The sequence below is a fragment of the Symphalangus syndactylus genome, chromosome X (genome assembly GCF_028878055.3).
Source record: "Symphalangus syndactylus isolate Jambi chromosome X, NHGRI_mSymSyn1-v2.1_pri, whole genome shotgun sequence".
In the NCBI taxonomy this organism is placed as follows: Eukaryota; Metazoa; Chordata; class Mammalia; order Primates; family Hylobatidae; genus Symphalangus; species Symphalangus syndactylus.
This window is the reverse complement of record NC_072447.2, coordinates 65,859,589-65,930,554: the sequence shown is the minus strand read 5'-3', so window position 1 is coordinate 65,930,554 and position 70,966 is coordinate 65,859,589. Positions and strand designations below refer to the sequence as shown.

Genomic DNA, 70,966 nt, shown 5'->3' with positions numbered 1-70,966 from the left:
CTCGGTTTTGGCACCTGTAGCCTTTCAGTGTCCCTTGCAATGGATAATGGTGGCCTTTAGTGGTAGTTTATCCACCCCCAGCAGCTTATGTATAAGTTTGCCATTTTTTATGGGAGTTCCTTTTGTAGTTAGGAAACCCTGTTCCTGCCAGATTAAGGCATGAGACTGTAGGATATAGTATGCATATTTGGAACTGGTGTCAATGTTGACCCTCTTTCCCTTTGCTAGGGTGAGGGCCCTGGTTAGGGCAACTAGCTTTGCCTGTTGAGAGGTAGCATGGGGTGGGAGAGCATTGGCTTCTAGGAGTTTATTTTCAGCAATGATGGAATAGCCAGCTGCTGGACATGGCTCCCTAAAAGAGCTTCCATTAATTAACCATGTATGTGTTCCCTGCAAAGGGGCATCTGAAGTGTGTTGGATGGGGGAGGAGAGGGAGTCTAAGAGGTCCAGGCAGGAGTGAGAGAGCTGAAAGTCGGAAGTGTTTACAGGGAGGAGGGTGGCTGGGTTGAGAGTTTTATGTCTCTGGAAGGTGATTAGAGGGTTACCTATGAATAAGGCATGTACCTGATGTAAGCAGGATGGTGTGAGGGATAGAAGAAATTGATGGTTTATGAGGTCTTGTAGGTAATGGGAAGATGCAATAGTAATGTATTGGTAAAGAAGAAGTTTCCGTGCCTCTAAGGCCAGCAATGTGGCCATATCCAAGATTTTTAGTCAGAGTGACCAGCATTGGATGACAGAGTCCAGTTGTTTTGAGAGATGTGCAACGGCTTGTGCGGCGTCGCCGTATGTTTGGCAGAGTAGTCCAAGGGCAAGGCCTTGGTCGGAATGTACATACAAAGTAAAGGGCTTGATGAGGTTGGGCGGTCCTGGTGCCAGGGCAATTAAAAGGGCATTTTTAAGTTTTTTGTTTGTTTGTTTGTGTTTTTGTCTTGTTTTAGTAGGAATTGATGAGGTAAGCTGGGTTTGGGGGTTTTAGGATGGGCCCATGTGAGGCCATGTAGAGTGGCTTGGCCAGCAAGTCAAAGTTGGGAATTCACGGCCAAAAGTATCCCACAAGGCCCAAGAAGGAGAAGAGGTCCTTTTTTTGTGGGGGGAAGGGGCATGTCCCAAATTAGCTCCTTTCACTGGGTTTGGATGGTTTGAGAATTAATTAGGGGTTAGGACAAACCCATGTTTGTGCTACTTGAGATTTTGTGGGTTAGGCCCAATCTCCTCGATTATGGAGGAAGTTGAACACCTGAGTGGTGTGTTGAATGGACAGGTTAAGGAAAGGGCTACAGAGAAGGAGGTCATTGACGTATTGGAGGAGGGCACTAGGAAAAAGAGGAAGTTCAGCTAGGTCCTTGATGAGGGCCTGTCTGAATAGGTGGGGCCTATCCTGGAACCCCTGTGGGAGTATAATCCATGTTAGTCGGGTGGGCATGTGAGTATTAGGATTTGGCCAAGTTAAAACAAAGAGACTTTGGTAAGCTAGGTTTAAGGGAATAGTGAAATAGGCATCTTTTAGCTCCAACACAGAGAGTGTGTGGTAGATGTAGGAGTACAGGAGAGTAGAGAATATGGGTTGCAGACCACCAGATGGATTGGTACCACTGCCTGGTTAACAACTTGGAGATCCTGGAAAAAGGAGTAAATCTTGTCTGTCTTTTGGAAAGCCAGAATAGGGCTGTTGTGGGGAGAGTTGACAGGCTTGAGAATTTCAGCTTGCCAAAGTTTACAAATAAGATTGAGGCCCCTTCAACCAGCTGGATTAAGGGGATATTGAGACTGATAAAGGAAAATGGAGGGGTTCTGAAGGGTTATTTTAACTGGGATGTGATGTGTGGCTATTGTGGGTTTAGAAACATTCCAAACTTTAGAATTGACAGAAGGTAACAGGGTAAATAATGAGGATGAGTGGAGGGAGAGGGAAGCATTTCAGTGTCAGAGTAAAATAAAAGGGGTAGAATTGTAAGAATCACATTGCATGGAGGCCTGGAATTTACTTAATATGTCCCATCGCAAGATAGGTGTAGGGGCTGAGGGATAACCAAGAAAGAGTGGGTGAAGCGGGGTGGTGAATAGGTTGTATAATAAAGGATGAGTCTGTGCCTAGAGGGGATTCTATTGACTCTCACAATAGAGATCGAAGAACTGGAAAAGGGTCTAGAATATTCGGGTAAAACCGAGTAACTAGTTGTCCCATTGAGCATCCAATAGGAAAGACATGGGCTTACTAGAGACTGACAGAATTACCCTGGGTTCCGAGGTGGTGATGGCAGTAGGGGCGGTGGACTCTAGGCCCCGTCTGTCTTCAGGTATAGGTGGTGAAGCAGGATGAAGAGTTTCACTGAGCACAGTCTGACTTCCAGTGTTGCTTGATACCACAGATGGGGCAAGGTTTCCAGAATGTCCTGGGATTAGGGTAGGCTTTTTCCCAGTGTCCGTCTTGGACGCACTTATAACAGGCTCCTGGAGTTGACTGTTGCCAAGTTGAGGAATTCTGTATGCCTTGGGAACCCTGTTGACTGGCAGCTACCAACATTTGGTATTTAGCTTGGTCCTTCTTTAGGTTTGGGGTTTTCAGTTCGTCCTGTCTATTCTTAAACACCTTAAAGGCCACTTTGATTAAGTTTCTTTGGGAGGTTTGAGGGCCGTCCTTCATTTTTTTAAGTTTTTTTCAAATGTCTGGGGCTGACTGGGAGATAAAGTGTAAATGGAGGTCGATTTTGCCCTTATTGTTATTAGGCTTAAGGTGGCATATTTAGTTGTGACCTTTGGAAGGCAGGAGAGGAAAAGAGCAGGGGCGACTTTATTTATGCCGGCTAGAAGGCATGATATGATATGGCCTGGTTTCTCTCTGTCTGTGGAAGTTGCCTGACAATTCCAATTGGGGTCAGTTCTGGGGACAGCTAGGGTCCCTATTGGGTTGTGAGAAGCATCTTTTTATTGGAGGGTGTTCTAATGGGCATGGGTGCCAATAAAGATGTGTTCCCTGTCCTCCAAGGTGAGAGTAGAGGAGAGGATGACATATATGTCATGCCAGGTAACGTCATAAGATTTAAGGAAGTACAGGAATTCCTTGCAGAAGGAGGTAGGATCCATTGAAAAGGAGTCAAATCTCTTTTCAATGTGGGAGAAGTCAGCTAGGGAACTTGAATTCAGATTATGCCTTCAAGCCTCGCAACCTCCTGCAAGGGAAAGACTTTGGAAGGCCTTTGGGCATGTGCCTGGTTTTCGGCAAAAGAGGGTTGGGCGTGAGACCTGGTTTGAGGTGGAGAAGGAAGGGGGATGGAGGGCAACAGTAAGCGGGTGGAGGAGCTGGATCCCAAGGAGAAGGTGGAGGGAATGGTAGTGGGCAGGAGGCAGAGGAAGGGGTTTGTTGGCCAGGTTGAAATTCAGAGGAGGAAGGCTTGTCCAGAGGAGGAGGCATTTTGGGGAGTTTCTCCTTGAGGAGGAAGATTTGAAAAGGTGAACAAGATTGGCAGAGAGGGAGAGTGATCTGTGAATGAAGATAAGCAAAGCACTTCAGATTATTTACCATTGTGTTGGAGAAAGCTTTTTTACATTATGGTGAATTTGGAAGTTGAACGTTTTGTTTTTTTGGAAGAGGGGAGTGAATACTCTGGATGGGAGTGAATACCCCTGAGGAAAATGAGTACCCTGGAAGAGAGTGAATACCCCAGGGGGGAGCAGGTACTCCAGAGAGAAGTGAATACAACAGAGGAAAGTGAGTACTCGATTCCGCCTGGAAGAAGGGACCTGGAGAGTCGGGGCAGCCCCCTAGTATTCATGCTCCCCAGAGGCTGGAGCGGCCAGAGTGGCGAACGTTCTGAGGCTGTCCCCTGAAAAGGGAGGCTGCGGTCACCTGGTGACTGGGGAGACCTCTCACCCAGCACTTGATTGTTTTTTGGAGAACAGGCAGAAATAGAGAGGAATCCAGAAAGGAGAAAGAGGGAGACTCATCCACTAACTGACGCCCAGTGTTGGATGTGATGTCCAGAAATGGGGGTGATCCTTGTTGCAGCAGCCCAGAAAGGGGAAGGAAGGGAAATGAAAAAGGTCAAGAGTCTGATCAATATCTGGAGGTTATCCCAGGTCTGGAGAAGACTAGAGTATAAGGAGAAGGGAACTAGGAACAGGGAGATCACTCAGGATCTGGAAGCAGGCCCCAGTCTAGTTTGTGCTGCTTTCTGCTTTCCCGGTTGCAGGAGAAAACTTACCGATTAGAACCCAATCACCACTCCAGGTTTTGACACCAAAATGTTAGGTTTTGAAGAGAAAGTGAGGATGAAAGAAAGACACATAGAGAGGGGGCAGCTCAAACAGCAACACAGGAATACTGCAGACACTTGTGGAAGTGGGGATCAGCTAAATGCCAGATCCCACCACCGCTTACAGCCTGGGGTACTTACAGGTATGGGTGGGAGGGATCCGGGCAGTATGGCTTGCTGCCCTGCAGGATATTGATAAGATGTTATGACCAGGTGGTTTGGCCCTTTTTCTGGTGGAATATCATTGTGGTGCTCCTTAGAACTTTGCCAAGCAAGATATGATAGGGATGTTTCTTTAGTTGGGCCTTTGTCTCCCTTGTGGACAGGTGGTCAGGCAGGATGTTTCTCATGGCCTGAACCCCCATGGGATGTTTCACTTTGACCAAGGTCTGCAAAACAGCAAAGAACTTACAAAATGGTGCAGTTTGGACTAACAGATGACCCTACCCATGCTCCTCTTCTTCTTCCCCATAGATCCCTACCCTGTGATTCAACCTTGTTCTTCTCTGGATCAAACCCCTTCCTCAACCTGCATTCCTTCTCATAAAGCCCCCCTTGCTATCCAGTCTCTATCCTATTCACCCAAAATAATGTCTTTCTGGCCTCTCACTGTTTTCTTAACAGATGCAGGAGACACCAAACAGGGACTTAGCCCCCGAACCGAGTTTGAAAAAGATGAAAACATCAGAATATTCACCAGTATTAGTGTTGTGCTACAGGAAGACTAAGAAAATACATTCAAATCAACAGGAGAATGACCAGTCCCGAGAGAACTCCATCAGTCCAGTCCAAGAGGAGGTGGATGAAGGCCTAGACTCCGCTGAAGGATCTTCACAGGAGGATGAAGACCTAGGGTTATCTGAAGGATCCTCACAAAAGGATAAAGACCTAGACTCAGCTGAAGGATCTTCACAAGAAGACGAAGACCCAGACACATCTGAAGGATCTTCAGAGGAGGGTGAGGAGGACTAGCCAAACATGGAGAAACCAAATTGGACAAATCCTCACCACCAACGGCGATGATTACAATAAAATCAAGTTTGAGAAGCTGATGGCTGTGTATATCTCTGCCTGTTTTCTGATGGTGGGGGGGGGGAAGGGAAGGGAAGAGGTAGGCATTTGAGAAGGGAGGGATATGAGGTCCTGTAAGGTTGGTGGACAGACCCACAGGTTGACAGTAAGCCAGACATTGTAAATAAGGCCTGGGGGAGGACTGATTCCTAAAGAAAATTTTCTTCTTAAAATTTTATCTCACGGGAAGTGGACATGTGTATATGTTCACGCAACTGTACCAGGCAGCACATAGTTCTGCTGAATGTACACATCAAAGGTATTCCCATCCCCTTTCCATTTGATATTTTCCTAGGTTAGAAATATATGCTTTATAAAGAGTAAATGTTCTGTAAAACACAAAGCACAACACAAAAGAAGCTAGTAGATGTAGGAGTAAGTAAACAGCAGGAAAGCATTGCTTGTAATGAAATGATTGAAAAGCCAATTCTAAAACAAAATTTTCAATGCATCTTAACTACTTATGTTACTGTTTTGATAACCTCAACAGTCTTTAATCAAGATAAGTATGCTTTAGAAATGTGTTGATATCCGCAAAGTGTGAATATTCAAAATCGCCACGACTTGGGAAAAGGAAAGTAAAACACTCTAAGTATGAGGAGCTTTTTTCCATGGAATGTGAACTGCAAGGTGGTGAGAAGGGTTAGGTGTGATGTGGTGAGATCATTTTTAGGAGAGTGTGTCTATTATGGGCTTTATAACACTTCCATTTTGCATGATAATTTCCTGAAATTCATCATTTAATTAAGGCTATAGATTTTGATTACAATGTTTCTTAAAATGTCAAACAGTATAATATTTATAGTGAAAAAGAAAACTGCTTGGTGGATACACATCAGTTAGCAGGAAAAGACACCACAGGGATTCACCATGGAGTCACCTGTGGATGGGGTTTTAGTTTCTGTCCTTGAATTGACCTTCACATAGTGCCTACCTGTTGAGAGTTCAGGGGATGTTGGAGAGACAATTGGGTAAAACAAGAAGGTCTTCTCAGGATACATGAGGGAGTTAAATAAAAATGCAGGAGCAATTACAATTTTAGTTATTTGTAACTGTTGTTTGCTAAGTCATAACATTGTCATTGATAACATGAAAAAAATAAAATATACTAAATATCAGTAGACAAAAACCAGTTTTCTTTTCTCCAACCAAATACCTAAATACCTAGCACTGATTTCCAGAACAAAATCCCTCACATACCATCTTTGGAATAAAAGAATATTCTTTCAAGTTGTCGGACCACGAGGTAAAAACAAAAAATCCCAATGCTTTTTTTCTTACTCTTTGATATGTACCATTGAAGGTATTTCTCATTGCAAACCAATATTTCCATCCAGCATGTGACATTAAAGAATTTTTCACATTTAGGATAGTAATACGGGATCACATTCTTTAGTCTTAGGCATTGCAGAGGAAAAACAAAAACAAAACAAACAAAAACAAACAAACAAAAAAAACAAAACTAAGTTGAGAGAGGCGGAGCAAGAAAAGCAGAATAGAAGGCTGCACAGATCAGCCCCCTCGCAAGGACACAAATTTAACAACTATCCACACAGTAGAAAACACCTCCATAAGAACCTAAAATCAGGGGAACTCCCATAGTACCTGGTTGTATCACTGAAAGAGGCACTGAAGAGTTGGAATTAACAGTCTTAAATCGCTGACCCCCCCCGCTTCCCTACCCTAGGCAGTGGCAGTGTGGTGTAAAGAGCATCTCTGGAAGCTGGAAGAGCAAGAGCAGAGCGGTTGTGGGTCACTGAACTCAGTGCTGTCTCTTACAGGAGAAAGGAAAACCAGACCAAACTTAGCTGACTCCCATCTGGGAAGGGAGCATTTAAACCACCTCTAGCCAGAGGGAAATTACCCATCCCAGTAATCAGAACTTGAGTTTCTGCAAACCTTGCCACCAAGGGCTAAAAAACTGTTCCAGGTTTCTCCGACAACCTTAAAGGCAGTCTAGGCCATAAGATCTGTAACTCGTAGGTGAGTTCTAGCACAGAATTGGGCCCAGAGGCAGTGGATTGTGGCGGGTATGTGGAGGGGTGCACAAGACCTACTGAGATACCAGCTGGGGCAGCCAAGTGAGTGCTGGTGTCACCCCTGCCATAGCCCCACACTGCCCAGCTAGCAGCTCCATAAAAGACCCCTTCTTTCCATTTGAGGAGATGGAATAGTGAGGAGCGTTTTTTTTTCTTGCATCTTGAATACCAGCTCAACTACAGCAGGACAGGGCACTGGTCAGGGTTGTGAAGCCCCTGTTCCAGGCGCTAGCTCCTGGATAACATTTCTAGACACTGCCAGAAAGAAACCTGCTGCCTTGAAAGAAATGAAAAGAGAACACCTATACACTGTTTACGGGAATGTAACTTAGTTCAGCCATTGTAAAAAGCAGTTTGGTGATTTCTGCAAGAACTTAGAATTACCATTCATCTCAGCAATCACATTATTGGACATATATCCAAAGGATATATGTCATTCTACCATTAAGACATATGCATGCGTGTGTTCTTGACAGCACTATTCACAATAGCAAAGATATTGAATCAACCTAAAGGCCCATCAACAGTAGACTGGATGAAGACAATGTGGTACAGAAACAACGCGGAATACTATGCAGCCATTAAAAAATGAGATCATGTCTTTTGCAGCAACATGGATGGAGCTGGAGGCCATTATTCTAAGCTAACTCACATGGGAACAGAAAATGGAATACCACCTTTTTCCATTTATAAGCAAGAGCTAAACATCGCTACACGTGGACACAAAGAAGGGAACAACAGACACCAGTGTCTACTTGGGGGTAAAGGATGGGAGGAGGGTGAGGATTGAAAAGCTACCTATCAGCTATTATGCCGATTACCTGGGTGATGAAATAATCTGTACACCAAACCCGTGTGACACACAATCTCCCTATATAACAAGCCTGCACATGTACCCCGAACCTTAAACAAAAGTTAACAAAAATTTAAAAATAAAATAATAAAAAATTAAGAAGTCTCATAGAAGTAGAGAGTAGAACGGTGGTGACTAGGGGCTTGGTGGTGGTGGCTGGAAAGACATTGGTCAAAGGATACCAAATTTCTCTTAGACTGAAGGAATAAGCTCCAGAGATACATTGTACAACATGGTGACTACAGGTGATCATAATATGTTGTATTATTGATAAATGCTAAGAGAGTAGATGTTAAGTGTTCTCAATACAAAATGATAACTTTGTGGGATGATGCACATGTTAATTAGCTATATTTATTCATTCTACAGTGTATATACTTCAAACATTATACACATGATAAATATATTCAATTTTATCTGTCAGTTTAAAATAATAAAAATAAAGAAGAAAGAAATGTCCAAGTGTTCTGTCTGGGAAGATGGGCCTGAGAGAGTCTTACATAGTTAATCATGTACTATGTTTTGTGTGCAGTACAGCAGAGGGAGTGGGGCTACCTGAGAGCAGCACATAGTCAGTAAATGGCCTGTAACAGCTCTACTTCCTTTCCTGAAGAATCAGAATGGTGAAAGAAAACAGTTTAATGTTTCTCATGCCCCTAAGAAGGACACTAAAGTGTTTTAAAGAGAGTTGGATCTGAAGGTGCCCTGTGGTTGGGATTGAGGGATGACATGAAAATGTTCTGCATGAATCAGCCATTTCGGGCCAGATGGGATGATACGCATCTCAGGAGATGTTCGATGGATACAACATTGGGAAATTGATTAAGTGTGAGACTCATGCATATTAAGTGCAATTACATAAAATGGCATTGCATTTCTCATTCAGCCAAGCATTGTAACCAGGTATATTCATGTGCCAGCTATTTCAATAAAAAGTGGTATCTCTCACAACCATTTGCATTCCAATACAATTTTCTGAATGTAAGAGAAACAGATACAGTTATAACCAAGGTGTTAATAAATGAGAATGGTTTGCATCTTATCTTCTCTATTCTGCAGAAAGGCCCTTGAAGAGCATATTGCATCACTTTCTTCATGGCCAAGAAAATCAAGAATCACTGATCTGGCCAGGTGCAGTGGCTCATGCCTGTAATCCCAGCACTTTGGGAGGCCAAGGCTGGCGGATCACCTGAGGTCAGGAGTTTGAGACGAGCCTGGCCAACATGGTGAAACCCTGTCTCTGCCAACATACAAAAAAATTAGCTGGGCATGGTGGCGGGCGCCTGTAATCCCAGCTACTGGGGAGGCTGAGGCAGGAGAATTGCTTGAATCCAGGCGGTGGAGGTTGCAGTGAGCCAAGATCGTGCCACTGCACTCCAGCCTGGGTGACAGAGCCAGACTCTGTCTCAAAAAAACAAAAACAAAAACAAAATATCACCGATCCATTTGAAAGTCAGCAAATATTTTGTCATTGACTATAGACCCTAGAGAGTGATCCCCATACACCACACTACAACTTAAGACTGATTCTATTTCTTAATCATCCTTTGGAGGTCATCACGTTTTTGAACTCTTGTAATAACAGGGGACTTGAACTCATTTCAGACAGCAAACCTTGTCCTACGTTATCTTATGCTCTGGGAGGAATCTAAAAGACAAGGAAGTAAGGAAGAAAGAGAGGAAGGAAGGCAGGGAGGAAGGAAGGAAGGGAGGGAGGAAGGAAGGGAGGGAGGGAGGGAAGGAGGGAGAGAGGGCGGAAAGGAGAAGAGTAGAGAAGAGAAGAGAGGAGACGATCTCTAAACCTAAACTGGTAGAAAGCTTCACAAGTCTGAATACTTAAAAAGTTAAATTAAGTAGCTAAAGATGTTTTTGAAAATCATCTGAGCAAACAAAAAATAATTCTGAAAAATAATTGGTAATGTGATAATGACAACGGGTTATTTCTTCTATCCTTGATCTCCTACAATATATTTTAAGCCAGATCATGTTTTTCCTTTGATGAAAACTCCACAGACTTTTCATCTTGATTAAAATAAAATCCAAATTCCTAATAAGACTGTACTTGATTTGGGCATCTATTACCTCTCTGATATTAATACTTATTCTTCTCATGAATCACTCTGCTTCTATCACACTCCCCAATCTGTGACTCTTGTAACTCACCATGCATGTGATTCCTCTAACCTGCCATCCATATCAGGGTCTTTGCATACTTCTGCCTAGAAGGTTCTTCTCTAAAATATCCACTATGTATCCTAATTTTCTTTTCTTTTCTTTTTCTTTCCTTCTTTCTTTTCTTTTTTTTTTTTTTTTTTGAGACGGAGCCTTGCTTTGTCGGCTAGCCTGGAGTGCAGTGGTGCATTCTCGGCTCTCTGCAACCTCTGCCTCCTGGTTTCAAGCAATTCTCCTCCCTCAGCCTCCTGAGTAGCTGAGATTACAGGTGCCTGCTATCACGCCTGGCTAATTTTTGGATTTTTAGTATAGATGGGGTTTCATTGTGTTGGCCAGGCTGGTCTTGAACTCCTGACCTCGTGATCTGCCTGCCTTTGCCTCCCAAAGGGCTGAGATTACAATCGTGAGCCACCATGCCCGACCTATGTATCCTAATTTTCTTAAGGTCACTAGTCGGAAGTCACTTTATTGGAAAGGCTATCCTCCATTTAATGGTGAAGACATTAAATGGTACTTGTACTTCTTCCAAACAAAATGATACTTTTATCAGTTATTTTACTACAGTACCTGGAACATGTAAACTTTCAAGAAATATTTGATGAATGAATGCATGTTAATCTGAACTTAGTATTGCAGTCTTCATTATTAGAAAGCATTTACATGTTTTAACTGTCAGGGAGCTACACTGGTAAGTGATTAATTCCCTATCAATAAAATGGATAGAGTACTATTCAGGCTACATGTTCTCACAGTTGTGGCAAGGGTTATTAAATTGCCAGCTGTAGTACTAAACTTATATTAATGTTGTACTCATTAGTATTACTCTTGTTATGTTCAGAGGAAATATGGAATAAAAGTAAGATCATGGGCCTGGTTCAAATCTGAATTCTGCTACTTCCTAGTTGGGTGATCTAGGTCAAGTTTCTTAACTCCTCTGAGTCTTAGATTCTTTGTATGAAAAATGGAAAAAATGCTAGCACCTACTTCTCAGGATTGTTGTGAAAACAAATTAATTAATATATTTAAACTTTTAGCACAGAGCCTAGTACATAGTGTGTTCGGTAATTACAAACTATTACTAGTGGGTATAATAGGATGTGAAAAATTCATGACATCAAACAAATAGAACTGAGATTTTTATACACACACACACATATGTATACACACACACACATATACACACACACACATATACACACACACATGTATACACACACACACGTATACACACACACACACACACACACACACACACACATACATATATATTTTTTTGCAACAGAGTCTAGCTCTGTCACCCAGGCTAGAGCGCAGTGGCGTGATCTCGGCTCACTGCAACCTCTGTCTCCTGGGTTCAAGCAATTCTTCTGTCTCAGCCTCCTGAGCAGCTGGGACTACAGGCGGGTGCCACCATGCCTGGGTAATTTTTTGTATTTTTAGTAGAGATGAGGTTTCACCATGTTAGCCAGGATGGTCTTGATCTCCTGACCGTGTGATCCACCTGCCTCACCCTCCCAAAGTGCTAGGATTACAGTGTGAACCACCACGTCTGGCCAGATTTTTGAAATAGAGAAAGCATTGGACATCATTTTATCATAGAATATTAAAGCTGGAAGAGACCATAGGATCATAGGAACCCATCGTCTCTTGCAAGAATCCAGGTCTCCAAACTCAGAAACATGCTAATTGTTCCTTCCTGAAAATGCACATTAGGCATGGCATAGCTTTTGCAATCAGTGATGATGTCAAGGCATCAGGGGCTAGAGGCTTAGGACACCATTGACAAAGCAGGAGTACTGACATCTTGAACAAGATCTGTCATTTTAAAATTCACCTTAATCAAAAACTGCCAAAACCCAAAGGGCATCAGCCTAATGGCTAAGGTCAGCATGACCATAAACCACAAATAACATCTCCAGCCAGAAACACTCCAAACTCCTCGCTGACCAGAGACAAGCTAGCCCCAAGATAACCCCACCCTGGCCAGGAAGATGCCAGCCCCAAGATAACCTCCCCTCCACCCAGAGACATTCCAACCCCACTGTAAACTTCTCCCCCACACAGAAACATTCCAAGCTTGTGATAAGCCCCCTCACCCTAAAACCAACATATACTCTTAGTCTGTAAAAAAAAAAAAAAAAAAAAAAGGGCTCCTCACCAAAATCGCCCAGAATCCCCTCTCAGGTTTTTTCTAAAATAAACGTGTCTTTAACTGTAAAGCTGTGTTTCATGTTTCTCTCCTCTTTCTTTAACTCTTACATTTGGTGCTGAAACCCGGGACAGGTGCTGGGGGCAGAGGCTCTCTTGCAACCCAAGAAGCAGTGGGCAACGACAGCTCATCCTGAGTTAATTCCTGAATCCTATGGGTCTCTGGCCACCCACCCCATCTATTTCTCTCACTTCACTTTTCCCTCATCCTCCCTTTTCTCTCTCTCTCTCTTTCTCTCTCTCTCTCTTCCTTGTGCGGCTGCAGTCCAAGAGCCCCTTTGGCGATTCCAACCGGAACATCCAACATTGGACACTAATCCAGCTGACTGGTAAGATCTGCCCTCCCCTGGCTTTCTCTCAGTACCCAGGAAAAGTCAGGTCTGCCATTCCAGTCCTCAGAGGACCAGTGGGACTAAGCTAGAGGAAATCTTGGGGATGTCCAGTTTCTTCTCAGCTTGACTGTCCTCTTTAGAAAGAGGACTCTGGGTCTCTGTCTTTTGTCTGGGGATGCCTAGAACAAAAACAGACACCCTTGGCTTCTTCTCGCCAGTCCACTTGCGAGCCAAACAATCCCACATTTCTACACCCTCTCCACTGTACTCTCTCCTTCACAACCTCGTCAAACTTGGCTTAAGTGTTTAGTCTTTTATGGTAACCTGGCCTGGCCCCAATACACATTAGATAATGACAGCCGATGGCCCAAAAATGGCACCTTTAACTTGAAAATTTTCAAGAACCTTAACAACTTTATAACCAGGAATGGCAATGGCAAGAGGTTCTCTATAGTCAGGCTTTCTTCTACTTCTACCATAAATCCCCACCCTCCCTGTGTCACGCTTGCACCTCTCATAAAATCTTCCTTCCTTATAAAAACTCTCCCTCCTCAGGTCTCTCCCTCCTCTGAAACTTTTATCCCATTGTTTTTACTCCATTTAACCCATTCTCCCTCTCCAGGAAGTGGCTGGGGCTGACGGCCTTGCTCGTGTTCATGTCCCTTTCTCTATGTCTCATTTGTCACAAATCAAAGGTATAAGTATATTCAAAAGGGCTTTATGGTTTTTGTTTTGTTTTGTTTTGTTTTGTTTTTTGACATGGTGTCTCACTCTGTAACCCAGGCTGGAGTGCAATGGCGTGGTCTCGGCTCACTGCAACCTCCACCTCCTGGGTTCAAGCGATTCTCCTGTCTCAGCCTGCCAAGTAGCTGGGACTACAGGCACGTGCCTCCACACCCGGCTAATTTTTGTATTTTTAGTAGAGACAGGGTTTCACTATGTTGGCCCAGCTGGTCTCGGAACTCCTGACCTCAAGATCCGCCCACCTCGGCCTCCCAAAGTGCTGGGATTACAGGCGTGAGCCACAATGCCCAGCCGTGTTTATGTTTTTCTCTTCATAAATTTTGTTTTCCTGGAAAAGGCTTTTTCCTGGTCAACTAAATTACTTTTCTCCACTCTATCTTGCCACTCTTGGTGCATGTATGAAAGACCCTAAAATGACTCCTGGTGGCCTGGGACTCCTTGGGAAAACAAAAAAGGTGCCACAAATCCCGTTTTGGGAAAAATCTGTTTTCCTTATGAAACCCCTAGACTTAAATAAGTACCTCTCAAAAATCTGTCTTTGTCTTCCAACTGTACTTGTTTATTAGGCCCTAGAAACCGTTTTCTTAGCTCTGTTCTTAAAAGGCCTCACCCGAAGGCCAATAATCCAACTGGAAAATTAGCAGAAAAGAAATCTTATAACTACTAAATCTTCTTCTGATTGTCTGTGTGGCTATATATGTTTTATGTGTGCAATGTCTATTAAAAGAACTCTAATTGGCCAAAAAAATAAGCACTTAAATCAAATGTTTTTAAGGGAAAAGTAAAAGCTGTGGGACCTTTCAGTTCTCGTAACTTTAATCTTTAAAACTTACTGGTACAGCAAAGTTAAAAGTGTCTTAAGAGTTGCCAGCGTACATTTTTATTTGCATTTGTTAATCAAGCAATTTCATACTTCTCGCTGCAAAATACTATAAGGTGTCAACATCTGGCATAGAGGCTACAAAACTACAACTCAGCCCAAACAAAATAATCTTTGCTTGTGTAATTTTTTAAATAAATAAAGCATTAATATTGGTTTAATGAAGATAGCTGTATCTTAAACTATTTAGTAAAATATCCTAACTTCTAACCTTGTGGCCTTAGGCAGTCTAGTCCACAGACATGAAGGAAATTTGTTTTGGGAAATAACTGTTATCATCTTTAATATTAAAGAAAAGATAATTTGTATAAGAAAGAATCTTATATGGTAAATTTGTGTCCTAAAGTAAATTAACTGTTGTTTAAAAAAAGGGATGTTTACAACAAGTCAGAAAGTTAAGGCATGTCAGCAATTGTCTGTGAAAGTCGTGAAAAATTTTATAAAACGGAATTTGTGCAAGAAATGTTGTATAATTTAAAAGTAATTAGGCCTCCTGAATGCTTTATAAAATTTCACTCTAACTCTTAGCTGTACAACTTGCCTGCTTTGCAGCTAAATAAAACCTAGGACACATGGAGTTAAATGCTGGAATAAGCCAGACCTTATCTGCACTTCTGTCTAGGTCCTAGGCCCTACACTTAGTACGTAATTAAATTCCCAAACTTACCAAGGTTTTCATCAAAAGTAAAGGTTGCTAAAAGTTAGCAGTGTAACATATATTTAAAACTATTGAAGAAATAGTTTATGAGCAAGGTGTGCAAGGAAAGTAAAATATACTTTTGGTAAAAAGATTATAAGAAGGCTTAAGAATGTGGATTTTTGCCTACATTAAAAGGTTAAAAAATTGTTTTAAAGGTTTAAGCAAGTTTTGGAAGGTTAATTGTAAAGAAAATTTCGTGTGTATACATATTGGCTAAAGTTAAAGGGGTATCATTCAGTTTTTCTGTAAATTGAGCATTAAAATAAAAGCACAATGGGTTTCTGTTAACGCACTAACCTGCTCTTTAACAAAAATTATAAATGGTTAAAAAGGGTCTCTAAAAATCTTACCTTATGGTCAAACATTAAAATTGGGTAAATGCGTCTACAAGGTTTTATTAAAAATGGAGTTTAACATTAATAGCACACTAATACAATGGTAGAATTTGGCTTATTTGATATAAAATCATACAGGAAGCATTGTCAAATAGAAAATGGTATTTGGCTTTCTTTGGGCTATATTTGTATAAATATGCTATTGGTATGTGTTCCAAAGTTATGGCAGATTCCTATAATTCTAATATATCTTAGTGTACATTATCAGTAATAATTATAATTGTTTTGTTAAAATTATTGTGTGCCACAGAGGTAACAAATATCTTTGTCAATTGTGTCTTTAACTATGGCTACCCTAAAACTTTTTGTCATCCATAAACAATTGTTGTCTTGTTTTATTCCTCTTTAAAGGTGGTTTTATAATCAGCTATAAAGCTCTGAATGCAGGTTTCTGATAAAAAGCAGGACAGGAATTAACTGCATAAACCAAACTAATAGGAAACTAATCTGTTTAACGTTTTGCTTAAAATATTGCTAACCCTTTGTTTTGCCTTTCAAAGTCAAAGAAACCTTTTTTAAGAGATTAACAGCTTTTAACTGTTAACTGTTAACTGCTAACTCCCATATGGGAGTTAACTGTTCACTTTTGACTGTTTAACTTTTAACTGTTAACTCCCATAAACAAAATCAAATACAACCCTGATTTGAAACAAGACTAAGATACACGGTAAAGAATGTTTATTCACTAAAGTTTTGACAGACTGAAGGCCATTATTTCAGATTGGAAATAGGAAACTTAAAAGAACTACATGGACATTGGGTAAAAGAACATGGGTTGAAATTTGCCTGGCAGTAGCCCAAAGGTAAATGGTCTTCAAGGTGCATATGAAGGAACTGTAAGAGGGAAATGGGATAATTCACATCCCCACCAATAAATAAATGTAGCCACACTAGCTTGGGGGATTTGAGGTGAGACATCGAAAATATTAAGTCATGGTGAGGGCTGGAGGACAAAAGAATGAATCACTTAATAGGAATGGCTGTGGGGAAGGGCTTGAAGGAATCATCCTCTGACTTCCACGTGAACCATGAACATTAAACATGGAGAAATGAGGAGCAGCGGCAGATCGGTTTGGGATGCATCTTCAGGGGATGCTGAAACAACAACAGCATTTGGTTTGCTCTACACCCCTGTCACCCCTCGCCCGCAAGCCCAGGGAGTTGTCAGCAGTGGTGCTTTGTGATGTCTAAGCCACCCTAGGGCTGCCACTGGCTGGGACACTGCCTGTATGATCAAACAAAGTTCAAGGGTGTGGCTTTGCTTGTCACCAGGAGGGTATACATAGGGAGGGCAAGAGCTCTGGGCCACTGGGAAGATTCAAAAGCTACAAAAGCCTCATTATGGATAGTAAACCTCCCAGCACCAATGGGGAAAAGAGGAAGAGCCCCTGTGAATGCAACGATGAAAATGATGAGGTATGATTGTTAGGTTTTGAAGCGAAGGTGAGGGTGAAAGAAAGACACACAGAGCAGGGGGGGCTCAAACAGCAATACAGGAATATCGCAGACAATTGTGGAAGTGGGGGACCCGCTTAATGCCAGAGCCCACTGCCGCTGACAGGCTGGGGTGCTTATAGGTATGGGTGGGAGGGCCCTGGGCAGTATGGCTTGCTGCCCTGCAGGATATTGAAGAGATGTTCTTATGATCAGGTGGTTTGGCCCTTTTTCTGGTGGAATATCATTGTGGTGCTCCTTAGAACTTTGCCAAGCAAGATATGATAGGGATGTTTCTTTAGTTGGGCCTTTGTCTGCCTTGTGGACAGGTGGTTAGGCAGGATGTTTCTCACGGCCTGAACTCCCATGGGATGTTTCACTTTGACCAAGGTCTGCAAAATAGCAAAGAACTTACAAAATGGTGCAGTTTGGACTAAGAGATGACCCTACCCATGCTCCTCTTCTTCTTCCCCATAGATCCCTACTCTGTGATTCAACCTTGTTCTTCTCTGGATCAAACCCCTTCCTCAACCTGCATTCCTCCTTCTCGTGAAGCCCCCCTTGCTATCCAGTCTCTATCCTATTCACCCAGAATAATGTCTTTCTGGTCTCTCTCTGTTTTCTTAACAGATGCAGGAGACACCAAACAGGGACTCGGCCCCCGAACCGACTTTGAAAAAGATGAAAACATCTGAATACTCAACACTATTAGTGGTTCGCTACAGGAAGGTTAAGAAAATATATTCAAATCAACTGGAGAAGGATCACTCCCCAGAGCACTCCATCAATCCAGTCCAAGAGGAAGAGGACGAAGTCCTAGAAATATCGGCTGAAACATCTGCCAAGGAGGAAGAAGACCCACCAGTGGACGAAGAAGACCCGTAAGCATCTGAAGGATCTTTTTCACAGGCTGGGGAGAACTGGTGAAAAATGCAGAAACCAAATTGGACAAATCCTCACCACCAATGGCGATGATTACAATAAAATCAAGTTTGAGAAGCTGATGGCTGTGTATATCTCTGCCTGTTTTCTGATGGTGGGGGGGAAGGGAAGGGAAGAGGTAGGCATTTGAGAAGGGAGGGATATGAGGTCCTATAGGGTTGGTGGACAGACCCACAGGTTGACAGTAAGCCAGACATTGTAAATAAGGCCTGGGGGAGGACTGATTCCTAAAGAAAATTTTCTTCTTAAAATTTTATCTCACGGGAAGTGGACATGTGTATATGTTCACGCAACTGTATCCAGCAGCACATAGTTCTGCTGAATGTACACATCAAAGGTATTCCCATCCCCTTTCCATTTGATATTTTCGTAGGTTAGAAATATGTGCTTTATAAAGAGTAAATGTTCTGTAAAACACAAAGCACAATACAGACATACACAGACACCTCTGCTCACTCTCTCTAGAGGGATATAATTTCAAACATTGGTTATAGGGCCCGGCACAGTGGCTTGCGCCTGTAATCCCAGCATTTTGGGAGGCTGAGGCGGGTGGATCACCTCAGGTTTGTGAGGTTTTCAAAGAAAGATCTTGATCGAAAGAGGGAACGTGAAAGCTGACTGTGCGAATGAACCAGCTTCTCCAGTGCCAATGAGCCCCATTTCAAAGCAGTGGAGATAATTAGATAATTGTACTGTTACTATAAAAGAATAACAAAAGGGGGAAATTGTAAGCGTAACTAAACATAAAATGGAGATTTTCCTGTTGCCAAAAGAGCAAGAAGAGACCTTCCCCATTTCACTTTCCTTAGAGCATTTCCATGAGAAAATTTGTATTTATAAACTCTTCCTTTGATATGTAAGCCTCTGTCCACCCTGGAACCCAGGAATGGCTTGAACTTGAACTCCAGGCCTCAAGTGATCCTCCAGCCTCAGCCTCCGAAAGTGTTGGGATTACAGGCGTGAGCCACCAAGCACCGCCACCAGGAATGTCTTTCTTCAGGGCCATGGAGCCATCTCTTTGAAAGGCGAACGTCGAGGAAGATGATGTCCCTGTCTCCCTGTCTCCCTGTCACCAGGGGAGTTTAACCTAGGTGCTTTGCTCCAAGCTGTAAGCACCTGCTTGTCATAGAGATATGAGTTTTATTTTTCCTTCAGATAAAGGCAATTAACTAACACAGATGGGTACTCCAGTTACTCGATGAACTTAGGACTTGCCTGGGAGCATTTAGCGTTCACCCTTGGCTGCTGCTGTACAACAAGGCCAATTACCTACGTATCTGGACTTTCTGATTTCTGCTACCACTTTTTATTTTTTGTTTTGCTTTTTTTGTTTGTTTGTTTCTGAGGTGGAATCACCCTCTGTTGCCCAGGCTGGAGTGCAATGGTGCAATCTCAGCTCATCGCAACCTCTGCCGCCCAGGGTCCAGCGATTCTCCTTCCTCAGCCTCCCGAGTGGCTGGGATTACAGGCGTGTACCATGATGCCCAACTAATTTCTGTATTTTTAGTAGAGATGGGGTTTCCCCATGCTGGCCAGGATGGTCTCGAACTCCTGACCTCGTGATCCGCCTGCCTTGGCCTCCCACAGTGCTGGGATTACAGGCGTGAGCCACCACGCCTGGCCTCTGCTAACACTTTTGGATTGTATGAAACACTACACTTCCAAGTGTGGGATCTGGCTTCCTAGACAGCTGTCAAAGGGGCAGATGGTGCAATCTAGAAGTGTAGGGGAGTTCGCACCTGTGGGGTAGATTTTGACCAATAAGAAAAGGAACCAGGAGTGAGAGTCAGGTACGTAATTCCCTCTCCTCTCCTCTCCCCATGCACCATTCTAGGCATTCTCAGTATAGTCTGTCTAGAGGTGTCCTGTATGGCTCAAAGCCTGTTTCCTTGGGAACCTGAGCTAAAGCAATGGGCATTCAAACACTCGAAGACAGTGTTAAGTGTTATGGAGGACCCAGATCTGGGCAGAGGAAAATTATCCCAATAAGAAAATTGACAATTTGAGGATGTGGAATAGAGGGAAGGACTAGAAGAACCAGTAGTAGTGTAGCTTGGGGTACTATTTTTGGAGAAAAAGGCAGTTCTGGTGACTGTCCCAGTGAATTGCTCAGCTCTGTTTTATATATATATATACACATATATATATGTATATATATATATATATATCCTTTCTTTCCATCATTCTCCCCTATGAAATCATCCATAAAGTATCCTCTTATAACTATCTATTTCCTGTGAAGTGAATTTTCTTTTTTTCTTTATCTTTTTTATTTAGAGATAGAATCTCTGTCGCCCGGGCTGGAGTGCAGTGGCGCGATCTCGACTCACCGCAATCTCTGCCTCCTGAGTTCAAATGATCCTCCCACCTCAGCTACCCTAGTAGCTGGGACTACAGGTGAGCACCACCAATGACCGGCTAATTTTTTTTATTTATTGTATTTTTAGTAGAGAAGGGGATTCACCATCTTGGCCAGGCTGGTCTCGAACCCCTGACCTCAGGTGATCCACCCGCCTCAGTCTCCCAAAGTGCTGGGATTACTGGCATGAGCCACCGCGCCCAGCCTGTTACTTTCCTTTTGGAGAATAAAACATATTGAGTCTTGTGCCAAAATGCAGGGGAAGCTGCTCCCAGACAGGTAACAAAATATTATATATATATAGATAGGTTTTCTACATACCAATATTAACCATTTAGAAAACCAAATTGAGAAAAAATACACTTATATAGTGACAAATATACATAAAATATCTAAAACCAGATGATTGGAGCAAGATGGCAGACAGATCCCGTGCCCCACTCAACATTCCATTGAACTGGGAAGAAAATGTTTTCGAGGGTCAATTCTTAAGAGTAGAGGAAAATAAGAAAATGTGTCAGTGGTCCACCAGAAATATTGAGGCATTCCTGGGAGATAGAGTAGATGGGATCAGACTGATAGAGAAACCCAAGGAGACAAGACCACAGCTCAAATCACTGTAGGCAAGAGATGCTGTTTGTTTTTTGAGACAGACTTACTCTGTCGCCCAGGCTGGAGTGCAGTGGCGTGATCTCGGCTCACTGTACACTCTATCTCCCAGGTTCAAGGGATTCTCCTGCTTCACTCCCCACTGTAACTGGAATTCACAGAGGCCTGCCACCATGGCCAGCTGAGTTCTGTATTTTTAGTAGAGACGGGGGTTTCACCCTGTTGGCCAGGCTAGTCTCCAACTCCTGACGTCAAGTGATCTGCCTGCCTCGGCCTTCCAAAGTGCTGACATTACAGCATGGGACACCGCACCCATCCAGGAGACGATCTTTGTAACAAAGCCTCTGAAAAACTCCAAACCCTGAATCAAAAAAACACGGAGCTGGAAAGGGCCTCAGGATAATCATCAGGTAGATTAATTTAAAAGTTCATTAGAAATGTCTGAATCAGCCAGATTCCCCTCCAACACCACACGCAGATTGGCTGGCAGTAGCCACTTTTGCCTCTAAGATGAAACTCTGATAATTGTTCATTAAAGAAAGTGAAGGCCTGGCGGGGTGGCTCACACTTGTCATCCCAGCACTTCGGGAGGCTGAGGCAGGAGGATTGCCTGAGGCCAGGGGATCCACCCCAGTCTGGGCAACATAGTGGATGCCATCTCTACAAAAAAATACAAAAACGAGCTGGGTGTGGTGGCGTGTGCCTGTAGTCCCAACTAGATCAGAAGCTGAAGTGGGAGAATCCCTTGAGCCTGGGAGATCGAGGCTGCAGTGAGCTGTACTTGCATCGCTGCACTCCAGCCTGGGTGACAGAGTGCGATCGTGTCAAAAAAAAAACAAATAAAAAGACACACAGAAAAACAAAACACACACACACACAAAAGTAACGTATCAGAACTTGGTGTAACTCCAGCCCTTCACAATGAGAGAAACATTTCTGGAGAGGGAACCGTGTTCACTCTTTATCTATCCATGATAGACAGATAGTCCAGAGCTTTATATACCCATGGAACCTAAGGAAAAATGTTGCCTGTCATAACTCACAATCTTCCAGCCACCCTTCCTTGTATCTGTCTTGTGGGCTCGGGGAACCAACTTATGGATCCCATCGTCCCAGGGAGAAAGAAAAATAAAATCCTTCATTATCTCTTTTGGGGCATGCTCTCCTCTATTTGCGTGGAGGATAAGGCACCCGATATCTAGTAGCCAAATGTTACATTTGTGTAATACAGAACTATATTAAGATAAAATAGAATTTGTTTCCTCTGAGACACAGGTAGAGGTACGTCCACACTGACCTGGGTGGCAGCCACCTCTTCCTGCAGTGCCAGGCAGGGCATGCTCACAGATCTGGGGAACCTCTACTGCTCCTGGAGCCCCACAACCTCCTTCCTGGCACCCTCTCCCTCTGGTGGCTGTGACAGCCCACACTTGGCCTTGGGTCTCCCCTGCTTCTTTGCCTGCCCCTATTCTGCCCACCCTGCATATCTCTGTCTCCCACTGTCCCTGCTGTGACCACGACTGCCTGTCCCTCCCTGCACTCTCTCTCTCCTAGGGCTCCTTGTCTTAGGTAAATGAACCCACAGCCTTTACATTGTGATTGGAAACAGAGCCCGGGACTTGTTCAATTCTCCCTCCCTCCACCACACACACCTTTCCTCCTTAATGTTTCTGAAGTCAGTGAGCTCCAAACTCAGCTCCTCCTGCACCTGCCAGCTGTAGGACCTGTGACAAGACGCCTACCATCTCTCTGGGACTCCGTCTCTCATCTATCATACAGGCATAATGACGACAGTGTCCTCCTTCTAAAGCTGTGGAGAAGCAGGCGGCCAAGGTGATGGGCCACAAACGGGCAAAACAGCTCCAATCCTGCCTCTACCTGGGGCTGGTGTTTCAAGTCCATTGTGTGTGAATGGAGCTTTGATGTCTCCATTCACACACAATGGTTTGTTCTAAAATAGACTCCCCTCTGTCCTTCCCTTGGCCACACCTCTTTCACTTCTGCATCGTGCAGTGGTTCCTGTGAAAAGAACTGTCCCATTCCCGAATCATCGTCCCCACCCCAGCCCCCAGGCCCCTGGTTGGTGAGACCCTTGATGGGCAGTCTCATGCTTCTGTCCAGGAGACTTTCCCACCAATTGCTCCCCTGCATGGAGGCTAAGTGGACTCTTCTATTCCCTGTCCATCACAGGGTCTACGGTGCAGGCATCTGCCTGATTCCTCCACGTTCCCCAGATGACGATTTCATCTGTGTCTCCTCCCACATCCACCCAAATGGACCGTCCCAGCCCTAGAACCCGAAAATCATTCAGAGAGCAAAGGCCAAGATGACCAACCACCTGCTGCAGAATCCTGCTCCAGGACTGAAGTGTATAGTGTCTATCAAAATAAAAACTGGAGGCCAGGTGCTTTGGCTCATGCCTGTAATCCCAGCACTTTAGGAGACCAAGGTGGGAGGATCACTTTGGCCCAGGAGTTTAAGAGCAGCCTGGGTAACATAGAGAGACTTTCTTGACAAAACCTTAAAAAAATTAGTGGGTCATGATGGTGCATGCCTGTAGTCACAGCTTCTCTGGAGGCTGAGGTGGGAGGATCACTTGAGCCCACGAGTTCAAGGCTGCATTGAGCTATGATCATGCCACTGCACTCTAGCCTGGGCAGCACAAGACCCCTTCTCTAGAAAAAACAAACAAACAAACAAAGAAACCCAACAACTGGAAACATCCTCCTCTAGAATGGTGGTCAGGAACACCTGCCTGCCTTGTTCCCTGATGTCTCTCCAGCACCTAGAACAACGCCCAGCACGAGAACACACTCATTAGTGTTTTGTTGAATAAATGACTACTTTGACACAGCAATTCCACTTCTAAGAATCTTTCCTAAAGAAATATTCACACACGTGCAGAGACCTGTGTGCACATTAATGAGAGGAGCAAACAAGTGGGGAACGTTTGCGAATGTTTATTAACTGTCAGTGACTGATACGGGGAATCAGAGGAGGGGAGTACATGCTGCACAGGGAACAGATTGAGGGGGGCTTGACCAGGACGCATGGCAATGGGGAAAAGCATATGGGAGATGCTTATACTGGTACTTGGTGTGTGTGTTGTGTGTGTGTGTGTGTGTGTTTGTGTGTATGGTGTGTAAATGCAGAGGAGAAAATCGGAAATTATCACTCAGATCTCCCCTCAATAGTCACAGCTGGGGAGAGAGGAGGGTAGTGCTGTTCCATGGAGAGAATACCTGACTATACTTGTTTTCTGAGGTAGGTGCATGGATACACAAACCGAAATACACATTAAGCATGTCTTGCTCATCAATGAAAACGCTAATATCTAACAGAATGGCACACTGTAAGAAAATACAACGCAAACACTAACACCGAACTCTTGGCACACTAAGAAAAATGACGCTCAACTTTTCACTGTTGTGAACACTTGCTTTCACTTGCTATACACCTGATGACGAGGGGTCCGCAGCCATGCCCATGTTCGTAAAAGGTCACCACGTTCTGCTTCTCATCAAGGGCATGTGTCATATCCCTGAGGCTGAGGCAAGAAGAGAGAAGGAAAGTAAGTGGCAGTGAGTTCCCACTGCCTGATAACTCAATCTCAACTCCTCCTGACCTGCAGACCCTGCACACTCTGATTCTGCCCTATCTCAGGACCTGCACACGCCTTCCACGGTTCCTCGAAGTGAACCATCTGCTCATGCCACAGTGACTTCTTCACCTAGTTTATCCGTTCCCAGGTTAGAGGAAGGCGTGGCCCACATACAGGGCTGACCTGGAGTTTGGGAACCCACAGCATCCTGGGTAGGGAGGATCCCTGGATATACAAGGTAGGGAGTAAAAAGAGCTTGCGAAGGCCAGGCGCGGTGGCTCACGCCTGTAATCTCAGCACTTTGGGTGGCCGAGGCAGGCGGATCACAAGGTCAGGAGACCGAGACCATCCTGGCTAACACGGTGAAACCCCGTCTCTACCAAAAATACAAAAAAAATTACCCGGGCGTGGTGGCGGGCGCTTGTAGTCCCAGCTACTGGAGAGGCTGAGACAGGAGAATGGCGTGAACCCGTGAGGCGGAGCTTGCAGTGAGCGGAGATCGTGCCCCCGCACTGCAGCCTGGGCCACAAAGGGAGGGTCCGTCAAAAAAACAAAACAAAAAAACATGGGAAATCTCATCATTCAGCCTCAATGCTGTACCCTAGCAAATTATGAGAAGGGAATGATTTGGGGAATAAGTGACAAGATGGGATACCAGCACCATAACAGAATAGCACATCTGCAGGGATGTGGGGGGTGAGCCGAAGGTTCACTTACAGAGTTACTCGTCATCTTCTTCAGGGTCGCTGATCTCTTCATAAATCACCACCTGCTTTCTCTCACGCAGTCTGTGGGTCCAGGCATGTTCCCCCCTTTTGGGTCCTATGATGGGGAAGAGTTGGAAAATGAGGGTTGGGTAGGTTGGAGAGTGTTAGGCTCTGTTTTCTCAAAAACAGGAGATGCCTCCCCCCTCCCAAGTGCCCATGGGCCTTCTTTATCCAGTGTTTCACATTCTCTGGCTTAGAGAGGCTGAGACCTTAGACCCACACCAATACAGGCCAAATGCCAATTAAAGTTTTAGCTTCTGGCTCCTTTCATTGTGAGGTTTAGATTCCCAACATCTTCACTTATGGGAACATCCGCCCTTACCTCCTTTCATTCAGCACGTGTTTATTAACGGCACCGAGGCGTACTTTTTTTTATTGCACCACATTTTCATAGTGCTTCACAGATACTGCAATTTTTTTTTGGAAATTCTCATCAATTTTACACTTTTCCATTATTATTATATCTGTTATGGTGATCTGTGATCAGTGAGCTTTGATATTATTACTGCAATAGTTTTCGTTTTTTAGTCTTTTAAAATAATTTTAATTTTTTAATATGTTATGTTATGTTATGTTATGTTATGTTATGTTAGTGCAGTGGAGCAATCTCAGCTCACTGCAACCTCTGCCTCTCTGGTTCAAGCGATTCTCCTGCCTCAGCCTCCAGAGTAGCTGGGACTACAGGAGCATGTCACTATGCCTGGCTAATCTTTTGTATTTTTAGTAGAGATGGGGTTTCACCGTGTTAGCCAGGATGGTCTCGATCTCCCGACTTCGTGATCGGCCTGCCTCAGCCTCCCAAAGTGCTGGGATTACAGGCGTGAGCCACAGCGCCCGTCCGTGTTTTTTATTTTTGTGCGCACACAGTAGGTGTATATACTTATGGGGTACGTGAGATGTTTTGATACACGCATGCCAGGCGTAATAATCACATCATGGAAAATAGGGTATCCATCCCCTCGACCATCTATCCTTGCGTTACAAACAATCCAGTTACACTCTCCTAGTTTTTTAAAAATGTACAATTAAGTTATTATTGACTATAATCACCCATTCTGTGTAATTGTTTGGGGGGTGGGTACCAGGAACTGCACCCATAGAAGATGACAAACTTAATCGCTTAATGTTTTGTGTCTTCTGACTGCTCCACCGATGAGCTGTTCCCCATCTCTCCTCCTTTTCTTGGGCCTCCCTATTTCTTGAGACACACCTATACTGAAATTAGGACGATTAACAACCCTATAATGGCCGCTAACTGTTCAAATGAAAGGAAGGATCGCATGTCTCTCACTTTAAATCAGAAGCTAGAAATGGCTAAGCTTAGTGAGGAAGCATGCTGAAAGCCAAGACGGGCTGAAAGCTCGGCCTCTTCCACCAAACAGCCAAGCTGTGAATGCAAAGGAGAAGTTCTTGAAGGAAATTATAATACTAATACTCCAGTGAACACACGAAGAAGAAAGCAAAACTGCCTTACTGCTCAAATAGAGGAAGTTTGAGTGGTCAGGATATTTGACGAAACCAGCCGCAACATTCCCTTAAGCCAAAGTCTAATTCAGAGCAAGACCAGAACTCTCTTCCAGTCCATGAAAGCTGAGAGAGGTGAAGAAGCTGCAGGAGAAACGTGTGAAGCTAGCAGAGGGTGGTTCATGAGGTTCAAGGAAAGAAGATGTCTCCATAACTTAAAAGCGCAAGGTGAAGCAGCAAACCCTGATGGAGAAGCTGCAGCACGTTATCCAGAAGATCTAGCTAAGATCGCTGTCGAAGGTGGCTACACCAAACAACAGATTTTCAAGGTAGATAAACTAGCCTTCTATTGGAAGCAGATGCCATCTAGGACTTTCATAGCTAGAGGAGATTGACTCCAACTTTGAAGGAAGTTCTCCTGTGGGTAAAATGCCGTCCAATAGCATCACATACTACAGAGAAACCCTTCATGAAAGGGAGAGCTAATCCATGTGGCAAATTTCATTGTTGTGTTCTTTTAAGAAACTGCCGCAGCCACTCCACCCTTCAGCAGCCACCACCTTGAGCAGCCAGCAGCCATCAACACCAAGGTAAGAGTCTCCACCAGCAAAAAGAGTGAGTCACTGAAGGCTCAGAAGATTGTTAGCATTTTAACAATGAATGATTTTAAAATTAAGGTATGTACATTTTTAGACATAACGCTTTGCACACTTAGTAGACTGTAGTATAGTGTAAACATAATGTTTGCATGCACTGCAAAACCAAAAAAACAATGCGTGTGACTCACATTATTGCAGTGGTCTGGAACTGAACCTGCAATATCTCTGAAGTACACCTGTACTGGGTATCAGGCATTGAGCTGAGTAAGATATGATCCCTCTACTGGGTATCAGGCATTGAGCTGAGTAAGATATGATCCCAGGTTATCACAGATAGAATCGCCTGAGCACCGTTCATGTCATCAGGCCTTCTAGATTAAATTTAATGCCTCCAAACAATCTATGAACTCTTTATTTCCATCTTATGGACCGGGAATCTGGAGCTGAGAAAATTTGGAAGACTTGCCCCAAGTCACGTGGTTTTTGTGTGGATGAGAACTCCAGTCTGTGTCTCTGGAGGTCACGTCTAACATCTCATCTGGAGCTGGGCGAGCTCCTGAGCCCAGCCTGGACCCGGGCTTGTCTGGGATCCATGCCACCCACCCAGTCCACACACCTCAACATAGCCAGGGAAGCCAGAGGGGTTGTTCCCGCATTCTTTCCTCTTACCAGATGTCTCGTGAATCTTCTCAGAGGTACTTGGATTTCCCGGGGGGCACAGCTGTTTCCCATGGTTCTGTGGGGCAGATGCTTCTGACACTCCCTTCCAACCACTTCCTTCCTCTGCTGGCTTCTCGGGGGTGATCTTTATAATGTGAAGGTCACAGATAAACAGTATGAGTGACATTTCTATAGTGCTTTAGAGCTTACAAAGGGTCTTCACATGCATTACCTTAATCAATGTTCTCAACAATGCTGGGAGAGTTACACAGGCCTAAATAGGAGAAACCTGGGAGATTAGACAGGAAAGGAATGGCCTATGTGAATATGGTTTCCAGGGCTAGAATGATTATCTTCACACTCTTTTAAGACTGACATTCTTGCAAACAGCAAAAATCTCCATGTAACTGAGAGTTTGGTATACAAAAGATTGGAAGGAGGATAGCATTCTAAGAATTCATAAGGTCTGCAAAAGGGAGAGCTTCTATAAAATACGAGGGAGCTCATACAAGCTCTTAGCTGCTGGGAGCGTAAATGTAAAGACATAGAGAGGGGACAAAACACTGCTGGGAAAGATGGTGTGGGGAGATGAATACAGGGAAGGGAGAGGGAAAGAAACGGTTTGCTGAAATTAATCCAGGCAGCAAAGAAAGCAGTACCAGACCTGGCATACCACCCTACCGAGGCACCAACATTGAATGTGGAATTCAGTGAGGTGGTAGCCATACCAGTTCTGGGTGCATTGGGATGTGTCACTGACCAACAATCTTAAGCTACTTTTTTTTTTTTTTTTTTTTGAGACAGAGTCTTGCTCTGTCACCAGGCTGCAGTGCAGTGGCAAGATCTCGGCTCACTGCAACATCAGACTCCTGCGTTTAAGTGACTCTCATGCAACAGCCTCCAGAGTATCTGGGACTGCAGGCAGGCGCTACCACGCCCTGTTAGTTTTTTATTTTCAATAGAGACGAGGTATCACCATGTTGGGCAGGATGGTCTTGATCTCTTGACCGAGTGATCCATCCAACTCAGCCCCCTCAAAGTGCTGGGATTACAGTCGCGAGCCACCGCGCCCGGCTCTTAATCTACTTTTTATTCAGCTTCCTCGCTTATGAAATAGTGAACAATGCATGTAAAATAGTCTACGGGGAAAGTCCTCTCTGAGCTTGTAAACACTGTTTAAATGTAGTAATAATAACAACTAATACCTTTCATGATCCTTCCTTGAATTCGGTCTCCACACTGGCTACTCAACTCCCAGATCCCTTTACCCTCTAAACCAGAGTTGAATCTGCACTCGTGGGGTCACTCATTCAGGGGCCTCCGAGGGATCCCCTGGGCTGGAATGGGGGCTTCCGGGATGCCTCAGGTGCAGACAAGGTCCTCAAGGAGCTCACAGTGGGGAGGGGCCGACAGTCAAAGAAATTCCTAAGCCATGGAAGTGGTCCCAGTAACAGAGCAGAGGCCAGCTGGTCTTTCCTACTGCGAGAGTGGGTGTCTCAATGGAAGCACCAGCAGGCCCTATGGGGTAAAGCCCTAGTGAACAACATCTGAACTTCATAAAAAAAATGCAAACGTAAATGAGCTTTAAACGGCTTGGAGCTCTGGATTAGATTACCACTGCCACTGCGCCCCAGGAAAATCCTTTAACATCTCTGTACCCCGATAGCCTCATTTTATTATTATGTTGCTGATAACTATGATCTAAAACATGAACTATGATTCTTTACTTCCATTTCATGGACCAGGGGTCTGGAGCTCAGAGAACTTAGAAGATTTGTGCCAAGTCACATGGCTTTTATATGGATGACAACCGAAATGTGTGACTCGTTATTATTTGGAGATAATAATAGAAACAACGTCATAGAGGTCTTCTTAAGGATCAAATACATTAATCTCTGTGAACTGCTTAAAATAGTATCTGGCATCACTATGAAAACAAAAGAGGTATTAAGGATCACAACTGTTAGTATTATCAAGCTGTTGGTGCTACATCAGGTGTTGTGATAGACATGGGGAGAAGGAGGCAGTGAGGGCATTTTTGATATCCTCCCACTCTTACCAGTGTTCGCATCTGTGGAGGGACAAAGGTTCTCTGGTCCTTTAGATTTGGGAGATACTCACCTTCGGGAAGATTCTCTGGAGCCTGCCGAAAGTCATCTGAAGACGTTCAACTGAAAGAGAATACATCAGAATTTTTCTTTGTTGGTAAAGGTTTCCAGACTCTAGAGAGACTTCTATTGCATGAAGGTATTCTGCAGCAGAGGGTTATGAGTCCACTTATTGTTGAGGAGTTATTTGTGATATGCCTCTGAATTATGTTTAGTAATGGTTGATTCATTTATCTGTGGCATCAATTCAGAATTTTCCATCTCATAGTTTATCAAATTGGGGCTAAACTCCATCACAGTCTCATCTTATTCCTTTACATATCTTTTACTTTTTTCCAAATAATTAAATTGATTGGTTAGGAATCTAACTGTATCCACTCAAGATGTGCAACAACTGAGAATCATTGTACACTTCAAATGGGTGAATCTCATGGTATGTGAATTAAGCTGTTAAATGTGTGATGAACCATGGATGATTTATTCCAGTGGCTCTGAAATATTTTCGGTATAAAGACACTCCTTTAATGTCAAAATCTTGGCAGACACTCAAGCACTGGATTTTCAGACCTCTTATAGTGATTGTGGGAGACTGTAGAATCTGGCCTGTTTAGCTGGGGAGTAATAGGTCTATTGGAGACAGTTTGGACAGTCTGACCTTGTCTTGTAATTGTGTTGTCAGAGCAGAAGAGCAAGTAAACACCTATGTCCCCTTTATATTCCTGAAATGTACAAAGATCTCTACCGAAGAACCTGTCTTTTTTTCACCCTGTGTTATCTCTGCTCTCTGACAAGTGGGAAAGCTCTCTGTGTGTTGGATGAGGGATCACTCTTTCAAACTCACTCCCGAGCTCATCACAGACAATCAGGGTTCTTTGGGAATAAGAAGACTATTTGCTTTTGATAAAATACAGGGAAACATCGATGCTTATTACATAATGTGTTCATCACCCTCACTACTAAGATACCTATCCAATACCTACATGCTGTTAATGAAACAAACTCTGGAAGTTTTTGGCGACTCTACAGTTGTAACATTTTCTTTCTTTTTTTTTCTCTTGTAACATTTTTTTAACAGTCCGTTGATTCATTAACAGTGCTTAGGAAGAACAACATGTCGTTTAAAAAAGAAATATTTCAAAACACAGAAAAGTATGGGGAATAATATTGAGTCCAGTCGGATCTCAACATTACCCCACAGCTCTCTTAGGTTTGATTTATTTTTTCAGAATATTAGAAAAACTACAAACAGGCCGGGCGTGGTAGCTCACACTTGCCATCCCAGCACTTTGGGAGGCTGAGGCGGGTGGATCACCTGAGGTCGGGAAGTTTGAGACCAGCCTGGCCAACATGGTGAATCCCTGTGTCTACCAAAAATTAAAAATGAGCTGGGTGTGGGGGCGCATGCCTGTAACCCCAGCTACTCAGGAGGCTGAGGCAGGACAATCACTTGAACCCAGGAGGTGAAAGTCGGAGTGAGCCGAGATTGCCTTATTGTGCTCCACCCCGGCCGAGAAGAGTGAAACTCCATCTCAAAAACAAAAACAAACAAAACACGCTATCGACAAGTCACAGCTGAAGCTGTCTGTGCAGCACTCAGCAATCCCTGTCCTCCCTCCCTCCTCCACTTACAGCCAGTCACCTTAATGTGATGGCTTTTTATTCACATTCATGTTTGTATACATTTACCATTTATTTATTATCTATGAAAATATATATTCTTGTTTTGCATGTTGTAAAATTTTATATGAATGGCCTCTGTAGTTAACTTTCTGCATGCAATTTTTTTTCACTCAGCCCTGGTGTGTGTGAGGGAACAAATGCCTGAGGATCTTTCCCAGGTAGCTGAGCTGAAAAGCACTTGGGCTTGAGGAGACCCTATCCAGCCCCTTCCCATCTACTCACCCTCATTCCCACGGTTACCGTCATTATCAGAAGCATTCCCCTGGAGGTCTGTGGACCCTGTATTACGCATGAAAGGTGGGAAGGTGGGCTTCAAACCTAGAAAGAAGCAAAATGTTTATTCCTTAAGAGACAAGCTTTGACCTGCCACGGTGGCTCATATCTGTAGTACCAGCGCTTTGGGAGGCTGAGGCTGGAGTATTGCTTGAGGCCAGGAGTTCAAGGCTGCAGTGAGCTATGATTGCACTACTGCACTCTAGCCTAGGTGACAGACTGAGATTCTGACTCAAAAAAAAAAAAGAAAAAAAAAGGAAAGAAAGAAAGATACAAGCCGAGAGAAGGAAGGTAGGGACGGTGTGGGAGTGCCGGGATGCCACAGAGACACTTGGACTCATCAGAATAGAGGCCTAAGGGAGAGAAACGTGCAGGATCCAGGTATAAGCTCCACTGTGGCCAGTCCCTGCCCTCAGCCCTGACAGAATACAGAAGAGCAGAGCACCCAGAAGCTGCCTTGCGATTTTTCCCTGCACAAAAGGAAAATGTGGGGTACTTTCTGCAGCCTAAGAAGTAGCCAAAGCAGGAAAAGGGGTGCTCATGTGTCCCCAGACTTGTCTGTACCTAGAACTTTCTGTTACCTAGTTTAGTCATGACCTCATACTTTCTCTTCATATACACATAGGTGATTTTCTCCGTGGCTTTCATCTTTTCCCACTCTTTCTTAGAGAAGTATTTGGCAATATCATCGGAGGCCTAGGAAAAGATAAAAAAGGAATTTTGTCAGTGACCCAGCTAGACATGTCTGCCATTCAGCTGGAGCCACTTCCTGTGTGCTGGATCTGGGAAGTGGGGATGATATTCCGTCCTGGTTGCTGCCATGGCTAACTGACAGAACACGAGGGAACTTTCCTAGCTTCTCCCCTGCCACACAGTAGGGCTTTAATGCTGCTGGCTGGCTCTCTTCCCACTTTCCAGAATGGACTGAGATTCACCAAATGTAGTGCAAGGTCACAGACTTGTCTCCAGGGATGCTAGGTGATGACAGAGCGAGGATGGGAGGCTCCCAAGGATGCAGATCTCCCCTGAGACCCTGCTCCTTGTCTCCAGTACCTCTGTCCTCCCCTCCTCGGAAACCTGGTCACCCCACACGGTCCCCTGGGCCACTACTCTGCCCCCTCCAGGTTACCTCACCTTGTGTATCTTCTCTGGTATTTGAGCACCAACCGTGGGTCTCCTTGCAAAGGTGTCCTCTCCATTCATGGCACCGGGAGCAGTCTGACCTGCAAGAGAAACAGACCAAGTCTTTCCAGCCGCAGGAACTTTGGTCCAGTGGAGGGAGAAATCTGTGAAGGCCGGCCACCCTCAGTCACCTGGGATCAGGTGCTTCATTTCTCCATTCGGGGCTTATCTGTCCCTGAGTAATGACATGGGGAGAAGTCAGATGAAAATAGGGGACCAGTGGTCTCTGGGAGAAGTACTGATTTGGGATGACAGGTTTCCTATGGGCAAAGCAGCCTTGAGTCTTTAGGTGGGGGTTGGCTAATGTTGTTAGTAGTTTCCCTGGGGCTAGGCTTACTCTGAAAGATGTACAGACCCTTGTTGGGGAGGCAGAGATGTGACTGTGTAATTTTATTCAGTGGGGCCATGCTGACACCCCCACTCAATAAATAAAGGAAGGGAAGTGAGTCCCAGAGATAACATGGTCTCTCTGGTGATGGATCTGATCAGGCAGAGGGATGGGGGGTTGTTTTGTTGAAGAGAAATGAGCATCGCTACTATGAATGAATTTAGAGGCTATTACTGGGTGATTTGTAAATTATTAGAAGAAGAGAGCTAGAATTTCTGAGACTACAAGAGCCCGCCATCGCTTAGAGAGAATGTGGGGAGTTTCAAGGCGCAGCAATCAGCCAGGCACAGCGGCTCACGCCTGTAATCCCAGCACTTTGGGAGGCGAAGGAGGGAGGATCGCTTGAGCCCATGAGCTTGAGACCAGCCTGGCCAACACACCGAAACCATCTCTACTAAAACAACAATGACAACAAAAAGACGCACACACATTAACAGAAGCAGAGTGGTGTGCGCCTGTAGTCCCAGGGCCTACGCGAGAGGATCACTTGATTCCAGGAGGAAAGACTTGAGTGAGTTTTTTTTTTGTTTTTGTTTTTTTTTTTTTTGAGTCATGGTCTCTCTCTGTTGCCCAGGCTGGGATGCAGTGGTGTGATCAGGGCTCACTGCAACCTCCGCCTCGTGGGTTCAAGTGATCCACCAGCTGTGGCCTCCAGAACTGCTGGAATTACAAGCGTGAGCCACCGTACCCGGCCCAAATTTGTTAAGTTACTAGAGTTCCCAGGAAAAATCCCATACCTGAAAAAGTTGGAAACTGACAGGAAAGATTTGAGATGGCGACCTGCCTCACATACACTCCTTATTAAAACTAGATAACAAATGCACCGCGGAGGAGGGGAGGGGTAGGAAGAACGGAAAAAGAAAATCAGCGCATGCTTACTCTGATTTTGGAAGAATCGAAAGAGAAAATCAGACCGTGCGTACTCTGAGTATGGAAGAATCGAAAGAGAGAGAAAGTCAGAGCATGCGTACTCTGAACTTAAAGCAGCCAATCCCGGTGGACGCTTTAGGCGGGAAAATCAGTGCCTCCGCCCCCAGTTTGAGAAGTTTCTGTCCCTGGAGGCTGGACTGATAGACGCCACATCAGCTTCGCTTATCCCGCCTACTGTTCTGACTTCGGATTGGCCAGATGGAGTTCACTAACTGCCCTGATTGGTCCATCATCCTTGCGCAGTGACATTGCGCAATATTGTCTCCTCCTCCAGCAACACTTTGTTGCCACTGCGTCAAAGTGGGTGGTCCTCAGGCACCGTCAGGAGATTTTGAACTCTCTGAAGACCGTCCCTGGATCTCGGGTTAAACATCTGGATTCTAGTCTGAACAGCGAGAAGAAAAATATAGTCGGATCTGTGATTTTTCTGCTTGAAAGACACAATGTTTTCCAGACTAGCACATTTGCAGAGCTTTGCTGTACTTAGTCGTGGCTTTCATTCTTCAGTGGCTTCTGTATCTGTTACCACTGAAAAAACAGTCCAAGGCCCTCCAAACTCTGATTACATTTTTGAAAGGGAATCTAAGTGTGGTGTGCGCAATTACCATCTTTTACCTGTAGCCCTGGAGAGACGAAAATGTATTTACTTACGGGATGTGATTGCGGTATTGGTTACATCCACCTTGGCCAATCTTCCCACCTCGGTCTCGCGACTACAGGCGGGAACCACCCCAGCCCCGCTAATATTTTTTGTTTTTTGATTTTTTAAAAGAGACGGTTTCGCTGTGTTGGCCAGGCTGGTCTCGACGTCCTGGGCTCAAGTGATCCTCCCGCCTCAGCCTCGGGACTACAGGCATGCACCACCTTGCCCATGCTTTTTTTTTTTTTTTTTTTTTTTTTTTTAGTAGAAACCGTGTTTCGCTATGTTGACCAGGCTAACCTCAAACGCCTGGGCTCATGGGATCCTTCCGCCACGGCCTCGGGACTACAGGCATGCACCACCCGGCCCATGCTTTATTTATTTTTTTTATTTTTTAGTGGAAACTAGGTTTCGCTATGTCGGCCTGGGCTCAAGGGATCCTCCCGCCTTGGCCTGGGGACTACCGGCATGCACCACCCTGCCCACGCTATTTTTTTTTTTTTTTTTTGCTTCTTTGTTTCTTTCTTTCTTTAGTAGAAAGCGGGTTTCGCTATGTTGCCCAGGCTGGCCTCAATCTCCTGGGCTCAAGTGATGCTTTCACCTCGGCCTCAGGACTACAGGAGTGTGCCATTCTGCCCTGCTCATTTTTATTTTTTTTGTTTATTTATTTATAGGAAAGACAGGCTTTCGCTACGTTGACCAGGCTAGTATTGACTTCCCGGGCTCAAGCAATCCTCCCACCTTGGCCTCGGAACTACAGGGGTGAGCCATCCCCGCCCACACAATGTTTTTTCTTGTTCTTGTTGTTAGTAGAAATGGGGTTTATCTATGTTGGCCAGGCTCGCCTCAACCTCCCGGGCTCAAGCAATCCTCCGGCCTCAGCCTGGTGACTACAGGCTCACACCACCCCTCCCCCTCTAATATTTTTAATTTTTCTAGTAGAGACAATTTTGCTATGTTGTCCTGGCTGGTCCCTACCTCCTGGGCTCAAGCAGTCCTCCCGCTTCGGCCTTGGGACTACAGGCATGCACCACCCTGCCTTTTGCTATTTTTCCCAGGCTGGTCTTGACCTTCTGGGCTCACTCAATGATTTGAACCTGAGAAGCGGAGGTTGCATTGAGCTGAGATCACACCACTGCACTCCGGCTTGGGCGACAGAGCAAGACTGTCAAATAAATAAATACATACACACATGAAAGAAAGAAGAAAGAAAGAAAGAAAGAAAGAAAGAAAGAAAGAAAGAAAGAAAGAAAGAAAGAACGAACCAGCTGAATCTCCATAAAAACAGTAAGCTTTGTGGTATATTAACTACCCTCATCCCATCTCGTGCTCCCAGCTTGGTTCTGTTCATTTCTGATGAAATACAGATAGGATTGGCCAGAACTGGTAGATGGCTGGCTGTTGATCATGAAAATGTCAGACCTGATATAGTCCTCCTTGGAAAGGCCTTTTCTGGGGGCTGATACTCTGTGTCTGCGGTACTGTGGGACGATGACGTTATGCTGAGCATTAAGCCAGGGGAACATGGGTCCACATACGGTGGCAATCCACTAGGCTGCCGAGTGGCCATCGCAGCCCTTGAGGTTTTAGAAGAAGAAAACCTTGCTGAAAATACAGAAAAAAATGGGTATTCTCTTGAGAAATGAACCCATGAAGCTACCTTCTGATGCTGTAACTGCCGTAAGAGGAAAAGAATTATTGTGTGTGTGTATGCATGTATGTATGTATTTAGAGTCAGAGGTTCACTCTGGTTGCCCAGGATGCAATGGTGTGATCTTGGCTCACTGCAACCTCTGCCTGCTCACCTGGGTTCTAGCGATTCTCCTGCCTCAGCCTCCTGAGTAGCTGGGATTACAGGCACGCGCCACTATGCCCAGCTAATTTTCATATTTTTAGTACAGACTGGGTTTCACCATGTTGGCCAGGCTGGTCTTGAACTCCTGACTTCAGGTGATGCACCCACCTCGGCCTCCCAAAATGTTGGGATTACAGGCGTGAGCCACTGTGCCCGGGAGGAAAAGAATTATTAATTTCTATTGTTATTACAGAAACCAAAGACTGTGATGCTTGGAAGGTGTGTCTGTGACTTCAAGATTATCCACTTCTGGCCAAGCCAACCCATGCCGACATCATCAGGTTTCGCCTCTGCTGGTGGTCAAGGGGGATGAGATTCGTGAGTCCAGTGAAATCGTTAACAAGACCTTCCTGTCTTTCTGAGGGTAGCAGCTGTTTTCAGTGGTCCCTGGGAGCCGGCTGGAGACAGGTGGTCTTGTAAAAGCTCTGCTCTTAATGCGGGCACATTCCACTCCATGTGTCTTCAAAACCTTTTTGTGGAGTATCTGTTTTTTTCAGTTAATACGTAGTAGAACAACGTTTATGAAGCTGCTGTTTGCTTTGTAACATAAGTAAGAGCATGCAATAGCATCTATATTCTGTGAAAGTGTTTTGATGTGTTGTGTACTTTCTAAGGTTAAACATATCTATATATACAGACAGCGTTTAAATTACGTCCTTCAATATACTTTATATATGTTTGTATAATTTCCTTGCTGGTATAAATGCTTTGTATTTGAAAAAGTTATCTCTAGGGAATTACGTAAAAGACTTCACCTTATAAAGTCAAACCATCGTTATCATTGAATTTTGGGAAGGATGAATGGTTAAGTATGTATAAAATACTAATATTAAGTAAACTTCATATTGGCCAACACCAGGATGTATTCTATGGATGTCATTATTTTCAATTAAGAATTAGTGTTTCACATTCCTAAATTGTTTTGAGTGCTTGATTATAATTTGTTAAAAAATGTTTATTTTATTATTATTTTTTTTTTGCATTTCTTTTTTTTTTTTTTTTTTTTTATTATACTTTAGGGTTTTAGGGTACATGTGCACAATGTGCAGGTTTGTTACATATGTATCCATGTGCCATGTTGATTTCCTGCACCCATTAACTCGTCATTTAGCATTAGGTGTATCTCCTAATGCTGTCCCTCCCCCCTCCCCCCACCCCACAACAGTCCCTGGAGCGTGATGTTCCCCTTCCTGTGTCCATGAGTTCTCATTGTTCAATTCCCACCTATGAGTGAGAACATGCGGTGTTTGGTTTTTTGTCCTTGTGATAGTTTACTGAGAATGATGTTTTCCAGTTTCATCCATGTCCCTACAAAGGACACGAACTCATCATTTTTTATGGCTGCATAGTATTCCATGGTGTATATGTGCCACATTTTCTTAATCCAGTCTATCGTTGTTGGACATTTGGGTTGGTTCCAACTCTTTGCTATTGTGAATAGTGCCGCAATAAACATACGTGTGCATGTGTCTTTATAGCAGCATGATTTATAGTCCTTTGGGTATATACCCAGTAATGGGATGGCTGGGTCAAACGGTATTTCTAGTTCTAGATCCCTGAGGAATCGCCACACTGACTTCCACAATGGTTGAACTAGTTTACAGTCCCACCAACAGTGTAAAAGTGTTCCTATTTCTCCACATCCTCTCCAGCACCTGTTGTTTCCTGATTTTTTAATGATGGCCATTCTAACTGGTGTGAGATGGTATCTCACTGTGGTTTTGATTTGCATTTCTCTGATGGCCAGTGATGAGGAGCATTTCTTCATGTGTTTTTTGGCTGCATAAATGTCTTCTTTTGAGAAGTGTCTATTCATGTCCTCTGCCCACTTTTTGATGGGGTTGTTTGTTTTTTTCTTGTAAATTTGTTTGAGTTCATTGTAGATTCTGGATATTAGCCCTTTGTCAGATGAGTAGGTTGCAAAAATTTTCTCCCATTGTGTAGGTTGCCTGTTCACTCTGATGATAGTTTCTTTTGCTGTGCAGAAGCTCTTTAGTTTAATGAGATCCCATTTGTCGATTTTGGCTTTTGTTACCATTGCTTTTGGTGTTTTAGACATGAAGTCCTTGCCCACGCCTATGTCCTGAATGGTATTGCCTAGGTTTTCTTGTAGGATTTTAATGGTTTTAGGTCTAACATATAAAAAAAAAAAAAAAAAAAAAAAAAAATGTTTATTTTTAATATTTCTTTAAATTTAACATAAAGCTTATATTTCAGAAAAAAAAAAAAAAGATACAGAGCATGCCCGGGTGCAGTGGTTCACGCTTGTAATCCCAGCACTTCGGGAGGGCGGGGTGGGCAGATTACTTGAGATCAGGAGTTCGAGACCAGCGTGGCCAACATGGAGAAACCCCGTCTCTACTAAAAATACAAAAATTAGCCGGGCATAGCACTTATTAAGCTATGTGACCTTCTGTAAGTCATATAACCTTTCTGTGTCTCAGGCTACTCAAGAGTAAACTGGGAATACCTGCATTATCTAACTCACTTGATTGCTATGATTAAATGGACAAATACATGTAAAGCACTTAGAATAGTGCCTGTCACGTGGTTAAGTGGTATATATCTTTTAGTTGTTGTTGGTAATGACTTCAAATTACTTTTAAAATGTAAAGGCATATCTGGTTCAAGAAGAAGATGGTGAACTAGGAATAGCTGCTGGTTTCCTTCCCAAACCAAACCTTGCAGATGCCACAGAGGAGGTGGGAAGTGGCTGGAGTTCAGAACAGTTCCCAGTAACAAAACCCTTGATGGTTTGGCCCCACTGAGGGATGAGACGGCTTAGAGTGGGAAAAGGTCAGAGGCCACAGATGGAGGATCAGCCCAGGTGGAGCTTTCTCAGTTGCATTCTTGTTTTCTCCTTGTTTTCTGGAAGGCTTATTACCTGTTCTGTAAACATACAGAGCAGACACTTGGCAGGGCTGGCCCAGTGCTAGCCCAAAGTGGCGTGAAAACCTTAAGAAATAGGGGGCTTGGAAAGCTCCTAAAAAAAGTGCAGACTCATCAAAGCTGGCCAGTAACTGAGCATTCCTTTCCTACCTCTTCCTCTGCCCTCTGAGCTAGACGAGTACAACCAATATCACCCACCCGTAGACTCCCTGCACTCTGTAAGGCAGAAATCCTGTAAGCGTCTCTGGGGGCTAATAGGCTAGGAACTGGAAAGAATTGGCTCAGCTCAGCTCTAGAGGCTCTGTATCCTATGACCTATCAATCCAGAAACCCTGAAACTCACATGTAGTGTCTGGCGTGACACATTTTTCCCAGGGACAAAGAGTTATATAGACAAACTATCAGATAGGCCAGGCACGGTGGCTCATGCCTGTAATCCTAGCACTTTGGAAGGCCAAGGCGGGGGGATCACCTGAGGTCAGGAGTTCGAGAACAGCCTGGCCAACATGGTGAAACTCTGTCTCTTCTAAAAGTACAAAAATTAGCCCGGTGTGGTGGTGTGCACTGGTAGCCCTAGCTACTGGGGAGGCTGAGGCAGTAGAATCGCTTGAACCCAAGAGTCGGAGGTTACAGTGAGCCAGGATTACGCCATCGCACTCCAGCCTGAGTGACAAAGTGAGACTCTGTCTCAAAAAAAAAAAAAAAAATTCCTTTCTTTCAACACTTTGGAGTTATTACACCATCGTATCCTTGCCTCCAGTGTGGTGTTTGAGAGACTCGATGTCAGTTTAATTATTTTTCCTCTGTAAGTAACCTGCTATTTCTCTCTGATCATTTTAAAAATACTTTTTCTTTCTTTCACAATTTTACATTTCACTGAACCTGTGTATGTGTGTACTTATAATACCTTTAAATCTTAAGTCATTTTTCTAAATCTGAGAAATTCTCTTTCATTACTTATTTAAGTACACTCTCCTAATGACTATATTCTCTTCTTATAAGGCTACTATTAGATGTGTTTTGACATTTATTCTTTTATCCTCCCTATTAATTAATTTTTCTTTCATTTACTCCATCTGTATCCATTACCGATTAGTTTTATGAATTCTTTAGACTCAGGTCAGCAATTGCCTTTTCAACTATATCCGTTTTAATATCCAACCTATTTCACTGAATTATTTATTTGAGCATTTAATGTTTTCATATCCAATCTATCCAATAGGTTTTTTTTTTTTATTTATTTATGATGGAGTCTCGCTCTGTCGCCCAGGCTGGAGTGCAGTGGCACGATCTTGGCTCAATGCACCTCGCCTCCCAAGTCCAAGCAATTCTCCTGCTTCAGTAGATAATTAAAAAAAAAAAAAGCTGCATGTGGTGGTGTGTACCTGTAGTCACGGCCACTCAGGAGGCTGGGGCAGGAGGATTGCTTGGGCCCTGGAGTTTGAGGCTGCAGTGAGCTAGGATTGGGTCACTGCACTCTAGCCTGAGTGACAAAGTGAGACTTTGTCTCTGAAAATTAAAAAAAAAAAAAGATCGTAGGCACGATTTTACTCAGAAGGTGGAGTACTATGAGATGTACATGGGCCACTGCAATGGGTTTTTGTGGGAGGAGAGATATTGGGATCGACTTGGACTCCACCAAAGACAAGTGGGGATTTATAGTCAAGAGTAGGGTCAGGGGGTCAGAAGATGGGAAATTACTCGGAGGAGACATCAGGTGCAGGGGGATTCTGGCTAAACAGACTTGACAGGAATTTTGCTGAAACAGGCTTAATGGGCAGAGTCCCTGGATGGGGAGGTGTGAGCCACCTCACCTGGCCAACAGGCTTTGTTTAATATGTCAGTTTTCATAAGTAATCTAGGTATAATTGTCAAAAATGAATAGAGGTAAATGTGAGATTCATGTTTATAAATGAACTTTTCATGTAATTGGAAATCTTTTTTCTCTTGCTCTTATCATATGAAGATGAAATATTAAAGTTATGTTATGTTAGAGTAAGTAATAGGTACTCATTAAATGTCGGGATCATTTCCAACTAAGAAAACAGCTGAAACAAATCGCTAAACATAAATACAAGTTTGTTCTTGGCCCTTAAGTTTTATAAAACACAAAAGATATTTGGATCTGTTAATAAAACGCCCTGTTCTACATTGAAAATTGTTCTGGCTGGGCGTGGTGCCTCACGCCTGTAATCCCAGCACTTTGGGAGGCTGAGGCGGGTGGATCACGAGGTCAAGAGATCGAGACCATCCTGGTCAACATGGTGAAACCCTGTCTCTACTAAAAATACAAAAATTAGCCAGGCACGGTGGCGGGCGCCTGTAGTACCAGCTACTTGGGAGGCTGAGTCAGGAGAATCACTTGAACCCGGGAGGCGGAGGTTGCAGTGAGCCTAGATTGCGCCACTGCACTCCAGCCTGGGCGACAGAGCGAGACTCCATCTCAAAAAAAAAAATGGTTGTATAAAAATATTTTTAAAGATTATAAAATATATATTCATGAGATGTTAATATATAACAATTCCAAACTACTTTCTAGATAATTACTAAAAATTAAGGTTACGGCCGGGCACGGTGGCTCATGACAGTAATCTCAGCACTTTGGGAGGCCAAGGTGGATGGATCACGAAGTCAGGAGTTCGAGACCAGCTTTGCCAACATGGTGAAACCCCGTCTCTACTAAAAGTAAAAAATTAGCCCTGCGTGGTGGCCCGCGCCTGTAATCCCAGCTACTCGGGAGCCTGAGGCAGGAGAATCATTGGAACCCGGGAAGTGGAGGTTGCAGTGAGCCAAGATTGCGCCACTGTACTCCAGCCTGGGCAACAGAGCAAGACTCTGTCTCAAAAAAAAAAAAAAATTAAGGTTACTAAAAATTAAAAGTTCTTGGTATATAGTTCCGTATACAAAATGTACAAAAAACAATTTTTATATCACAAAATTTTGTGTGGTCTGAGAGATAAATATGTTTTTATCCTAAAATATAAAATGATTGGTTGCCTTAGTATAAAAAAAATAGTTTAGCCCAGGTGCGGTGGCTCAGGCCTGTAATCTCAGCACTTTGGGAGGCAGAGGTGGGCAGTTCCTGATGTCAAGAGATTGAGACCATCCCGAACAACATGGTGAAATTCTGACTCTACTAAAAATACAAAAATGAGCTGGACGTGGTGACTCTTGCCTGCAGTTTCAGTTATTTGGGAGGCTGAGGCAGGAGAATCGCTTGAACCCAGGAGGCGGAGGTTGCAGCAAACTGAGATCGCGCCTCTGCACTCCAGCCTGGCAACAGAGTGAGACTACGTCTCAAAAAAAAAAAAAAGTCTATGGCCATGCCACCTGAATATGCCAAACCTTGTCTGATCTCAGAAGTTAAACAGGGTCAGGCTTGGTTAGCACTTGGATTGGAGTCCAATATAAAAACGAAAAATTATAGAACTAAGACTGGGGGTAAAAACACGATGGAATGTCTACACACATTGTTGACGTTTATGAAGGATGAGCTTTGGGAAGGGAGTCTTATATATGATCAGATTGGTTGGGATTGAAAAGAAATGGTTTATCAATTTTTCTAAAAATCTAACATTAGTGTCAAGGGTGAACTGAAGCAGGATGAGTCTGCTCCTCTAGGTTTGAAATAGGTTTTCTTAACAGGTTGATCTATTTTTCTCGATCTTTTAAATAATCAGTCTAAAAAACGGGGATTTTCTTCTAAGATAGTTTCTTAACTGCGTTTATTAGGTTTTTGTTTTTGTTTTTGTTTTGTTTTCTGAGACGGAGTCTTGCTCTGTCGCCCAGGCTGGAGTGCAGTGGTGCGATCCAGCCACTGCAGTGAGCAAGGTTGCTCACTGCAACCTCCATGTCCCAGGTTCAAGTGATTCTACTGCCTCAGCCTCCTGAGTAGCTTGGATTACAGGTGCCCACCACTACGCCCGGCTAATTTTTGTATTTTTAGTACAGACGGGGTTTCACCATGTTGGCCAGGCTGGTCTCGAATTCCTGACCTCAAGTGATCTGCCTGCCTTGGCATCCCAAAGTCCTGGGATTACAGGCCTAAGCCACTGTACTCAGCTATAATTAGCAATTGTTTAATAAATTTAGTTTGTACAATGGTTTTGAACGAGGATCCCAAGCCTAGGGGCCACCAGCTAAACAAATCTAAAGACTATGGGGCAATTGAATGAGACCTCTTATAGTCTTTGAGTAGCATATTAGGACTGGGTTGAAGTAAAGCAGAGTGCCAACTCTATAAAAGGGACCACTAGGTGAAGGAAAGGATTTGGAGGTCAGGTTCTGTCAAGTGAAAAATGTAGACATTCAGGGGGTAAGAGTCTCATTGTGATAGGAAGACTTATTCTGGCATCTTGGGAAAAACTGTCTACAGTGTGGAAACATCAACTTCTCATCCTGATTTGTCGTTCAAATGTCTCTGGTTATGGCATTGGACAGTTTGGTGGACTTTTTGTGTGGTCCATACATCAAGCACAAGACTTGTTCTTTAAAATTTATGCAGTTTTACCTTATAGGACTTGTAAATCCAAAATAAAATCCTAAGCCCCCTGCCCCCAACCATCTGAATAGACGTCCTCCTAAGCCAGGGCTCTTCTAAAATTTAACTGGAGAGAGGGTTTCAGGCCATGACCGGAAGTGGGGGTCAGGCATGCCTCGTTATACCTCTCTGGCATCAACATCAACACAGACTTGAAGCGTGATAAGAAACACGTTGGCCACGCCTGGTGGCGCACCCCTGTAATCCCAGCACTTTAGGGGGCCAAGGAGGGCGGATCACGAGGTCAGGAGATCAACACCATCCTGGCTAACACAGTGAAACCCTGTCTCTACTAAAAATACAAAAGATTAGCTGGGAGTAGTGGCACGCGCCTGTAGTCTCAGCTACTCTGGAGGCTCAGGCAGGAGAATCGCTTGAACCCGGGAGCCGGAGGTTGAAGTGAGCGGAGAAGGAGCCACTGCACTCTAGCCTGGCGACATAGCGAGACTCCATCTCAAAAAAAAAAAAAAAAAAAAATGTTACAACCTATTCTCTCTGAAGCGTAGTACCTGAAGGCTTCCTCTGCAAAAAAGAACTTAAAAAAAACTAAGAACAACTCACTTCACATAATCAACTCTTACAATGATTAAAGCAGAGTCCTGCTTAGCAACGCACAAAAATTCTCCTTTGTGATCCATTCATTTTACTGCTGTTGACTTTCTTGCTTATGCTTTCAGACAGGGTCACTCTCCTTTGACCAAACTTGAGTCGGGCTCCTCTGAGTCCTGTTTCTGACTAGGTCCCAACCTCGGGCTCTGTCCTTCTTCCAGGGACTCTGCCCATTTAGCCTGTTTCAGCAAAAATCCTGTCAAGTCAGTTTAGCCAGAATCCCCCTGCACCTGAGGCTTCCTCCAAGTAATTTCCCATCTTCTGACCCCCCGCTCCTACTCCCTGACTACAAATCCCCACTTGTCCTTGTGGAGTTGAAGTCGATCCTAATATCACTCTCCCACCACAAGACCCCATTGCAGTGGTCCCTGCGCCTATCACAGTAGTCCCCCCTCTGAGTAAAATCGTCCTTACGATCTTTCTTTTACTTTCAGAGACAAAGTCTCACTCTGTCACTCAGGCTAGAGTGCAGTGACCCAATCCTAGCTCACTGCAGCCTCAAACTCCAGAGCCCAAGCAATCTTCCTGCCCCAGCCTCCCCAGTAGCTGGGACTACAGGTATGCACCACCACACCCAGGTATTTTTTTTTTTTTTAATGATCTACAGAAGCAGGAACTTGATATGTCCGTCTAATTTTTGTATTTTTTGTAGAGAGGGGGTTTTGTCACGTTGTTCAGGTTGGTCTTGAATTCCTGGGCTCAACCAATCCTCTTGCCTTGGGCTCCCAACATGCTGGGATTACAGGCATGAGCCACTGCAGCTGGCCCTTCCTTACAGTGTTTAGTAAGTGCAATAAATACTTGTTTGCTTTAACATTTCCCTGTGTCTTCAATCTCCTGAAGTGTTATATGCCTGACATTGCCTTACTCCACCAAATATAGAAATTCCTTTCTTTCGCTGGGTGCAGTGGCTTACCCCTATAATCCCAGCACATTGGGAGGCCAAGGCGGGCAGATCACCTGAGGTCAGGAGTTCGAGATCAGCGTGGCCAACATGGTGAAACCCCATCTCTACTAAAACTACAAAAATTAGCCTGGTGTGGTGCTGTGCGCCTGTAGCCCCAGCTACTCAGGAGGCTGAGGAGGAGAATCGCTTGAAACTGGGAGGCAGATCATGCCACTGCACTCCAGCCTGAGCGACAAAGCGAGACTCTGTCTCAAAAAAAAAACCCTTTCGTTCAACACTTTGGAGTTATTACACTATTGTATCCTTGCCTCCAGTGTGGTGTTTGAGAGACCCGATGAAGGTTTAAATATTTTTCCTTTGTAAGTAACCTGCTATTTCTCTCAGATCTTTTTAAAAATATTTTTTCTTTGTCTTTCACAATTTTTTATTTCACTGTTCCTGTGTGTGTATGTGTGTGTGTACGATGACCCCTTTAAATCTTAAGACATTTGTCTAAATCTGAGAAATTCTCATTCATTACTTTTTTAAGTACACTGTCCTTTTTAATGACTATACTCTGTTTTCATAAGGCTACTATTAGATGTGTTTCAACATTTATTCTTCTATCCTCCCTATTAACTTTTCTTTCATTTACTTCATCTCTATCCATTACCGATTACTTTTATGAATTCTTTAGACTCACTTCCTCAGCTCAGTAATTGCTTTTTCAACTATATCCGTTTTAATATCCAACCTATTTCACTGAATTATTTATTTGAGCAATTAATGTTTTCGTATCCAACCTATCCAATAGGTTTTCTTTTTATTTATTTATTTGAGATGGAGTCTTGTTCTTTCACCCAGGCTGGAGTGCAGTGACTCCATCTTGGCTCACTGCAGCTCTGCCTCCTGAGTCCAAGCAATTCTCCTGCCTCAGCCCCTTGAATAGCTGGGACCACAGGCGTGTGACACTATGCCAGGCGAATTTTGCATTTTGAGTAGAGATGGGGTTTCACCATGTTGGCCAGTCTGATCTCGAAATCCTGACCTCAGGTGAGCCGCCTGCCTCAGCCTCTCAGAGTGCTGGGATTACAGGCGTGAGCCACTGTGCCCGGTCTTTTTTTTTTTTTCTTTTTCGGTTTCACTATTGTTGCCCAGGCTGAAGTGCAATGGTGTGGTCTCACCTCACTGCCCCAGCCTCCTGAGTAGCTGGGGTTACAGGCATGCACCACCACACACAGCTAATTTTAGTAGAGATGGGGTTTCGCCATGTTGGCCAGGCTGGTCTCAAACTCCTGACCTCAGGTTATCCTCCCGCCTCTGCCTTCCAAAGTACTAGGATTACAGGCGTGAGCCACCGCGCCTGGCCTATGCGATAGTTTTTCTATATAACTCTCTGTTCCTGGGAAGATGTGTCAGCCCAGACACTCCACGTGAGTTTCAGGGTTTCTGGATCGATAGGTCGTAGGATACGGAGCCTCTAGAGCTGAGCTGAGCCATTTCTTCTTTCCAGTCCCTAGCCTCTGAGCTGCCAGAGACCCTTACAGGATTTCTGCCTTACAGAGTGCAGGGAGTCTACAGGTGGATGATATTGGTTGTAATCGCCCAGCTCTGAGGGCAGAGGGACAGGTAGGAAAGGAATGCTCAGTTACTGGCCAGCTTTGATGAGTCTGCACTTTTTCTAGGAGCTTCCCAAGCCCCTTATTCTAAAATGTTATCAGGCCACTTTGGGCTAGCACTGGGCCAGCCCTGCCAAGTGTCTGCTCTATAGGTTTACAGAACAGGTAATAATTCTTCCAGAAAACAAGGAGAAAACAAGAATGCAACTTAGAAAGCTGCACCTGGACTGATCCTCCATCTGTGGCCTCTGACCTTTTCCCACTCTAAGCCGTCTCATCCCTCAGTGGGGCCAAACCATCAAGAGTTTTGTTACTGGGAACTGTTCTGAACTCCAGCCACTTCCCACCTCCTCTGTGGCATCTGCAAGGTTTGGTTTGGGAAGGAAACCAGCAGCTATTCCTAGTTCACCATCTTCTTCTTGAACCAGATATGCCTTTACATTTTAAAAGTAATTTGAAGTCATTACCAACAACAACTAAAAGATATATAGCACTTAACCACATGACAGGCACTATTCTAAGTGCTTTACATGTATTTGTCCATTTAATCATAGCAATCAAGTGAGTTAGATAATGTAGGTATTCCCAGTTTACTCTTGAGTAGCCTGAGATACAGAAAGGTTATATGACTTACACAAGGTCACATAGCTTAATAAGTTGAGAAGTCAGAAACTGAACCCAAGCTGTCTGGCTCCAGAGTTTGTACTCTGAAATACTAGCGTTAACTGGGCACAGTGACTCACTCCTGTAATCCCACCACTTTGAGAGGCAGAGGTGGGAGGATTGCTTGAGGACAAGAGTTCAAGGTCAGCCTGGGCAACATAGCAAGACCCTGTCTCTACCAAAAAAAATTAATTAGCCAGGGGTGGTGGTTCATACCTGAAGTCCCAGCTGCATGGGAGGCTGAGGCAAGAGGGTCACTTGAGCTGAGGAGGCTGGGGCTACAGTGAGCCATGATTGTGCTATGGAACTCTAGCCTGGGCAACACAGTGAGGCCCTGTCTAAAATAAAACAAAATAAAATGCTCGTGTTTTTAACCATTCTACCATTCTATCATTCATTAGTATCTGTATCCATTCCTTGAACAGCAAAAGAACTTCTCTTTTCTTTTCTGTCCCTCCTCCCATCTTCCATGTTTATAAAACCTGCAAATTTAGTTCAAGATTATAATTTTTTTAATTTACAATCTAAACTTTACACTTTTCAATAAATTCTAGTATTTTTCTCCTCACTATTGCTTATTGAAATCTTCTCCTTCCTCTTAAATTTACAACCTCTGCCTCCTGTGTTCAAGCGATTCTCCTGCCTCAGGTTCCCGAGTAGCTGAGACTACAGGCACGTGCTACCAGGCCTGGCTGTTTTTTTGTATTTTTATTAGAGACGAGGTTTCATCGTGGTAGCTAGGACGGTGTTGATCTCCTGACCTCGTGATCCGCCCTCCTCAGCCCCCTAAAGTGCTGGGATGACAGGCGTGAGCCACCACGCCCAGCCTAAAATTTGCCTTTTTAAACAGTTGTTTATGGTGTCTTTTGACTTAGATGATGATACTTTAATTTTTACATTTTTAACTATGTCAGATTAATTGTTTATAGCCTTGGTGTAATGTCAGGAATTGCTTCTGCCAATTCAAGATGTCTTACACTGTAATATTTTCCCGAATTTTCATCTATTTCTTTACGACTTCACATTTGCACATTTATGTCTCCGAACTTTTAGAATTTATTATTTCATGTGGTTCAGAGTAAGGATTCAATCTTTATTTTTTCAAATGGATAGACACTTGTCAACAATCCTTTATTATACAACCCATCTTTTGCCCACTGTTTGTTTGTTTGGAAATGCACGCTGAAGTTGGTATATAAATTAGTCTGTTTCTTGACTTTCTATTTTGTTACACTAATCTGTTTCCACGTATATTCATTTTTGATTGTTGCTGTAACAAATTGTCAATAGCTAAGACAACGCTGGGAGTGGTGGCTCACGCCTGTAATACCAGCACTTTGGAAGGCCGAGATGGGCGGATCGCTTCAGGTCAAGAGTTCGAGACCAGCCTGGCCAACATGACAAAACACCGTCTCTACTAAAAATACAAAAATTAGCTGGGTGTGGTGGTGCGTGCCTGAAATCCCAGCTACTCGGGAAGCTGAGGCAGGAGAATAACTTGAACATGGGAGGTGGAGGCTGCAGTGAGCCAAGATCACCCCACTGATCTCCAGCTTGGGTGACACAAGTGAGACTCCATTTCAAAAAATATTTATATAGCTAAGACAACTTTTGAAAAAGAAGAATAAGGTGGGAGGAATGGCTCTTTCATATTTCAATACTTCTTACATAGCTGCAGGAATCAAGACTGTGTAGTACTGGGAGAAGAATAGACACATAGATCACTGGAACAAAATGGAGAACCTAGAAATAGCCCCACACTGATTTTTTACCAAGAGACAAAAAGAAGGAAGGATTGTCTGCTTAACAAATGGTGCTGGAGATGTTGTAGACATAGGCCAAAAAAAAAAATGACCTAATTTTCATACCTTTATACAAAAAGGTAACTCAAGTGGATCACAGATTTAAATCTAAAATATAAAACTAAAAGAAAACTTTTACAAGAAAATATAGGAGAAACGTCTGAGATCTAGGGCATAGTGAACAGTTCAAAAAGCATAATCCATACGGAAAAAAAAATTAGATTTCATCCAATTTAAAACTTGCGCTCTGCAAGAAATCTTGTTAAAAGGATGAAAAAACAGGGTATGACCTGGGAGAGAATGTTTGCAAACCACATATCCAAGAAAGGACTCACATATATAATGGATATGTATACTACTCTCAAAACTCAGCGGTAGGCTGAGCGTGGTGGCTCACACTTGTAATCCCAGCACTTTGAAAGGTCGAGGTCGACGGAGGGCAGGTCCCTTGAGGCCAGGAGTTCAAGACCAGCCCGGGCAACATGGCAAAAAACACATCTCTATTGAAATACAAAAATTAGACAGGCATGATGATGCATGCCTGTAATCCCAGCTACTCTGGAGGCTGAGGCACGAGAATCACTTGAAACGGGGAGGCAGAGGTTGGAGTGAGCCAATATCGTGCCACTGCACTCCAGCCTGGGTAACAGAGCAAGACTCTATCTCAAGAAAAAAAAAAAATAATAAAAACCTCAATGGTAAAAAATACAAACAAATAATCCAATTAGAAAATCATGAAAAGATATGAACATACATTTCACTGAAGAGGAAATAAGCAAATAAGCACATCAAAAGATGTTCAACACTCATTTGCTTCACTAGATGCAAAATAACACCACGATGAGGTATCACTACACACTTATTAAAATAGCTAAAATAAAAGACATAGTGACAACACCAAATGGTGACAAGAATGCAGAGAAACTGGACACCTCATTAAGTGCTGTTGGGAAGGTAAAATCTTACAGCCCCCCTAGAAAGCAGTTTGGTAGTTTCTTATAAAACTAAACATGCAATGACCATACAATTCAACGATTACACTTCAGAGAAATTAAAATGTACGTCCATCCAGAAACTTGTACATAATTGTTCATAGCAGCTTTACCTGTAATAGCCAGTAGCTGGAAATAATCAATATGTCCTACAATAAGTGAATGGTCAAACTGTGGGACATCCCCATCCTGTGGAATACTCCTCAGTAATAAAAATGAACTATTGGCCGGGCACAGTGGCTCACCCTGTTACCCCAGCACTTTGGGAGGCCGAGGTGGGTGGATCATGACGTCAGGAGTTCAAGACCAGCCTTGCCAATATGTTGAAACCCCATCTCTACTACTAATACAAAAATTACCCAGGCGTGGTGGCACGCACCTGTAGTCACAGCTACTTGGGAGGCTGAAGCTGGAAAATCGCTTGCACCTGGGTGGCGGAGGTTGCAGTGAGCCGAGACACCGCACTCCAGCCTGGGCAACAGAGTGAGACTCCATCTGAACAACAACAATGAACTATTGATACACAAATATCAATATCTTGGAGGAATCTCCATGGAATTATGCTGAGTGAAATAAGCCCCTGAAACATTATATACTATAAGATTTCATTTGTACAGCATTGTAGAAAAGACAAAATTGTGGAAATGAAAGACAGATTAGTGGTTGCCAGGGTTAGGGATGGTGGATGGGACGAGAGTGAGTATTACTAAAAATGAGTAGCACAAGAGATAGCATTATGGTGATGGAAATGTTCTGTACCTTTTTTTTTTTTTTTTTTCTGAGAGAGATTCTCACTCTGTCACCTAGGCTGTAGTGCAGTGGCATGATCTTGGCTCGCTGCAACCTCTGCCTCCCGGGTTCAAGCGATTCTCCCGTCTCAGCCTCCCATGTAGCTGGGAATACAGGCGTATGCCACCATGCCCGGCTAATTTTTGTATTTTTAGTAGAGACGGGGTTTCTCCATGTTGGCCACGCTGGTCTCGAACTCCTGATCTCAAGTAATCTGCCCACCCCGCCCTCCCGAAGTGCTGGGATTACAAGCGTGAACCACTGCACCCGGGCATGTTCTGTATCTTTTTTTTTCTTTTTCTGAAATATAAGCTTTATGTTAAATTCAAAGAAATATTAAAAATAAACATTTTTTAACAAATTATAATCAAGCACTCAAAACAATTTAGGAATGTGAAACACTAATTCTTAATTGAAAATAATGACATCCATAGAATACATCCTGGTGTTGGCCAATATGAAGTTTACTTAATATTAGTATTTTATACATACTTAACCATTCATCCTTCCCAAAATTCAATGATAACGATGGTTTGACTTTATAAGGTGAAGTCTTTTACGTAATTCCCTAGAGATAACTTTTTCAAATACAAAGCATTTATACCAGCAAGGAAATTATACAAACATATATAAAGTATATTGAAGGACGTAATTTAAACGCTGTCTGTATATATAGATATGTTTAACCTTAGAAAGTACACAACACATCAAAACACTTTCACAGAATATAGATGCCATTGCATGCTCTTACTTATGTTACAAAGCAAACAGCAGCTTCATAAACGTTGTTCTACTACGTATTAACTGAAAAAAACAGATACTCCACAAAAAGGTTTTGAAGACACATGGAGTGGAATGTGCCCGCATTAAGAGCAGAGCTTTTACAAGACCACCTGTCTCCAGCCGGCTCCCAGGGACCACTGAAAACAGCTGCTACCCTCAGAAAGACAGGAAGGTCTTGTTAACGATTTCACTGGACTCACGAATCTCATCCCCCTTGACCACCAGCAGAGGCGAAACCTGATGATGTCGGCATGGGTTGGCTTGGCCAGAAGTGGATAATCTTGAAGTCACAGACACACCTTCCAAGCATCACAGTCTTTGGTTTCTGTAATAACAATAGAAATTAATAATTCTTTTCCTCCCGGGCACAGTGGCTCACGCCTGTAATCCCAACATTTTGGGAGGCCGAGGTGGGTGCATCACCTGAAGTCAGGAGTTCAAGACCAGCCTGGCCAACATGGTGAAACCCAGTCTGTACTAAAAATATGAAAATTAGCTGGGCATAGTGGCGCGTGCCTGTAATCCCAGCTACTCAGGAGGCTGAGGCAGGAGAATCGCTAGAACCCAGGTGAGCAGGCAGAGGTTGCAGTGAGCCAAGATCACACCATTGCATCCTGGGCAACCAGAGTGAACCTCTGACTCTAAATACATACATACATGCATACACACACACAATAATTCTTTTCCTCTTACGGCAGTTACAGCATCAGAAGGTAGCTTCATGGGTTCACTTCTCAAGAGAATACCCATTTTTTTCTGTATTTTCAGCAAGGTTTTCTTCTTCTAAACCCTCAAGGGCTGCGATGGCCACTCGGCAGCCTAGTGGATTGCTACCCTATGTGGACCCATGTTCCCCTGGCTTAATGCTCAGCATAACGTCATCGTCCCACAGTATCGCAGACACAGAGTATCAGCCCCCAGAAAAGGCCTTTCCAAGGAGGACTATATCAGGTCTGACATTTTCATGATCAACAGCCAGCCATCTACCAGTTCTGGCCAATCCTATCTGTATTTCATCAGAAATGAACAGAACCAAGCTGGGAGCACGAGATGGGATGAGGGTAGTTAATATACCACAAAGCTTACTGTTTTTATGGAGATTCAGCTGGTTCGTTCTTTCTTTCTTTCTTTCTTTCTTTCTTTCTTTCTTTCTTTCTTTCTTTCTTTCTTTCTTTCTTTCTTCTTTCTTTCATGTGTGTATGTATTTATTTATTTGACAGTCTTGCTCTGTCGCCCAAGCCGGAGTGCAGTGGTGTGATCTCAGCTCAATGCAACCTCCGCTTCTCAGGTTCAAATCATTGAGTGAGCCCAGAAGGTCAAGACCAGCCTGGGAAAAATAGCAAAAGGCAGGGTGGTGCATGCCTGTAGTCCCAAGGCCGAAGCGGGAGGACTGCTTGAGCCCAGGAGGTAGGGACCAGCCAGGACAACATAGCAAAATTGTCTCTACTAGAAAAATTAAAAATATTAGAGGGGGAGGGGTGGTGTGAGCCTGTAGTCACCAGGCTGAGGCCGGAGGATTGCTTGAGCCCGGGAGGTTGAGGCGAGCCTGGCCAACATAGATAAACCCCATTTCTACTAACAACAAGAACAAGAAAAAACATTGTGTGGGCGGGGATGGCTCACCCCTGTAGTTCCGAGGCCAAGGTGGGAGGATTGCTTGAGCCCGGGAAGTCAATACTAGCCTGGTCAACGTAGCGAAAGCCTGTCTTTCCTATAAATAAATAAACAAAAAAAATAAAAATGAGCAGGGCAGAATGGCACACTCCTGTAGTCCTGAGGCCGAGGTGAAAGCATCACTTGAGCCCAGGAGATTGAGGCCAGCCTGGGCAACATAGCGAAACCCGCTTTCTACTAAAGAAAGAAAGAAACAAAGAAGCAAAAAAAAAAAAAAAAAATAGCGTGGGCAGGGTGGTGCATGCCGGTAGTCCCCAGGCCAAGGCGGGAGGATCCCTTGAGCCCAGGCCGACATAGCGAAACCTAGTTTCCACTAAAAAATAAAAAAAATAAATAAAGCATGGGCCGGGTGGTGCATGCCTGTAGTCCCGAGGCCGTGGCGGAAGGATCCCATGAGCCCAGGCGTTTGAGGTTAGCCTGGTCAACATAGCGAAACACGGTTTCTACTAAAAAAAAAAAAAAAAAAAAAAAAAAAAGCATGGGCAAGGTGGTGCATGCCTGTAGTCCCGAGGCTGAGGCGGGAGGATCACTTGAGCCCAGGACGTCGAGACCAGCCTGGCCAACACAGCGAAACCGTCTCTTTTAAAAAATCAAAAAACAAAAAATATTAGCGGGGCTGGGGTGGTTCCCGCCTGTAGTCGCGAGACCGAGGTGGGAAGATTGGCCAAGGTGGATGTAACCAATACCGCAATCACATCCCGTAAGTAAATACATTTTCGTCTCTCCAGGGCTACAGGTAAAAGATGGTAATTGCGCACACCACACTTAGATTCCCTTTCAAAAATGTAATCAGAGTTTGGAGGGCCTTGGACTGTTTTTTCAGTGGTAACAGATACAGAAGCCACTGAAGAATGAAAGCCACGACTAAGTACAGCAAAGCTCTGCAAATGTGCTAGTCTGGAAAACATTGTGTCTTTCAAGCAGAAAAATCACAGATCCGACTATATTTTTCTTCTCGCTGTTCAGACTAGAATCCAGATGTTTAACCCGAGATCCAGGGACGGTCTTCAGAGAGTTCAAAATCTCCTGACGGTGCCTGAGGACCACCCACTTTGACGCAGTGGCAACAAAGTGTTGCTGGAGGAGGAGACAATATTGCGCAATGTCACTGCGCAAGGATGATGGACCAATCAGGGCAGTTAGTGAACTCCATCTGGCCAATCCGAAGTCAGAACAGTAGGCGGGATAAGCGAAGCTGATGTGGCGTCTATCAGTCCAGCCTCCAGGGACAGAAACTTCTCAAACTGGGGGCGGAGGCACTGATTTTCCCGCCTAAAGCGTCCACCGGGATTGGCTGCTTTAAGTTCAGAGTACGCATGCTCTGACTTTCTCTCTCTTTCGATTCTTCCATACTCAGAGTACGCACGGTCTGATTTTCTCTTTCGATTCTTCCAAAATCAGAGTAAGCATGCGCTGATTTTCTTTTTCCGTTCTTCCTACCCCTCCCCTCCTCCGCGGTGCATTTGTTATCTAGTTTTAATAAGGAGTGTATGTGAGGCAGGTCGCCATCTCAAATCTTTCCTGTCAGTTTCCAACTTTTTCAGGTATGGGATTTTTCCTGGGAACTCTAGTAACTTAACAAATTTGGGCCGGGTACGGTGGCTCACGCTTGTAATTCCAGCAGTTCTGGAGGCCACAGCTGGTGGATCACTTGAACCCACGAGGCGGAGGTTGCAGTGAGCCCTGATCACACCACTGCATCCCAGCCTGGGCAACAGAGAGAGACCATGACTCAAAAAAAAAAAAAACAAAAACAAAAAAAAAACTCACTCAAGTCTTTCCTCCTGGAATCAAGTGATCCTCTCGCGTAGGCCCTGGGACTACAGGCGCACACCACTCTGCTTCTGTTAATGTGTGTGCGTCTTTTTGTTGTCATTGTTGTTTTAGTAGAGATGGTTTCGGTGTGTTGGCCAGGCTGGTCTCAAGCTCATGGGCTCAAGCGATCCTCCCTCCTTCGCCTCCCAAAGTGCTGGGATTACAGGCGTGAGCCGCTGTGCCTGGCTGATTGCTGCGCCTTGAAACTCCCCACATTCTCTCTAAGCGATGGCGGGCTCTTGTAGTCTCAGAAATTCTAGCTCTCTTCTTCTAATAATTTACAAATCACCCAGTAATAGCCTCTAAATTCATTCATAGTAGCGATGCTCATTTCTCTTCAACAAAACAACCCCCCATCCCTCTGCCTGATCAGATCCATCACCAGAGAGACCATGTTATCTCTGGGACTCACTTCCCTTCCTTTATTTATTGAGTGGGGGTGTCAGCATGGCCCCACTGAATAAAATTACACAGTCACATCTCTGCCTCCCCAACAAGGGTCTGTACATCTTTCAGAGTAAGCCTAGCCCCAGGGAAACTACTAACAACATTAGCCAACCCCCACCTAAAGACTCAAGGCTGCTTTGCCCATAGGAAACCTGTCATCCCAAATCAGTACTTCTCCCAGAGACCACTGGTCCCCTATTTTCATCTGACTTCTCCCCATGTCATTACTCAGGGACAGATAAGCCCCGAATGGAGAAATGAAGCACCTGATCCCAGGTGACTGAGGGTGGCCGGCCTTCACAGATTTCTCCCTCCACTGGACCAAAGTTCCTGCGGCTGGAAAGACTTGGTCTGTTTCTCTTGCAGGTCAGACTGCTCCCGGTGCCATGAATGGAGAGGACACCTTTGCAAGGAGACCCACGGTTGGTGCTCAAATACCAGAGAAGATACACAAGGTGAGGTAACCTGGAGGGGGCAGAGTAGTGGCCCAGGGGACCGTGTGGGGTGACCAGGTTTCCGAGGAGGGGAGGACAGAGGTACTGGAGACAAGGAGCAGGGTCTCAGGGGAGATCTGCATCCTTGGGAGCCTCCCATCCTCGCTCTGTCATCACCTAGCATCCCTGGAGACAAGTCTGTGACCTTGCACTACATTTGGTGAATCTCAGTCCATTCTGGAAAGTGGGAAGAGAGCCAGCCAGCAGCATTAAAGCCCTACTGTGTGGCAGGGGAGAAGCTAGGAAAGTTCCCTCGTGTTCTGTCAGTTAGCCATGGCAGCAACCAGGACGGAATATCATCCCCACTTCCCAGATCCAGCACACAGGAAGTGGCTCCAGCTGAATGGCAGACATGTCTAGCTGGGTCACTGACAAAATTCCTTTTTTATCTTTTCCTAGGCCTCCGATGATATTGCCAAATACTTCTCTAAGAAAGAGTGGGAAAAGATGAAAGCCACGGAGAAAATCACCTATGTGTATATGAAGAGAAAGTATGAGGTCATGACTAAACTAGGTAACAGAAAGTTCTAGGTACAGACAAGTCTGGGGACACATGAGCACCCCTTTTCCTGCTTTGGCTACTTCTTAGGCTGCAGAAAGTACCCCACATTTTCCTTTTGTGCAGGGAAAAATCGCAAGGCAGCTTCTGGGTGCTCTGCTCTTCTGTATTCTGTCAGGGCTGAGGGCAGGGACTGGCCACAGTGGAGCTTATACCTGGATCCTGCACGTTTCTCTCCCTTAGGCCTCTATTCTGATGAGTCCAAGTGTCTCTGTGGCATCCCGGCACTCCCACACCGTCCCTACCTTCCTTCTCTCGGCTTGTATCTTTCTTTCTTTCCTTTTTTTTTCTTTTTTTTTTTTGAGTCAGAATCTCAGTCTGTCACCTAGGCTAGAGTGCAGTAGTGCAATCATAGCTCACTGCAGCCTTGAACTCCTGGCCTCAAGCAATACTCCAGCCTCAGCCTCCCAAAGCGCTGGTACTACAGATATGAGCCACCGTGGCAGGTCAAAGCTTGTCTCTTAAGGAATAAACATTTTGCTTCTTTCTAGGTTTGAAGCCCACCTTCCCACCTTTCATGCGTAATACAGGGTCCACAGACCTCCAGGGGAATGCTTCTGATAATGACGGTAACCGTGGGAATGAGGGTGAGTAGATGGGAAGGGGCTGGATAGGGTCTCCTCAAGCCCAAGTGCTTTTCAGCTCAGCTACCTGGGAAAGATCCTCAGGCATTTGTTCCCTCACACACACCAGGGCTGAGTGAAAAAAAATTGCATGCAGAAAGTTAACTACAGAGGCCATTCATATAAAATTTTACAACATGCAAAACAAGAATATATATTTTCATAGATAATAAATAAATGGTAAATGTATACAAACATGAATGTGAATAAAAAGCCATCACATTAAGGTGACTGGCTGTAAGTGGAGGAGGGAGGGAGGACAGGGATTGCTGAGTGCTGCACAGACAGCTTCAGCTGTGACTTGTCGATAGCGTGTTTTGTTTGTTTTTGTTTTTGAGATGGAGTTTCACTCTTCTCGGCCGGGGTGGAGCACAATAAGGCAATCTCGGCTCACTCCGACTTTCACCTCCTGGGTTCAAGTGATTGTCCTGCCTCAGCCTCCTGAGTAGCTGGGGTTACAGGCATGCGCCCCCACACCCAGCTCATTTTTAATTTTTGGTAGACACAGGGATTCACCATGTTGGCCAGGCTGGTCTCAAACTTCCCGACCTCAGGTGATCCACCCGCCTCAGCCTCCCAAAGTGCTGGGATGGCAAGTGTGAGCTACCACGCCCGGCCTGTTTGTAGTTTTTCTAATATTCTGAAAAAATAAATCAAACCTAAGAGAGCTGTGGGGTAATGTTGAGATCCGACTGGACTCAATATTATTCCCCATACTTTTCTGTGTTTTGAAATATTTCTTTTTTAAACGACATGTTGTTCTTCCTAAGCACTGTTAATGAATCAACGGACTGTTAAAAAAATGTTACAAGAGAAAAAAAAAGAAAGAAAATGTTACAACTGTAGAGTCGCCAAAAACTTCCAGAGTTTGTTTCATTAACAGCATGTAGGTATTGGATAGGTATCTTAGTAGTGAGGGTGATGAACACATTATGTAATAAGCATCGATGTTTCCCTGTATTTTATCAAAAGCAAATAGTCTTCTTATTCCCAAAGAACCCTGATTGTCTGTGATGAGCTCGGGAGTGAGTTTGAAAGAGTGATCCCTCATCCAACACACAGAGAGCTTTCCCACTTGTCAGAGAGCAGAGATAACACAGGGTGAAAAAAAGACAGGTTCTTCGGTAGAGATCTTTGTACATTTCAGGAATATAAAGGGGACATAGGTGTTTACTTGCTCTTCTGCTCTGACAACACAATTACAAGACAAGGTCAGACTGTCCAAACTGTCTCCAATAGACCTATTACTCCCCAGCTAAACAGGCCAGATTCTACAGTCTCCCACAATCACTATAAGAGGTCTGAAAATCCAGTGCTTGAGTGTCTGCCAAGATTTTGACATTAAAGGAGTGTCTTTATACCGAAAATATTTCAGAGCCACTGGAATAAATCATCCATGGTTCATCACACATTTAACAGCTTAATTCACATACCATGAGATTCACCCATTTGAAGTGTACAATGATTCTCAGTTGTTGCACATCTTGAGTGGATACAGTTAGATTCCTAACCAATCAATTTAATTATTTGGAAAAAAGTAAAAGATATGTAAAGGAATAAGATGAGACTGTGATGGAGTTTAGCCCCAATTTGATAAACTATGAGATGGAAAATTCTGAATTGATGCCACAGATAAATGAATCAACCATTACTAAACATAATTCAGAGGCATATCACAAATAACTCCTCAACAATAAGTGGACTCATAACCCTCTGCTGCAGAATACCTTCATGCAATAGAAGTCTCTCTAGAGTCTGGAAACCTTTACCAACAAAGAAAAATTCTGATGTATTCTCTTTCAGTTGAACGTCTTCAGATGACTTTCGGCAGGCTCCAGAGAATCTTCCCGAAGGTGAGTATCTCCCAAATCTAAAGGACCAGAGAACCTTTGTCCCTCCACAGATGCGAACACTGGTAAGAGTGGGAGGATATCAAAAATGCCCTCACTGCCTCCTTCTCCCCATGTCTATCACAACACCTGATGTAGCACCAACAGCTTGATAATACTAACAGTTGTGATCCTTAATACCTCTTTTGTTTTCATAGTGATGCCAGATACTATTTTAAGCAGTTCACAGAGATTAATGTATTTGATCCTTAAGAAGACCTCTATGACGTTGTTTCTATTATTATCTCCAAATAATAACGAGTCACACATTTCGGTTGTCATCCATATAAAAGCCATGTGACTTGGCACAAATCTTCTAAGTTCTCTGAGCTCCAGACCCCTGGTCCATGAAATGGAAGTAAAGAATCATAGTTCATGTTTTAGATCATAGTTATCAGCAACATAATAATAAAATGAGGCTATCGGGGTACAGAGATGTTAAAGGATTTTCCTGGGGCGCAGTGGCAGTGGTAATCTAATCCAGAGCTCCAAGCCGTTTAAAGCTCATTTACGTTTGCATTTTTTTTATGAAGTTCAGATGTTGTTCACTAGGGCTTTACCCCATAGGGCCTGCTGGTGCTTCCATTGAGACACCCACTCTCGCAGTAGGAAAGACCAGCTGGCCTCTGCTCTGTTACTGGGACCACTTCCATGGCTTAGGAATTTCTTTGACTGTCGGCCCCTCCCCACTGTGAGCTCCTTGAGGACCTTGTCTGCACCTGAGGCATCCCGGAAGCCCCCATTCCAGCCCAGGGGATCCCTCGGAGGCCCCTGAATGAGTGACCCCACGAGTGCAGATTCAACTCTGGTTTAGAGGGTAAAGGGATCTGGGAGTTGAGTAGCCAGTGTGGAGACCGAATTCAAGGAAGGATCATGAAAGGTATTAGTTGTTATTATTACTACATTTAAACAGTGTTTACAAGCTCAGAGAGGACTTTCCCCGTAGACTATTTTACATGCATTGTTCACTATTTCATAAGCGAGGAAGCTGAATAAAAAGTAGATTAAGAGCCGGGCGCGGTGGCTCGCGACTGTAATCCCAGCACTTTGAGGGGGCTGAGTTGGATGGATCACTCGGTCAAGAGATCAAGACCATCCTGCCCAACATGGTGATACCTCGTCTCTATTGAAAATAAAAAACTAACAGGGCGTGGTAGCGCCTGCCTGCAGTCCCAGATACTCTGGAGGCTGTTGCATGAGAGTCACTTAAACGCAGGAGTCTGATGTTGCAGTGAGCCGAGATCTTGCCACTGCACTGCAGCCTGGTGACAGAGCAAGACTCTGTCTCAAAAAAAAAAAAAAAAAAAAGTAGCTTAAGATTGTTGGTCAGTGACACATCCCAATGCACCCAGAACTGGTATGGCTACCACCTCACTGAATTCCACATTCAATGTTGGTGCCTCGGTAGGGTGGTATGCCAGGTCTGGTACTGCTTTCTTTGCTGCCTGGATTAATTTCAGCAAACCGTTTCTTTCCCTCTCCCTTCCCTGTATTCATCTCCCCACACCATCTTTCCCAGCAGTGTTTTGTCCCCTCTCTATGTCTTTACATTTACGCTCCCAGCAGCTAAGAGCTTGTATGAGCTCCCTCGTATTTTATAGAAGCTCTCCCTTTTGCAGACCTTATGAATTCTTAGAATGCTATCCTCCTTCCAATCTTTTGTATACCAAACTCTCAGTTACATGGAGATTTTTGCTGTTTGCAAGAATGTCAGTCTTAAAAGAGTGTGAAGATAATCATTCTAGCCCTGGAAACCATATTCACATAGGCCATTCCTTTCCTGTCTAATCTCCCAGGTTTCTCCTATTTAGGCCTGTGTAACTCTCCCAGCATTGTTGAGAACATTGATTAAGGTAATGCATGTGAAGACCCTTTGTAAGCTCTAAAGCACTATAGAAATGTCACTCATACTGTTTATCTGTGACCTTCACATTATAAAGATCACCCCCGAGAAGCCAGCAGAGGAAGGAAGTGGTTGGAAGGGAGTGTCAGAAGCATCTGCCCCACAGAACCATGGGAAACAGCTGTGCCCCCCGGGAAATCCAAGTACCTCTGAGAAGATTCACGAGACATCTGGTAAGAGGAAAGAATGCGGGAACAACCCCTCTGGCTTCCCTGGCTATGTTGAGGTGTGTGGACTGGGTGGGTGGCATGGATCCCAGACAAGCCCGGGTCCAGGCTGGGCTCAGGAGCTCGCCCAGCTCCAGATGAGATGTTAGACGTGACCTCCAGAGACACAGACTGGAGTTCTCATCCACACAAAAACCACGTGACTTGGGGCAAGTCTTCCAAATTTTCTCAGCTCCAGATTCCCGGTCCATAAGATGGAAATAAAGAGTTCATAGATTGTTTGGAGGCATTAAATTTAATCTAGAAGGCCTGATGACATGAACGGTGCTCAGGCGATTCTATCTGTGATAACCTGGGATCATATCTTACTCAGCTCAATGCCTGATACCCAGTAGAGGGATCATATCTTACTCAGCTCAATGCCTGATACCCAGTACAGGTGTACTTCAGAGATATTGCAGGTTCAGTTCCAGACCACTGCAATAATGTGAGTCACACGCATTGTTTTTTTGGTTTTGCAGTGCATGCAAACATTATGTTTACACTATACTACAGTCTACTAAGTGTGCAAAGCGTTATGTCTAAAAATGTACATACCTTAATTTTAAAATCATTCATTGTTAAAATGCTAACAATCTTCTGAGCCTTCAGTGACTCACTCTTTTTGCTGGTGGAGACTCTTACCTTGGTGTTGATGGCTGCTGGCTGCTCAAGGTGGTGGCTGCTGAAGGGTGGAGTGGCTGCGGCAGTTTCTTAAAAGAACACAACAATGAAATTTGCCACATGGATTAGCTCTCCCTTTCATGAAGGGTTTCTCTGTAGTATGTGATGCTATTGGACGGCATTTTACCCACAGGAGAACTTCCTTCAAAGTTGGAGTCAATCTCCTCTAGCTATGAAAGTCCTAGATGGCATCTGCTTCCAATAGAAGGCTAGTTTATCTACCTTGAAAATCTGTTGTTTGGTGTAGCCACCTTCGACAGCGATCTTAGCTAGATCTTCTGGATAACGTGCTGCAGCTTCTCCATCAGGGTTTGCTGCTTCACCTTGCGCTTTTAAGTTATGGAGACATCTTCTTTCCTTGAACCTCATGAACCACCCTCTGCTAGCTTCACACGTTTCTCCTGCAGCTTCTTCACCTCTCTCAGCTTTCATGGACTGGAAGAGAGTTCTGGTCTTGCTCTGAATTAGACTTTGGCTTAAGGGAATGTTGCGGCTGGTTTCGTCAAATATCCTGACCACTCAAACTTCCTCTATTTGAGCAGTAAGGCAGTTTTGCTTTCTTCTTCGTGTGTTCACTGGAGTATTAGTATTATAATTTCCTTCAAGAACTTCTCCTTTGCATTCACAGCTTGGCTGTTTGGTGGAAGAGGCCGAGCTTTCAGCCCGTCTTGGCTTTCAGCATGCTTCCTCACTAAGCTTAGCCATTTCTAGCTTCTGATTTAAAGTGAGAGACATGCGATCCTTCCTTTCATTTGAACAGTTAGCGGCCATTATAGGGTTGTTAATCGTCCTAATTTCAGTATAGGTGTGTCTCAAGAAATAGGGAGGCCCAAGAAAAGGAGGAGAGATGGGGAACAGCTCATCGGTGGAGCAGTCAGAAGACACAAAACATTAAGCGATTAAGTTTGTCATCTTCTATGGGTGCAGTTCCTGGTACCCACCCCCCAAACAATTACACAGAATGGGTGATTATAGTCAATAATAACTTAATTGTACATTTTTAAAAAACTAGGAGAGTGTAACTGGATTGTTTGTAACGCAAGGATAGATGGTCGAGGGGATGGATACCCTATTTTCCATGATGTGATTATTACGCCTGGCATGCGTGTATCAAAACATCTCACGTACCCCATAAGTATATACACCTACTGTGTGCGCACAAAAATAAAAAACACGGACGGGCGCTGTGGCTCACGCCTGTAATCCCAGCACTTTGGGAGGCTGAGGCAGGCCGATCACGAAGTCGGGAGATCGAGACCATCCTGGCTAACACGGTGAAACCCCATCTCTACTAAAAATACAAAAGATTAGCCAGGCATAGTGACATGCTCCTGTAGTCCCAGCTACTCTGGAGGCTGAGGCAGGAGAATCGCTTGAACCAGAGAGGCAGAGGTTGCAGTGAGCTGAGATTGCTCCACTGCACTAACATAACATAACATAACATAACATAACATAACATAACATATTAAAAAATTAAAATTATTTTAAAAGACTAAAAAACGAAAACTATTGCAGTAATAATATCAAAGCTCACTGATCACAGATCACCATAACAGATATAATAATAATGGAAAAGTGTAAAATTGATGAGAATTTCCAAAAAAAAATTGCAGTATCTGTGAAGCACTATGAAAATGTGGTGCAATAAAAAAAAGTACGCCTCGGTGCCGTTAATAAACACGTGCTGAATGAAAGGAGGTAAGGGCGGATGTTCCCATAAGTGAAGATGTTGGGAATCTAAACCTCACAATGAAAGGAGCCAGAAGCTAAAACTTTAATTGGCATTTGGCCTGTATTGGTGTGGGTCTAAGGTCTCAGCCTCTCTAAGCCAGAGAATGTGAAACACTGGATAAAGAAGGCCCATGGGCACTTGGGAGGGGGGAGGCATCTCCTGTTTTTGAGAAAACAGAGCCTAACACTCTCCAACCTACCCAACCCTCATTTTCCAACTCTTCCCCATCATAGGACCCAAAAGGGGGGAACATGCCTGGACCCACAGACTGCGTGAGAGAAAGCAGGTGGTGATTTATGAAGAGATCAGCGACCCTGAAGAAGATGACGAGTAACTCTGTAAGTGAACCTTCGGCTCACCCCCCACATCCCTGCAGATGTGCTATTCTGTTATGGTGCTGGTATCCCATCTTGTCACTTATTCCCCAAATCATTCCCTTCTCATAATTTGCTAGGGTACAGCATTGAGGCTGAATGATGAGATTTCCCATGTTTTTTTGTTTTGTTTTTTTGACGGACCCTCCCTTTGTGGCCCAGGCTGCAGTGCGGGGGCACGATCTCCGCTCACTGCAAGCTCCGCCTCACGGGTTCACGCCATTCTCCTGTCTCAGCCTCTCCAGTAGCTGGGACTACAAGCGCCCGCCACCACGCCCGGGTAATTTTTTTTGTATTTTTGGTAGAGACGGGGTTTCACCGTGTTAGCCAGGATGGTCTCGGTCTCCTGACCTTGTGATCCGCCTGCCTCGGCCACCCAAAGTGCTGAGATTACAGGCGTGAGCCACCGCGCCTGGCCTTCGCAAGCTCTTTTTACTCCCTACCTTGTATATCCAGGGATCCTCCCTACCCAGGATGCTGTGGGTTCCCAAACTCCAGGTCAGCCCTGTATGTGGGCCACGCCTTCCTCTAACCTGGGAACGGATAAACTAGGTGAAGAAGTCACTGTGGCATGAGCAGATGGTTCACTTCGAGGAACCGTGGAAGGCGTGTGCAGGTCCTGAGATAGGGCAGAATCAGAGTGTGCAGGGTCTGCAGGTCAGGAGGAGTTGAGATTGAGTTATCAGGCAGTGGGAACTCACTGCCACTTACTTTCCTTCTCTCTTCTTGCCTCAGCCTCAGGGATATGACACATGCCCTTGATGAGAAGCAGAACGTGGTGACCTTTTACGAACATGGGCATGGCTGCGGACCCCTCGTCATCAGGTGTATAGCAAGTGAAAGCAAGTGTTCACAACAGTGAAAAGTTGAGCGTCATTTTTCTTAGTGTGCCAAGAGTTCGGTGTTAGTGTTTGCGTTGTATTTTCTTACAGTGTGCCATTCTGTTAGATATTAGCGTTTTCATTGATGAGCAAGACATGCTTAATGTGTATTTCGGTTTGTGTATCCATGCACCTACCTCAGAAAACAAGTATAGTCAGGTATTCTCTCCATGGAACAGCACTACCCTCCTCTCTCCCCAGCTGTGACTATTGAGGGGAGATCTGAGTGATAATTTCCGATTTTCTCCTCTGCATTTACACACCATACACACAAACACACACACACACACACACAACACACACACCAAGTACCAGTATAAGCATCTCCCATATGCTTTTCCCCATTGCCATGCGTCCTGGTCAAGCCCCCCTCAATCTGTTCCCTGTGCAGCATGTACTCCCCTCCTCTGATTCCCCGTATCAGTCACTGACAGTTAATAAACATTCGCAAACGTTCCCCACTTGTTTGCTCCTCTCATTAATGTGCACACAGGTCTCTGCACGTGTGTGAATATTTCTTTAGGAAAGATTCTTAGAAGTGGAATTGCTGTGTCAAAGTAGTCATTTATTCAACAAAACACTAATGAGTGTGTTCTCGTGCTGGGCGTTGTTCTAGGTGCTGGAGAGACATCAGGGAACAAGGCAGGCAGGTGTTCCTGACCACCATTCTAGAGGAGGATGTTTCCAGTTGTTGGGTTTCTTTGTTTGTTTGTTTGTTTTTTCTAGAGAAGGGGTCTTGTGCTGCCCAGGCTAGAGTGCAGTGGCATGATCATAGCTCAATGCAGCCTTGAACTCGTGGGCTCAAGTGATCCTCCCACCTCAGCCTCCAGAGAAGCTGTGACTACAGGCATGCACCATCATGACCCACTAATTTTTTTAAGGTTTTGTCAAGAAAGTCTCTCTATGTTACCCAGGCTGCTCTTAAACTCCTGGGCCAAAGTGATCCTCCCACCTTGGTCTCCTAAAGTGCTGGGATTACAGGCATGAGCCAAAGCACCTGGCCTCCAGTTTTTATTTTGATAGACACTATACACTTCAGTCCTGGAGCAGGATTCTGCAGCAGGTGGTTGGTCATCTTGGCCTTTGCTCTCTGAATGATTTTCGGGTTCTAGGGCTGGGACGGTCCATTTGGGTGGATGTGGGAGGAGACACAGATGAAATCGTCATCTGGGGAACGTGGAGGAATCAGGCAGATGCCTGCACCGTAGACCCTGTGATGGACAGGGAATAGAAGAGTCCACTTAGCCTCCATGCAGGGGAGCAATTGGTGGGAAAGTCTCCTGGACAGAAGCATGAGACTGCCCATCAAGGGTCTCACCAACCAGGGGCCTGGGGGCTGGGGTGGGGACGATGATTCGGGAATGGGACAGTTCTTTTCACAGGAACCACTGCACGATGCAGAAGTGAAAGAGGTGTGGCCAAGGGAAGGACAGAGGGGAGTCTATTTTAGAACAAACCATTGTGTGTGAATGGAGACATCAAAGCTCCATTCACACACAATGGACTTGAAACACCAGCCCCAGGTAGAGGCAGGATTGGAGCTGTTTTGCCCGTTTGTGGCCCATCACCTTGGCCGCCTGCTTCTCCACAGCTTTAGAAGGAGGACACTGTCGTCATTATGCCTGTATGATAGATGAGAGACGGAGTCCCAGAGAGATGGTAGGCGTCTTGTCACAGGTCCTACAGCTGGCAGGTGCAGGAGGAGCTGAGTTTGGAGCTCACTGACTTCAGAAACATTAAGGAGGAAAGGTGTGTGTGGTGGAGGGAGGGAGAATTGAACAAGTCCCGGGCTCTGTTTCCAATCACAATGTAAAGGCTGTGGGTTCATTTACCTAAGACAAGGAGCCCTAGGAGAGAGAGAGTGCAGGGAGGGACAGGCAGTCGTGGTCACAGCAGGGACAGTGGGAGACAGAGATATGCAGGGTGGGCAGAATAGGGGCAGGCAAAGAAGCAGGGGAGACCCAAGGCCAAGTGTGGGCTGTCACAGCCACCAGAGGGAGAGGGTGCCAGGAAGGAGGTTGTGGGGCTCCAGGAGCAGTAGAGGTTCCCCAGATCTGTGAGCATGCCCTGCCTGGCACTGCAGGAAGAGGTGGCTGCCACCCAGGTCAGTGTGGACGTACCTCTACCTGTGTCTCAGAGGAAACAAATTCTATTTTATCTTAATATAGTTCTGTATTACACAAATGTAACATTTGGCTACTAGATATCGGGTGCCTTATCCTCCACGCAAATAGAGGAGAGCATGCCCCAAAAGAGATAATGAAGGATTTTATTTTTCTTTCTCCCTGGGACGATGGGATCCATAAGTTGGTTCCCCGAGCCCACAAGACAGATACAAGGAAGGGTGGCTGGAAGATTGTGAGTTATGACAGGCAACATTTTTCCTTAGGTTCCATGGGTATATAAAGCTCTGGACTATCTGTCTATCATGGATAGATAAAGAGTGAACACGGTTCCCTCTCCAGAAATGTTTCTCTCATTGTGAAGGGCTGGAGTTACACCAAGTTCTGATACGTTACTTTTGTGTGTGTGTGTGTTTTGTTTTTCTGTGTGTCTTTTTATTTGTTTTTTTTTTGACACGATCGCACTCTGTCACCCAGGCTGGAGTGCAGTGATGCAAGTACAGCTCACTGCAGCCTCGATCTCCCAGGCTCAAGGGATTCTCCCACTTCAGCTTCTGATCTAGTTGGGACTACAGGCACACGCCACCACACCCAGCTCGTTTTTGTATTTTTTTGTAGAGATGGCATCCACTATGTTGCCCAGACTGGGGTGGATCCCCTGGCCTCAGGCAATCCTCCTGCCTCAGCCTCCCGAAGTGCTGGGATGACAAGTGTGAGCCACCCCGCCAGGCCTTCACTTTCTTTAATGAACAATTATCAGAGTTTCATCTTAGAGGCAAAAGTGGCTACTGCCAGCCAATCTGCGTGTGGTGTTGGAGGGGAATCTGGCTGATTCAGACATTTCTAATGAACTTTTAAATTAATCTACCTGATGATTATCCTGAGGCCCTTTCCAGCTCCGTGTTTTTTTGATTCAGGGTTTGGAGTTTTTCAGAGGCTTTGTTACAAAGATCGTCTCCTGGATGGGTGCGGTGTCCCATGCTGTAATGTCAGCACTTTGGAAGGCCGAGGCAGGCAGATCACTTGACGTCAGGAGTTGGAGACTAGCCTGGCCAACAGGGTGAAACCCCCGTCTCTACTAAAAATACAGAACTCAGCTGGCCATGGTGGCAGGCCTCTGTGAATTCCAGTTACAGTGGGGAGTGAAGCAGGAGAATCCCTTGAACCTGGGAGATAGAGTGTACAGTGAGCCGAGATCACGCCACTGCACTCCAGCCTGGGCGACAGAGTAAGTCTGTCTCAAAAAACAAACAGCATCTCTTGCCTACAGTGATTTGAGCTGTGGTCTTGTCTCCTTGGGTTTCTCTATCAGTCTGATCCCATCTACTCTATCTCCCAGGAATGCCTCAATATTTCTGGTGGACCACTGACACATTTTCTTATTTTCCTCTACTCTTAAGAATTGACCCTCGAAAACATTTTCTTCCCAGTTCAATGGAATGTTGAGTGGGGCACGGGATCTGTCTGCCATCTTGCTCCAATCATCTGGTTTTAGATATTTTATGTATATTTGTCACTATATAAGTGTATTTTTTCTCAATTTGGTTTTCTAAATGGTTAATATTGGTATGTAGAAAACCTATCTATATATATATAATATTTTGTTACCTGTCTGGGAGCAGCTTCCCCTGCATTTTGGCACAAGACTCAATATGTTTTATTCTCCAAAAGGAAAGTAACAGGCTGGGCGCGGTGGCTCATGCCAGTAATCCCAGCACTTTGGGAGACTGAGGCGGGTGGATCACCTGAGGTCAGGGGTTCGAGACCAGCCTGGCCAAGATGGTGAATCCCCTTCTCTACTAAAAATACAATAAATAAAAAAAATTAGCCGGTCATTGGTGGTGCTCACCTGTAGTCCCAGCTACTAGGGTAGCTGAGGTGGGAGGATCATTTGAACTCAGGAGGCAGAGATTGCGGTGAGTCGAGATCGCGCCACTGCACTCCAGCCCGGGCGACAGAGATTCTATCTCTAAATAAAAAAGATAAAGAAAAAAAGAAAATTCACTTCACAGGAAATACGTAGTTATAAGAGGATACTTTATGGATGATTTCATAGGGGAGAATGATGGAAAGAAAGGATATATATATATATATATACATATATATATGTGTATATATATATATAAAACAGAGCTGAGCAATTCACTGGGACAGTCACCAGAACTGCCTTTTTCTCCAAAAATAGTACCCCAAGCTACACTACTACTGGTTCTTCTAGTCCTTCCCTCTATTCCACATCCTCAAATTGTCAATTTTCTTATTGGGATAATTTTCCTCTGCCCAGATCTGGGTCCTCCATAACACTTAACACTGTCTTCGAGTGTTTGAATGCCCATTGCTTTAGCTCAGGTTCCCAAGGAAACAGGCTTTGAGCCATACAGGACACCTCTAGACAGACTATACTGAGAATGCCTAGAATGGTGCATGGGGAGAGGAGAGGAGAGGGAATTACGTACCTGACTCTCACTCCTGGTTCCTTTTCTTATTGGTCAAAATCTACCCCACAGGTGCGAACTCCCCTACACTTCTAGATTGCACCATCTGCCCCTTTGACAGCTGTCTAGGAAGCCAGATCCCACACTTGGAAGTGTAGTGTTTCATACAATCCAAAAGTGTTAGCAGAGGCCAGGCGTGGTGGCTCACGCCTGTAATCCCAGCACTGTGGGAGGCCAAGGCAGGCGGATCACGAGGTCAGGAGTTCGAGACCATCCTGGCCAGCATGGGGAAACCCCATCTCTACTAAAAATACAGAAATTAGTTGGGCATCATGGTACACGCCTGTAATCCCAGCCACTCGGGAGGCTGAGGAAGGAGAATCGCTGGACCCTGGGCGGCAGAGGTTGCGATGA

General features: G+C 44.4%; 3 protein-coding genes and 2 pseudogenes across 3 annotated transcripts; 3 read left to right on the top strand and 2 right to left on the bottom strand.

The window, feature by feature from the left end:
- The first annotated feature begins 16,927 nt into the window (after positions 1-16,927).
- On the top strand, positions 16,928-18,088 carry SPANXN5 (SPANX family member N5). Its single transcript, XM_055268943.1, has 2 exons — positions 16,928-17,066; positions 17,715-18,088. The coding sequence occupies exons 1-2, from the start codon at positions 16,992-16,994 to the stop codon at positions 17,967-17,969; spliced, it is 330 nt and encodes a 109-aa protein (XP_055124918.1). The 5' UTR covers positions 16,928-16,991; the 3' UTR covers positions 17,970-18,088.
- A 6,112-nt stretch (positions 18,089-24,200) lies between these two features.
- On the bottom strand, positions 24,201-34,715 carry LOC129475650 (protein SSX7-like). The gene is made up of 8 exons (XM_055267865.2): positions 34,596-34,715; positions 33,281-33,369; positions 32,728-32,842; positions 32,096-32,191; positions 30,207-30,256; positions 28,095-28,230; positions 25,309-25,417; positions 24,201-24,535 (listed from the first exon to the last, which is right to left on the bottom strand). Exons 2-7 carry the CDS (start codon positions 33,347-33,349, stop codon positions 25,317-25,319), a joined length of 567 nt encoding a protein of 188 aa, XP_055123840.1. The 5' UTR covers positions 33,350-33,369; positions 34,596-34,715; the 3' UTR covers positions 24,201-24,535; positions 25,309-25,316.
- On the top strand, positions 34,588-37,503 carry LOC129475314 (ornithine aminotransferase, mitochondrial-like; annotated as a pseudogene).
- A 15,366-nt stretch (positions 37,504-52,869) lies between these two features.
- Positions 52,870-55,797, bottom strand: LOC129475313 (ornithine aminotransferase, mitochondrial-like; annotated as a pseudogene).
- Positions 55,670-65,073, top strand: LOC129475639 (protein SSX7-like). The gene is made up of 8 exons (XM_055267848.1): positions 55,670-55,789; positions 57,016-57,104; positions 57,543-57,657; positions 58,194-58,289; positions 60,129-60,178; positions 62,155-62,290; positions 63,824-63,928; positions 64,973-65,073. The coding sequence occupies exons 2-8, from the start codon at positions 57,036-57,038 to the stop codon at positions 65,071-65,073; spliced, it is 672 nt and encodes a 223-aa protein (XP_055123823.1). The 5' UTR covers positions 55,670-55,789; positions 57,016-57,035.
- The last annotated feature ends 5,893 nt before the right edge of the window (positions 65,074-70,966 follow it).

Bases quoted from the DNA above. Each gene is read 5' to 3' on its own strand.
- SPANXN5 (XM_055268943.1), top strand. From the start codon at position 16,992: ATGGATAGTAAACCTCCCAGCACCAATGGGGAAAAGAGGAAGAGCCCC. The intron at 17,067-17,714 runs GTATGATTGTTA...TTTTCTTAACAG, and splicing joins GCAACGATGAAAATGATGAG to ATGCAGGAGACACCAAACAG.
- LOC129475650 (XM_055267865.2), bottom strand. From the start codon at position 33,349: ATGAATGGAGAGGACACCTTTGCAAGGAGACCCACGGTTGGTGCTCAA. The intron at 30,257-32,095 runs GTGAGTAGATGG...ATTCTCTTTCAG, and splicing joins CGGTAACCGTGGGAATGAGG to TTGAACGTCTTCAGATGACT. The intron at 25,418-28,094 runs GTAAGAGGAAAG...TCCCCATCATAG, and splicing joins GAAGATTCACGAGACATCTG to GACCCAAAAGGGGGGAACAT.
- LOC129475639 (XM_055267848.1), top strand. From the start codon at position 57,036: ATGAATGGAGAGGACACCTTTGCAAGGAGACCCACGGTTGGTGCTCAA. The intron at 57,105-57,542 runs GTGAGGTAACCT...ATCTTTTCCTAG, and splicing joins TACCAGAGAAGATACACAAG to GCCTCCGATGATATTGCCAA. The intron at 57,658-58,193 runs GTAACAGAAAGT...GCTTCTTTCTAG, and splicing joins TGAGGTCATGACTAAACTAG to GTTTGAAGCCCACCTTCCCA.